General features: G+C 36.5%; 7 protein-coding genes across 11 annotated transcripts; 4 read left to right on the forward strand and 3 right to left on the reverse strand.

Moving 5' to 3' along the window:
* The first annotated feature begins 3526 nt into the window (after positions 1–3526).
* Positions 3527–5143, forward strand: LOC137741039 (palmitoyl-monogalactosyldiacylglycerol delta-7 desaturase, chloroplastic-like). Its single transcript, XM_068480846.1, has 5 exons — positions 3527–3852; positions 3926–4066; positions 4280–4423; positions 4669–4775; positions 4876–5143. The coding sequence occupies exons 1-5, from the start codon at positions 3574–3576 to the stop codon at positions 5141–5143; spliced, it is 939 nt and encodes a 312-aa protein (XP_068336947.1). The 5' UTR covers positions 3527–3573.
* An 8057-nt stretch (positions 5144–13200) lies between these two features.
* On the reverse strand, positions 13201–14642 carry LOC137740982 (palmitoyl-monogalactosyldiacylglycerol delta-7 desaturase, chloroplastic-like). The gene is made up of 5 exons (XM_068480790.1): positions 14325–14642; positions 14023–14163; positions 13767–13910; positions 13546–13652; positions 13201–13456 (listed from the first exon to the last, which is right to left on the reverse strand). The coding sequence occupies exons 1-5, from the start codon at positions 14640–14642 to the stop codon at positions 13201–13203; spliced, it is 966 nt and encodes a 321-aa protein (XP_068336891.1).
* A 3703-nt stretch (positions 14643–18345) lies between these two features.
* Positions 18346–20634, forward strand: LOC137738827 (clathrin coat assembly protein AP180-like). The gene has a single exon (XM_068478299.1). It carries the CDS (start codon positions 18346–18348, stop codon positions 20632–20634), a length of 2289 nt encoding a protein of 762 aa, XP_068334400.1.
* A 4854-nt stretch (positions 20635–25488) lies between these two features.
* On the reverse strand, positions 25489–28021 carry LOC137740080 (protein ARABIDILLO 2-like). Its single transcript, XM_068479880.1, has 2 exons — positions 26023–28021; positions 25489–25651 (listed from the first exon to the last, which is right to left on the reverse strand). Exon 1 carries the CDS (start codon positions 27782–27784, stop codon positions 26054–26056), a length of 1731 nt encoding a protein of 576 aa, XP_068335981.1. The 5' UTR covers positions 27785–28021; the 3' UTR covers positions 25489–25651; positions 26023–26053.
* Positions 28022–30359: 2338 nt separating this feature from the next.
* LOC137739730 (uncharacterized) lies at positions 30360–35400 on the forward strand. Of its 2 annotated transcripts, none has more exons than XM_068479416.1 (14): positions 30360–30617; positions 30690–31324; positions 31453–31616; positions 31796–31856; positions 32346–32411; positions 32625–32710; positions 32881–32944; positions 33227–33439; positions 33840–33905; positions 34004–34083; positions 34167–34291; positions 34404–34549; positions 34676–34739; positions 34934–35400. In XM_068479416.1, exons 1-11 carry the CDS (start codon positions 30476–30478, stop codon positions 34279–34281), a joined length of 1692 nt encoding a protein of 563 aa, XP_068335517.1. In that variant the 5' UTR covers positions 30360–30475; the 3' UTR covers positions 34282–34291; positions 34404–34549; positions 34676–34739; positions 34934–35400. The 2 variants fall into 2 exon arrangements, with proteins under 2 accessions (XP_068335517.1, XP_068335516.1); XM_068479415.1 differs by having other exon boundaries at positions 34404–34454.
* An 8060-nt stretch (positions 35401–43460) lies between these two features.
* On the forward strand, positions 43461–45302 carry LOC137738994 (1-aminocyclopropane-1-carboxylate oxidase). 3 transcript variants are annotated; one of them, XM_068478465.1, is made up of 5 exons: positions 43461–43514; positions 43565–43688; positions 43803–44029; positions 44270–44603; positions 44806–45302. In XM_068478465.1, the coding sequence occupies exons 2-5, from the start codon at positions 43584–43586 to the stop codon at positions 45106–45108; spliced, it is 969 nt and encodes a 322-aa protein (XP_068334566.1). In that variant the 5' UTR covers positions 43461–43514; positions 43565–43583; the 3' UTR covers positions 45109–45302. The 3 variants fall into 3 exon arrangements, with proteins under 3 accessions (XP_068334566.1, XP_068334569.1, XP_068334568.1); XM_068478468.1 differs by having other exon boundaries at positions 43487–43514; positions 43557–43688; XM_068478467.1 differs by having other exon boundaries at positions 43490–43514; positions 43561–43688.
* Positions 45303–50456: 5154 nt separating this feature from the next.
* Positions 50457–53536, reverse strand: LOC137740974 (inositol diphosphatase DSP1-like). Of its 2 annotated transcripts, none has more exons than XM_068480781.1 (5): positions 53122–53536; positions 52655–52748; positions 51275–51332; positions 51136–51179; positions 50457–51059 (listed from the first exon to the last, which is right to left on the reverse strand). In XM_068480781.1, the coding sequence occupies exons 1-5, from the start codon at positions 53388–53390 to the stop codon at positions 50961–50963; spliced, it is 564 nt and encodes a 187-aa protein (XP_068336882.1). In that variant the 5' UTR covers positions 53391–53536; the 3' UTR covers positions 50457–50960. The 2 variants fall into 2 exon arrangements, with proteins under 2 accessions (XP_068336882.1, XP_068336881.1); XM_068480780.1 differs by having other exon boundaries at positions 50459–51028.
* Positions 53537–67454: the final 13918 nt, after the last annotated feature.

The raw sequence follows: 67454 nt of genomic DNA on the forward strand, positions 1-67454 counted from the left end.
AAAACTCCCGATACTGTTCACTTTAACGAAAAATCACATTTTTACACTAAAAAGTCAATCCTGGTACTATTCACTTTACCCTTTATTTTGTCCTTATCGTTAAAATTAAAACTTTTCAAGTCATTTTCATTAGTTTTCCTTATATAGGGGAGGACAGTAATGGTTAGGGTTCTGGCTGGGGTCCCACCCAATTACCTTTACCTTTAGCATAAATTCAATCACATGCCCTTATCGAAACAAAGGCCCAAGCTAAGTAAAGAATGGCCCGGCTTTGTAACGGGAGATACGAACTTAGAATTTCTTCATTTGTCTGGGCAAATGGCTGTTATTAAGGTAAATTACATTTTCATACCTCAGATTTTAGGTCTATTTCAATTCCTTACAACATCTTCAAAACATTTTACTTTCATACCTTAAGTACTATTTTATTTCAAAATAATACTTCCGTTACATTTTCCATCCATTGATCCGTTAAATGCTGACGTGGCTGCCACATATATACCACGTAGCTGCCAAATGTCTGCCACGTGACAAAAATAATAATTTTTAAATTTTTTTTAAACATGAATTTAAAAAAAAAAACTATAAAAAGCAGAAACCCACCCCATCCCCGTAACCCCTCTTCTCCCTCCCAAGCATCCCAACCACCTCCCTCTCCTCCACTCTCTTCACCTCCCATCCCATCGTCCACTCTCTTCACCTCCCCTCCCATGCTCCCTCTCCTCCACTCTCTTCACCTCCCCTCCCATCCTACCTCTCCTCCACTCTCTTCACCTCCCCTCCCATCCAAAAACCCATCCCATCCCACCCAAAACCTAAATTTTCTCACCTAAAAAAAAAAAAAAAATTGAAACACACAGCGACCCATAGTCTGCAAGAAGAAGAAGAAGAAGAAGAAGAAGAAGAAGAAGAAAAGGGAGGAAGAAAGAAAAAAAAAAATTGAAACTATCCCTCCCCCCTCCCAACTGACCTATATATGCAACAATAAGAAGAATAAGAAGAAGAAGAAGAAGAAGAAGAAGAAGAGGAAGAGGGAGGGAGGTAGGGAGGGGGAAATTTTTTTTTTTTGAAACTATCCCTCCCGTTCCCACCACACCCCCCACCCAGCGACCTTCCCGCGAAACCCAGATCCTATATCCTCCCCCCGGCGAAGATGATTTTTGGGATTTTTTTTCCTCCTTCTCCTTCTTGTTGTTGCAGGTTTAGGGATGTTGGGATGCTTGGGAGCAAGAAGAGGCGGGTTTCCGTTTTTGGAAGTTTTTTTTTTTTTTTAATATTTTTTTTGCCACATGGCAGACATTTGGCAGCCACATGGCATATATGTGGCAGCCACGTCAGCACTTAACGGATCAATTGATGGAAAATGTAACGGAGGTATTATTTAGAAAATAAATAGTACATAAGGTATGAAAGTGAAATGTTTTGAAGATGTTGTAAGGAATTGAAATAGACCCCAAACCTGAGGTATGAAAATGTAATTTACCCCTGTTATTATTTATGAGAATTGTTATTGGCACTCCATAAATCTTATTTTGCACTTTAAATTTTTTATAAATTAGAAAGTAAAATACACTTATAAGAAATGTAGAATGAGATTTTTCAGTGCTTATAATAATTCCTTTGTTTATAATGTACAGTTTCATATTTGTGATCGTCCAAGTGGTGACGATTTCAACATTAATATCAACTGAAAACAGCATAGAAAGATCACCAAAAACACAGGTAATTCTTAATAACGCACTGGAGATGTTTCCATACCACCCGACATACGTTCTTCACAAGTTGGCCAGATATATGAATAATGACGTTAGAATTTTCACCGAGGAAGGATCTCTTACAAAGATTTAAAAAAATGGATAGTATTTGTAAATCTTCAAAATATTATATATATATATATATATATATATATATATATCAGCAATAAAAAGTGCAAAAAATCAAACGCATGGATAATCTTACATTCACAAATATTATAATTGTCGGCAACAAGTTTGTATATTTTAAAATTGTTGCATTATACTTCCGTCACCTATATTATTAAACTCAATGAGATCAATAAAAATTTTACAAAGCTTAACTCTAATGTACGATGTAGAATATAGACGAAAAAAAATAGAGAATTAAAAAAAATTGAGACTTATTTGTTAAATAGTCTCAAATTTGGGATGACAAAACGCATGAGATTTTTTTTTAAAAAAGAGAGGGAATCACTCCGAAATTTGGCTGCACTATGAAAAGAAGAATGTTTTTAATTTTATAATTAAAAATGAACGATTACTCTTCGAGGAAAAGTGAAATATTGTGTTGATTTTAAATGCTATTAATTTGCTTCAGGAGATTAATAAAATATTAAACTCAATTGTGAAATGGCCCAGCGGGGTTATGTTTGATACTTAAAAAGTAGTTTTAAGTGATGTGTCACCAATAAAATATAAATATATTAATCAACAGTTAAGTAATAATTCAATTGTCAACAACCACATCATTTGATTTATAAAATTTAATCTCTCTAACATTACTCATTCCTTAATATAATTTTTCTTAGAAGTCAAAATGGGTCCGGACCAGCCCTGATCTCATGGTGCCTCCGCCAGTGGATTCGAGTGAGATGCTCTAATTTGGTAGCAACTTGGTGTTCATCTCAATCTTTGATTTGAGTTGAGGGTGAATTCGTAATCACATAATTATGAACAATGTCATCATTGTAAATTAAATAAAAATATTATATGGTACATTGTCATGTTGAATATGACTTTCATATTGGGTGATGTTTTTCACACATTTATTTTTATCTTTCATATACTTTTTTTAATTTTTAATTGTCAAATTGAATAAATTGAACAAAATCAAATGACAAAAATTAACCCATGGTAGCACCACTCCTTCTAAGTCTCGATATAAAAAATTTATTCCCCTCATTTTAATATAACTTAAAGAAGTAAACATTTAAAAGAAATTAATTAAAGACTTTTCCTGTGGGGTCCTGAACAGATTGGAAACTGGTGAGCACTTGTAGCAATTATACTTGAAAAAACTTACTTAATAAGTATTGGTATATGCCCACGCACTAAGGTGTGTAAATTTTTTTTTTTTTTTAAATCAAAATTGTAGTAGAGAGGAAGAGAATGAGAGAGAACATGGGAGTGAGGAGAGGGGGAGAGAGGGAGAGAGGTTTATTTATTTATTTATTTTTAAAATCAGAGATATTAAATTACCTGTAGATGAGGCTTAAACAAAAAAATAGCAAAATTTTGTTTTGTAAAATTATGTTACTACCCTTAACTTTTTTTGTTATGATAAAAGACTAAATAGTTTTTTCAACCTCTGTTGATTGATAAAGAAAGTTGTTTTAATATGTAGTTTAGATATATAAAGTGATCAAAAACAAAAAATAAGAATATATAGAAAAGGTGCGTAATAATTAGTATGGTCCAACAAAAGCCTAGGGTAGGGGTACCCTTCACTCTATATAATATGCAAATTCATTCTGCACCATGCACTATCAAAATTAGCAACTGATAAATTAAGAAGAAGCAAAAGAAAGCAGAGAATTAGGGTTTTGTGGCAAGCCAAATGGGAGAGTGGGTGACGCAGTGGCGGGTAGAATTTTTGGGGAGGGAATGGAACTTTGTGGATATAGGCTCAGTAGTTGTCGTTTTGGCTTTGCATTTGCTTACTCTTTTAGCTCCATTTCATTTCACCTGGCCTGCATTTTGGGTGGCAGTTGCACTCTATTTTGTTGTAGGAGTGAGTGTAAATCTTTCTTACCACAGGCAACTTTCCCACCGGAGTTTCAAGCTTCCCAAATGGCTTGAATACTTCTTTGCTTACTGCGGAGTCCTATCGTTTCAGGTATATATACTTTTATGTACGTTTGCAGAGAAATTTTTGTTAGACTCGTTATTGTACTTTTTAATGTTCGCAGAGAAGTCCGCTTGAATGGGTGAGCATACACCGATCTCACCACCAATTTACAGATACATTGAAAGACCCTCATAGTCCCGTTAGAGGATTTTGGTATAGTCACATCGGTTGGATCTTCGATTTTCGGTCTCGGTTTGGAAGTGTATGAAACTCTTTAGCTCCCTCATAAGTAGTTCTTGCATACAATCACATGTATATGACTCTGTGTCTATCGCTCGCATCCCTTAATAGGTCAGATTATGAGAGATAGATACATGATATATTAGCAATTTGTAAGAGAAAAATCCCTTTGATGCACCGAGCTAAGCAAATGGACATACCAATGATAATTTTTCTGAACTTTGAAATTTTGCAGTATGAAGCACGACTTAAGAACGTTGGAGACTTGAAAAGAGATCCATTCTACAGATTTCTTCATTATACGTACCCCCTTCATGCAATAAGTTTTGGAGTGCTGCTCTATGCTGTTGGAGGACTACCATTTTTGGTTTGGGGGCTGGTAATTAAATATTGGTTCTTTTCTTAACTTTATAAGTGAAACACTACCTTATTAGCCCAAAGCAAAAGTAACTTAGGTAATTAGAACCATATTACTTCATGGTGACTTACCATTTGATTGTGGTAAATAATGGTACCTTTATTTTTGGATATGAACATATCAGTTATTCTTATCCATATATACACATACACACATACATATTAACTTCTCGAAGTGTGAGTGTGTTTTTTTTTTTTTTTTTGTAGGGTGTAAGGTCAGTAATTTTTCTCCATGCTACTTTTGGAATAAATTCGATTTGCCACACATGGGGAAAACAAGTATGGAATACTGGTGATCTGTCTAGAAACAACTGGTAATTTTAGCTATGTGTGATGGAAAATCTTCTCCAAGTTGTATATATAGGTAATAGCTAACAATGTTACAAATTTTGATTTCTGTACGTACGTACGTAGGTTAATTGGATTGATGGCTCATGGAGAAGGTTGGCACAATAATCACCACGCATTTGAACACTCAGCTCGGCATGGCTTGGAATGGTGGGAAATTGATGTTACGTGGTATGTAATAAGATTTCTTGAAATTATTGGTTTGGCAACAGAAGTACAGCGTCCTACTGAGACTCAGAAGAAACGAAAAGCTTTATTAAGCAACAACATGAACAACCAAACCAGGGAGCTCCAGGAAAAGCTTGAAACAGAAATCAATGGCGGAAAGATTTGAACAACAAAATCATGGAAGCTTGAATCTCGATCCAGCTATGAAGTTCATCTCAGCTATTTAAAATGCAGCCTATATAATATATAATAATGATATATATTCTTGTTAATAAAGCTGGAGTTTAATTACTTTCACTGTACTTTCCTCAATTGACTAACATTATGCATACTAATTAATTAAGATATTGAGTTGGAGTTGTATTTTCATTATATCTAGCATATGAGTATATATCTGCGTGCATATACTGTGGTATTTAGGCTTTCCCGTATGTTCCTACATGAAAATTTTCTATGATATTTATTACAAATATGAAAATGGTATTAAAAATTTTCCACTTGTTATGCATGCAAGTGATAAAATAGAAATTGAAGACTGTAACGATATGTTTAATGGTATGGTGCTAATATGTCTTTCTAAAATTTTGACAATACTTGTATATTTGTGCACTATACATATATGTATTAATTATGATTTTGACATAATCCAAATTAAATTTTCCACAGTAACTACTCTAGCTTGTAGAAATATAGCATTAATGGAAAAGAGACTTCATTCAATATAAAAAAAAAAAAAAAGCACAACATATAATATCAGTACAACAAAATACTAAAGTGGTTCATCTCAAATCCAAACCTGAAAATTATCTATAAAAAGAAGCGACGCACGAAACTTTCACAAAGAAAACAAAAGAAAAAGGAAAAATTCACACCTCGTCAACAACTTTTCCAAATCATTCTTCCAAACTTCACTTGAAACAAGAAATAAGCCGACTCGAATAAAATAATAGATGAGATATCACAAACCCCAAAAAGAAAGAAAATCCACCTACTAATTTCTACCTAATAAAAGAAGAATATTAGAAACAATGAAAAAACAAATAGAAAATTATATATAGCACAAGAAGACTAATTAGGAAAGTTTAAAAACCTACGAAAAACAACTCAGAGCGTCTCCAAAAACCAAAAAAAAAAAAAAAAAAAATTCCATGAAATAGAAATTTTATATTTTTTTTGTTGGCCGAAAATTATGCTCTTAAAGGGAAGGATGCAAAATATACATCAATTTTCCAAATCTAATATAATCTTATTTTTCATCTTTAGAAGGTGTGTCTGTGCCGCATGAGTTATAGAGAGAAAAATAAATGAGATACCCAATTTACATCTCTTCCATAGGAGTAGAATGTACATCTACATTCACATCTACGGAAATGCAAAATAAGGTGTAAATAATGTGATTTTTACAATTTAGATTTAGATCTCTCCGTGGAGATGTTCTAAAGAAGAGATACGTTGTTTCATGTCTTGATTTATGAATTAGTTGTTGATTCAACTTATTTATTTTTGTTAGCAAACTCTAAAAATTTAAATTTAAAGAATATTAAACCTAACAATGATAGAATGAAGAGATGTCGTTTCATACATTGATTTATAAATTAGTTGTTGATTCACATTGATATAAATAAATAAATAGTCTTCTTAGTCTCAGATGACTTACATGAATAGTAAAGGCATATTATGTTTATGTTGAATTCGATATCTAATTAGTTTTTAACTCGTCGAATAAAATTATAGAAAAGACATTGATATAAGTGCACACAATGAAAATAACCATTTAAAATTTCATATAGGTATGTTAAACGTGGTCTTCAATATCCATATCCTAGTGAAAAGTTGGGCCATGCACGTAGCAATTGGATCTGGAAGCTGTACAGAGAGCCTCCGTGATCTGCATGCATTTAGTGGACCACTTGCATGTGCCATGTGCGTAATATTGAATTTTGCATTGATTTCTGCAGACTAATTAGTTAGTAGCGTGTACGTATTATGGGGAGAGGATCCTCACTGAGCTCGGGATCCTCCTGACCAGTCTATCTGATCCGTTCAAATTTAATCCAACGATTTTAAACAGGAGGACCCTCTAAAAGGTATAATAATTGCAACCGTTAGATTAAGTTTGAACGGCCCAGATGGGTTGGTCAGGAAGATCCCCATCTTAAACTCAGGAGAGAGGATCCTCTTCCCGTATTATGTGTATTTATTCATGTCCTTTCGTTTCAAAGTTTCAAGAATTTACGCAACTGCTTCCCCTTTCCCTTTCAATTTCCACTTCGAGATGCATGTATACTATTTGGTCAGAGATTTTAAAAGTGAGTTGTCATTATATTAATTGGGTACAATGCTCTAGTACCAAATACAATGATCTGAAAATTAATTTGCACAAATGAGACAATAATAGAGCATCTCCAAAGGAGATGTCAAAAGATAAATATCAAATGTTAATTTGATGGCTGATGTGGTAATGTCAGATTTTCTCTTTTTCCAACCGATATGTTTCTTTGTTATAAATGATATTCATAGGATTCATTTTAAAAAGAAATCAATTAAAATACATTTTTCAAGATCTATAATTGGTGCATTAATAGGACCCACATAATAAAATAATTAAAAAAAATTGACATCACATTTTCTCATATGTCAATCCTCATAGGATTGACATATCGGTTGGAGCTCACTTCTACCTTCAAATTTGATTACATGGAATTCCAGCTAGGATTTGACATCTCCTTTGGAGATGATCTAAGTAGCTACCACATGTACGAAAACTTCCCACAACACCAATACAAACTTGTCACAAAAATGGTATATAACAGATTTGTCTAGGTGATTACAAACAGTCGCCGCCAAATAGCACGGCCACATAAAGTTATCGCAGGGGTGATGCCACATAAAGTCATCGTTAGTAGACAAGACCACATAATACAATGCTCAAGGCTAAAACCAAATATAGCCATTGTTGCAGTGCGGCCACAACACTCACTAGGCGAGACAATAGAGCTAGACTAAACTAGCTCAAAACTAAACTAACCTAAAATAAACTAAACTAGGCTAAAATAAACTAATCCGAGAAGGGAACCACACAACTGACACCATCTGATGGAAGGATAAGACCCTCAGGTAAGGACCACGGAAGTGCCATGGCACAAGACGGGTCCAACTACGTACCTATTTGGGCCCAAAATAATATTATTGGGTTGAGCGTAGGTTTATGTTTGGCCCAAAGCTTTTTGGAATATACTATGAGTTGTCTGGTGGTCCTAAGCCGTTCAGGTAGGGCGGTCGAGTCCTATTGCAAGAATGAATGATTTGGATAAGAGTGGATGGGTCGAAGTCCTAGTACGATAAGGGGTCCTAATGCAGTGAGGATTCTTGGCCAGAAATGAATATGGCCTGAAAAAGGGGTTGAGTTCAAAGTCCTAATAAGAGTAGGATTGGTCGAGATGAGGTTGGATCAGAATGAGAAGTCTTAATCCGAGTATGGTTTTAAATCGATAGTAAGGAGGATTTATTGCTATAAATAGAGAGCGGAGTGCACTATTCAAGTCCTCTCGAATTTAACACACAACTGCCCTACGCAAACCTCTCAAACATCTTGAGATTTTTTTTATTTTCTTTTTCCGCCAACACACCTTCAGTTTGGATAAACAACACTATGAAGGCAACCGGCGAACATCTTTAGTTTGGATAAACAGCATTGTTGCCATAGAATCAGCCGACTGAGGAGCACATTCAGTTTGGATAAACAGCACTGCGTCGAGGCCGACTGGTTACCTATCCAAGTCTTAGTCGAGAACGATTTCCGAATCCTTATTGGTAGAGGTCATCTTATTAGCCTTCTTGGCAAAGTAAAGTGTTATAAGTTACTACATTCGGCACATTGAATGTCGAGTGATTTTATGATCAGATACTCACAAGTGAGTTTCAAAGTTCGGCATTCTGACGCCCAGACCACATTCACCATCAAGGCATACATCTCTTTTGAGTACTTGTGTCCGTATAATCTAGAGCCGGTTCGACGTGCTTATACTCTTACGAATATAATCACCATGACCGAACCCGGCACCGACGATTCATGAACTTCGCAGAACTAGTAGCCTTGTTTTCAGGCTCGAGAACCCAAAGGCCGAGACTTGTTCCTTCCTCGGCCGCAGTTGCGAGATCAAGAAGTCAGCAGCGCGATCAAAGCAACATCAACAAATTTTACTGCTCGGCTGAGCTATGCCGACGAGTTGGCACGCCCTGCATCAACCGAATGATGTAGTTAGCTCATTAGTTACTCGGCCTGCACGCCACGTAGGCTTTGTAGTTTTTAGGGTCAACAGTACCACATCCACAAATCCAGTGAAGCAGCAACAATGAACCGTCGGCAACAGAGGTTCTAGATGTGACCATTGACAAGAAGCCCAAACAGAGCCACCGCCAGATTTGCACACCCAAACTAAAGCAGCACCATCAATGAGGCATTAAGCTCTAATTTGAGCATGGATTTCGGCAAGTCCACAACACCAAAGCAGAGTGATGAAATGTGGCTCCAACCCACCAGTAGCTACAATTCCCAACCCAGATCATGCGTCATACCCCAAGGCAGGGAAGAGGCCTTGAGCAAGGCATAATCCGGATTTGGACGAGGCGTGAAACTAAATCAAAATGGTGGGAGAGAAAGGTTGGAGGAATGACACGAGAGGGGAGAGGAAAGTGGGGCTCTGAGAAGACTGGGTTGGGGAAGATGGCATAAAGAAACAGAGGGGGTGGATGGCGAGGCAAGGGAAATCTGGGATGAGAAGGGGGAATAGAAGGGAAAGGGAGGACGGGAAGAAGGGAGGAAGGCTAGGAGAAGAAGGAGAAGTTGCCACCGGCACTCTTTTGATAAGAAATAGGGGGCTATTTTTTAGTCGAAGAACTGCTCGACCGGCCAGGGCCGCTATTGCACCGTAGTATTTTCCTAGCTGGTCTACTCACCTTACACACCAAAACACACAGCTAAAACGTGCATTCTTTATTGGTCTCGTTTGTTATTGGAATGGGAATCATTTCCCAATCTCGCATTGGAAATGGATGAATATTAGATTTGGGATTAGTTTGGTATGTTGGATTGGATTGGAAAGGATAATTTTTTAATTTTAAAGCATATTGAAGGTCCAAGTGAACGAACTTTCATTTGGAGAGGAATAGAAGATGATAAGACATGAAGAAAACTCATCCCTTCTACTTATACCATTTTGGAGAGGACTATATAAATAGATAAATTTTCTTCATAAGTAATCTATCGTCTACCCTCCTGTTGGTCGTAGTCTTCATTTCTCACTTCAACATATATAACTTGGAATTAGGTAGTTATCTATTCCAATCTAATCCACATACCAAATGAGCACGTAAGTGTATGAACCAAGTCAAATTTTGAAAACACAGATAGATCAAAGAATCCAAACCAACAGATAAACAGTCAAACTAAAATAGCCCACATGCGTTTCAATCTTGCGATGCAACTGTAATTCAATAAATTAAATACCGAGACAAGAACACAATGAGTTTCTTTTATGTGTAAAACCCCACACTCAATGCACAAAATTCACAGGCACACTGCCGATTAAAGAATCCACTAAGGAAAAACCAACAAGTATAGTGAATGGTATTATATGATGGAGATTGCCTTGCCCCTGTCTTCGTACTTGCTTCTCATCGTCGCCTCTTGGTCGCACAACTCTGGTCGCGGATAAGCTTTCTCGCACAACTTGATCACACACAATGAATGATATTATATGATGGAGATTAAAATATCTCACTCAAATCACTTTCTAGTCTAACTCTCAATTAAATTCGACGACTTTGCTAGATGGAATTTACACTCAAAACTTTAGCCAAAAAAAGATTACTATCTCTGACACTCTCAGTATACATGAATCAATTTTACTAGTCGAGAGCCAGAAGCACATTAGCCCTAAAGCCATTTTTATATGCAACACCTTGAAAGATCTTAGGCAATTTTTTATCCTGGAAATTACAAAGTTTACGCCGCAGCGCACAGGCCAAGCAACCATTGAGATAATTACATCTTTCTTGCTGATGTAGGCATGCCAACTTGGGACCGAGTTCGGTTGAGGGAGGAACACTCTCGGCCTAGAGTTTTAAAACCTGAAGATAAGGTTATGCAATATACTACTAAGTTTAGGATCTTCTACAAAGATTTGGCTGCTTCAACTATATTTGTGAAAATATAAGTACACCAAATCGATATTAGGCTGTAGGGACAAAGATGCTCAAAAGAGATGAGTGTGATTATGGTAAATGTTTTTCAGCTGTTTAAATGCCGAATTTTGAAGTGCACTTGTGAGTAAATAATTATAGATCACCTCACTTCATTGAGAAAGTTGAGAATTGACCTCGTTTGGCGAAAGAATCGTAGATTCTTCACCGGCTGAGACTTGGATTGATAAGCAACCAAATTAGAAGTAATGTTGTTAATCCAAACTAAACGTACTTCGATTGACTAGTTCTACGGCTCCAGTAATGTTAATCCAAACTGAATATGTCGCAATTGTCAACACAATGATATTAATCCAATTGCATATGAATTGACGAAGGGGTTAGTGAAATAGTTAGTATTTTCTCAAGGGTGTGAGAAGGGTTTTGCATAGAGCGTTCAACTGTTTATTTAGTTGAAGGTCATTCTACTTAGCAAAACCATTTCTATTATAGGGGTGAATTTCGTAATGGCCAAACCTGTTAACGTAGAGTCCTGCTAGAACTATGACTCCTCGACACCCACATGAATACTCATCAAACCCCTCTTCTATTGGAACATTATCTCTATCTAGTCTCAACCTATTTGACTTGAACTAGGATCTGAACATAGTCCCTTTAATTCATTCCTTATCTGATCACCCGCAAGTTTTGATTCTTGGAATGATTCAAATCTTATCAAAACCCATGATGATCCTTAACAATTTTAATTCATTCAAGACTCTACCGAGCCACACCTAAGTTTGATCCTTTAGTAATCCCAAATTCATTAGGACTCGGTCGAACCGCTGGCACTACATTCCTAGGCTAAGAATGCCATCGGCCTGAAGAATCACCATTGAGCCGAGAATCACGGCCTTCCGTTTTGGTTTATTTCCTCTCGGCCCAAATTCATTCTTTGAGGCACAAACACTTATGTGATTTAATTTTGTGTTATGTAATGTCTAAAAAGTAAGTAGCAAGCACGGTTGAGTTATTGAGTTAATGCCCAAGGCTTCTAACAATTAACAATTGAAATAGTAATTATCTAATACTAAGTTATTGTGTTAGATGTTTGATTCTGAAATGTTGTTAGTCCTCTGTTTGGGTTTTCTTTGTATTTGTTTGACGCTTGTTTTTGCCCTGAGTTTGAATGTTAGTATCTAGTCCATCAAAAAAAGAAAACTCATTCCTACTTTTATTTGGTAGGTGAGTTTGCTTGAGCTGTATTTGGAGCATATAGAAGTTTGTTTTGGAAGATGAAAAGCATCCAAAGCTGTAGATGAGTTGTTACGAAACTCATCTTTATTCCTAAGTTTTTGTTTACTAATTACTTAGACATCGTAAAGTCTTTGGCTGACACTGCGTCACGACAGTGTTCCAAGGTTATGATCTTTATTCATTTTGCAAAGTAAACTTATCACTTCATTTAGATTGTGGAAGTCCAATCCCACAACCCATAGATTAAATAAAAATCATAGGATATTTAGTAAATATAGCTATTTTAAGGTTATCTCCAACTTAAGGGTCTAAAATCTTAAAATTTAGTCACAGATAGGTGAATAGGTGAATAACCTCATACATATAGGTGAATAGTTAAACACGGGGCTAGATTTGAGATTTTAGATCCTTAAGTTGGAGATAGCCTAATATCCAATGAGAAATATTTGCATGTATATATTTAGAACAATGTCATGTAGTGTTAATATTCCATGTGTGATAATATAAATCGACAACAAGATTGATATATCCCATTATTAGAGTATAAAAAAAATTAAATACACCTTTTTAATTAGAATGCAACAATAACAACACGTGACATTTTCAAGTTCGCCTTAAAATTACTCATATCCTAACACTCGTTCTTCATACAAGAAGGCAACGTTTCTTCAAAGTAGCTGAATTAGTTCATTGCATAGCATAGAAAAATACAAAATAGACATTACAAGGCAAATCAATAACAACGTTCATAGCTTAAATTTGGGTCTCCGTTAATTACTACTTTCAGTATTCTTTGGAGTTTCCATTGGTTTTAACTGTTCCAGGCTTTTCCTTGCTGATTTTGTTGCTTAAAGCCTTTCGTTTTTTCTGAATCTCGGTTGGGAGTTTAACGTCAGTTGCCAAACCAACAGCTTGAAGAAATCTTATTACGTACCAAGTAAGATCAACTTGCCACCATTCAAAGCCCTGTCGAGCTGAGTACTCAAAAGCATGGTGGTTATTATGCCAACCTTCTCCATGTGCTAGCAATCCAAACAACCTAAAACAATTGAAGTAATTCATTACATTTACTCTTATCCATGGAAATTAGAAACTTTGTTCCATCAACTAAATAAAGTTAGATTTTACCAATTGTTTTTAGACAAATCACCAGTATCCCACACTTTCTTTCCCCATTTGTGGCAAATCGAGTTTATGGCAAATGTAACGTGGAGATAAAGTATCGTCCTCACACCCTGTAAAGAATGAAAAACCAACTAATTATTACCCAACAAAAAAGGAAGAAGAACGTTTGAGAAATTAGGCTAGGGCTTAATTAAACAGTAAACGGTAATGAAGAGAAAATTTACCAAGCCCCAAACTAGAAAGGGTAGGCCTCCCACGGTATATAGTAGAACTCCAAGAGCAAGTGAGTGAAAGGGGTATGTGTAATGGAGAAATATATAGTACGGCTGCTTTTTCAGATCTCCAACATTGTTGAGTCGTCCTTCAATCTGAATATATTCAAAAGAACCTTTATGGTGCAATATGTTATGATAATGACATACGTATATCATAAAATTGTTCTTCTTTTGAGAAATATAATGAAATAGTAAGAAAACATACACTTCCAAACCGCGAACCGTAATCAAAGAGCCAACCAATATGGCTAAACCAAAAGCCCTTAATTGGGGTGTGAGCATCATTCCATGTATCAGTAAACTGGTGATGGTTCCTGTGTGTGCTCACCCATTCAAGTGGACTTCCCTGCAAGCCAAAAGTAGATCATTCTCACAAACTTTTCTGCTAAAACAAGATACGTCAAATCCATGTAATGTTCTCTTTTCATACAAATGCTTCATGTTTAATATTTCCTTGTAAAATCTCCGCAATTAAAATATCTTAAGAACGATTTTTGTTTCACAAACCTGAAGGGACAGAACCCCACAGTAGGCAAAAGAGTACTCAAGCCATTTCGGAAGCTTAAAACTTTTGTGGGAGAGATTTCTATGGTAAGACAGCGTTACACCGAGACCTGTGATCACGTACAGTGCCATGGCCAACCAAACTGCACTCCCATTGAAATGAAATGGTGCTAAAAGGGCAAGGAAATGCAAACCCAAAACGACAACCAGAGTCCCCACGTCCATGAAGTTCCATTGCCTCCCCAGGAGTTGTACTCTCCACTTCACCAACCAATAGTACAGCTCCAGCATTGCCACAGCATCTCCTTCCTTTTGCTCCATATGGCTAGTAAATATTTTGCTCAACCGAAGCAAGAGACTTGCAGCGAAATGTAAAAACCATGTCGCAGAAGCCTTTTTTATATAGAAAACCCTTTAGGAAGTATGGAAGTGAGGGAGACTAATCACATGTGTCAGAGACTTATAAAAAAATTGTGAAAACTAATGAAAATAATTTGAAAATTTTGAGTTTTAACAATAAGATAAAATAATAAAGTAAATAGTACCATAATTAATTTTTTAATATAAAAATATATTTTTTGTTAAAATAACAGTATCGAAAACTTTTCGTTAAAATTTCTTAAAACATAAGGTGAAGGTCAGAACTCTGTCGATTAGCAAGGTCCCGATTTCTCATTTCTTTTTGTACCATTTTCACCCTCCATGACGATGAAAAGCAAAGTACATAATTGTTTTATGTATCTAAAGAACTTTTAGGTACGGATATTTGTATATGTACAACCCTTCTTTTATATCTCTTTTGCAGTAGGCGAAGATAAATATTTCCATAGATAAAATATTGTACCATATATATATATTTTTTTAAAGGACACTATAGATATCATTTCATAGGTAACTAATTATGTAGTCATCAAGTTGCTCATTAAAGATGGTTATCGGTTCAAGGAGGATGCCTCTGATTTTTCAAGATAAGAAGGGGTACAGAAAATGGAAGGGGATCCTCTTCGGATCCCTTCCTTTTAATTCATCAAATTAATGGATTTGTGTCATTAAAATTTGATACAACGATTATAAATCAAGGTTCACTTTAAAAGTCATAATAACTTCAGCCATTGGATCAAATTTCAGTGGCACGGATTCACTGATTTGGCGGATTAGGAGAAAAGGATCCGGAGAGGATCCCTTTCCATAGAAAATGTCTCGACTCAATGTTCAATTACCAGGCGCCACGACGCTGAAGTAACACATGTCATACTCTTGGGAAAAGCTCTAACAACATAAATATTTTGGACATGAATATATTGATTCAAAATTCAATTTAATTATGTGTTTATTATTAAGGGCAAAAAAATTGTGTCTTTAGTTTTTCATAATGGATTTTCTTTGATATCTGATATATTTTTGTATTGTAGATTGGTTTTGACCCAGATTGGTTTTGAATGGGATTTTTAATTTGGGGAAGCAAGCACATAAATGTGTTCATTTCCCAAAATGGTCAATCAGCAAACACAAAAATCTCCAAATAAATCAAATTTTCCAACTGTGTTTTCAAATTTGGGGAAGAAGATGATGATTTGAGGAAGAAATCCTCAATTTGCAACGGCAAGCACAGAAATGTGTTCATTTCCCAAAAGGACCAACCAGCAAACACGAACAATCTATAAATAAATCAAATCTTCCAACTGGAGTTTCCATTATATTTCACTTATCTAACAACATCCAATAAATATCAATTTTAGAGAGAGAGAGAGAGAGAGAGAGAGAGAGAGAGTAGAGAGAGAATTATTAGAAAATGGGAGAAAATAACTTATTTATATACGAGGGCAATTTGGTCAGTGTAGAAAAAATTCTATTTTTGTCCTATTGTTGTGCATGTCATGTTCATATTCAAAAAAATCCTATCTTTACCCAAGATTAAGAAAATGTCCTGTTTTTAGTATTTTTCCAAAAAAAAATTTATATTTAGGTTAGGGAGTCCGAAAACATTTCATGGCATTTTTATACGGGTGGAGTCATGAATTTGTTCATAATTTGGGGTTTTAATATGATGTATCGCTTTTGAATAGTTTTAAATTATTTTAACTATGTGCGATATTACTACTCTAGTTTATACTAAAACACGAAGTAGTTTATACTAAAACACAAAATGAAAGTTGAACGGCTAGATTAAAACTGTCATTTTATAATAGTATCCATTTTTTTACGTTCTTTTCCGACCTTTTTTTCACGTTCTTTTTCTTTTTCTTGACAAGTTGAATTTTAACTCCGCATAATAATATGTAGGTGGGTCGGTCAAAGGCTACAAAATCATGCACGCACCAAACCCCACTGGGTTTAAGTTTGCCTGTGGGTAGTAGTTGTATCCGTATCTGAATTTCTCTCATAGATGATGGGCTGATCATGATGATTTCCTGCAGAAGCTCTGTATGATCACATGCAATGAATATTGTTGCGATCGTATCTCAAAGCAAGCCAGCCACTAGGGCTAGCCTAGTGGTGAGGGTGTCGGGAAGGGGTGGGCTAGCTAGTTTAGGTTTTAGATTCGACTGAGGATGAGGATTCTTTACTCTTCTATTTCCATTCCCTTTCATTTTCTCTTCTCACATATTAATTTTTTGTCTTATTATCTTTATAAAAAAAATTAATATAAGATGTTAACGTAGCTTAATCGTGACCATTTAAATAGAAAGGGATGAAAGGATAGAAAGATTAAGAGGGTAGAGAATCATCCTCCTTCGACTGAAGGAGAAACGAAAAGACTATCAAACACTTGATGACAACCACAAATTAAAAACTGCCATAAAAATAAGTCGTACGAAAGGAGATTAAATTTGTAGATTAAATTTTGTAAACTAAATGATATAAAAATTGGTGATTGGATTATTACTTAATCGTTGATAAACGTGCTTATTTTTTATTGATGACACCTCAGTTGGTTTGCTAATTTAGTCTCTCTAGCATTACTAATTCTCAGATCATGGTACAAGTTTGCATGGTTACTAACTACAACAGTACAACTCTAGCTTCTAAAGTTCAACCAGTCCAAACAATGACAAATGGTATGCAAAAACATAGCCATTACGACCCCCATTTTCTATGCGGATCAGGATCCTCTCCTGATCTAAGGATGAGAATCCTCTTGACCAAAGAATATGGACCGTTGGATGAAAATCTAACGGTTATAATTATTATAACTTTAAAGAGACCCCTTGTTTGTAGCTGTTGGATTTTCATCCAACGATCCACACTTCTTAATCAGGAGGATCCTCATCCTTAGATCAGGAGAGGATCTTGATTCTTTCTCTGCAACGCCCAAAATTACACGTGTTAAGGACATTCTAAAAAGTAGCACGTACGTACCCTTCTAAACCGGGCCATAAACGAGTGCATGGATCACCATGATCAACTCGCCATGGGAAGGTACTGACTTCACGTTTGTTATCAAAATAGCAAAGGACTAGAACCCCATTACGTCCCATTCCCGCATGCAATACCCCAACTTAATTCATTAATTCAATTGAGATTTGATTAGTGAACAAAAACATGCGAAGGACTTGGTCAACCAAACATGCGCGAGTCTCGGTCACGTCCACAAAGGCCCTTCCCTCTTCTCCACCACCCAAATTATTTCCAAACTCTCCCCACCCTCTCCTCCCTCCTCTCAAAACCAAAAGCTTGTACCACTAATTACAATTTCAATCCCAATTTCCACACAAGAAGAAACAATTCTACACCATAACATGGCAAAAAACCTCAATTCACGACCCAACGTTATTATTTCAATCGTTTCTTTGTACAGAACTCAATTTCTTTGCGTATAAATTAGAATGAATTAGAATATTGTGTTGTAAGAAGAAATCTCTATCATCATTATTACTTTCACCAATTCATCATCGTCAACAATTGTGGATTACATTTCGTCCTTACGCCCAATTTCGTCCCAGATTAAAACAGTTTTGAATATCGGCTTGTCACAACAAGAAATCTCATCGTAGTTGATTCGTCTAAATCGCTAGCAACAAAGATGCCAAGCAAGCTAAAGAAGGCAATTGGAGCTGTGAAGGACCAAACGAGTATAAGCCTAGCCAAGGTCTCCAACAACAACAACTCGGCCAACCTCGAAGTCACAGTCCTCAAAGCCACGTCCCACGACGTCGTCCCCATCGTCGACAAATACATCCAAGAAATTCTCACGCTCATTACGTCCAACAAATCGTACGCCTCCTCCTGCGCCCAAGCCATCGCCAAGCGCATCGGCAAAACCCGCAACTGGATCGTCGTGCTCAAATCCCTCATGCTCGTCCTCCGCATCTTCCAAGACGGCGACCCCTATTTTCCGATCGAAGTCCTCCACGCCATGAAGGGCGGCGCCAAAATCCTCAACCTATCCAACTTCCGCGACGATTCCAACTCCTGCCCGTGGGATTACACCGCCTTCGTCCGCACCTTCGCCCTCTACCTCGAAGAGCGACTGGACTGCTTCCTCACCGGGAAGCTCCAGCGGCGGTTCACCTACCAGCGCGACCAGGAATTCAACAACAACCGCAGAAGCTCCCGGTCCAACGGGCCCGTCATCCGCGACATGAAGCCCGCGATTCTGCTCGATCGGATACATTACTGGCAGAAACTGCTCGACAGAGCGATCGCCACGACGCCAACGGGGGCGGCCAAAACAAACCGTTTGGTATTGATCTCGCTCTATTCGATCGTTCAAGAGACGTACGATCTGTACCGGGACATATCCGACGGTTTGGCTCTGCTTCTAGATAGCTTCTTCCAACTGCAATACCAGTCGTGCGTGAACGCCTTTCACGCCTGTGTGAAAGCCTCAAAACAATTTGAGGAGCTAGCGTCGTTTTACGCGCTCTGTAAGATCTTGGGGGTTGGGAGGACCTCGGAGTATCCGAGCGTGCAGAAAATTTCGGACGAGCTTCTGGAGACGTTACAGGAGTTTCTGAAGGATCAGGCTTCGTTTCCGGGTCGGTCGCCGCCAACCCATTTGCAGATTGGTTCGGATCAAATGGCGGGAAAGGAGGGTAAGAATAAAGGGTTGAGCTTTGAACCGAATGAAATCGCTTCTTCTGAGCAATACGAGGGGTCAGAGAGAGGCTCTGCTTTCGGTTCGGCTTGCACTTCGTTGGAGGATTTGACGAGTGTCGCCGACCACAGTGGGAATGTGAGTCCGTCTTGGTCGGTGGAGCAAGAGTTTTATAATTCAGAGGAACAACCGGATAAGACACCGGAGAATGAATCCATCAGACGGGCGAATGGGAATGGATCAACCCAATCATTGCCGGCTGAGGTCGATCAACCTCAACCGGTGAGTGTTGGGTTTGATCTTGTTTCTTTTGACGACTGGACACCACGACCAGATCAAACAAAGCAACAAGAAAAAGGAGTTGAACAACTATTTGGTGTCGAAAATCAAGAAGGTGCGAAACATGGATGGGAGCTTGTGTTGTTCGAGTCTACAAACAAAGAACCGCCGCTGCAAAGATCATCGCCACCACCTTCGTCTGTAAATAATCTGTTTGATTCATCAAACCTAGACAGTTTGTTTCAGAAATCTTCAGTCCCACAACACCAATACAATCCATTTCTCGAAGATACAATTCCAATCGAGAGCTTTGCAACCTCTTCGAGTTCAAAAACCACCGCCAGCAATGGCTTTGGAAATTTCGGAGACGATTTGCTTTGGTCCCCTAGTACGTCCCAACCAGCGGCACCAACATTTTGTGCACATAATTCAAATGTTGGACAAATGGCGCCAACATTCCCCACGCAGAATACAAACAATACAACAACAGTACCGACAGTTCCCGCCCACAATCCAAATAACACCACAATGACACCGCCACCATTTGGCGGGCCGAGCCCAAAAGGGGGCACAATTTCACCAACATTGTGGACGCAACATTCCAATGAGAGCACAATGGCACCGACATTTTGCGCGCGGAGCACGAATGAGCCCACAACTGCGCCAACATTTTGTGCTCAGAGTCCGAAAGAGTTGGCAGCAGCAACATTCTGTGCCCAAAACTCCAACGAGAGTGGAATGGCACCGACATTCCGTGCGGTGGCTCGTGATAACAAGAGTGTAGCTCCGAGATTTCATGCAGACGAAGCTAATGAGTTCGCAGCTGCGCCGACATTCAGTGTGCAGAGTGAAAACGACCCGTTTGCAGTGTTACCAGATGCGACAAGTACTAGTGATCCTATGTGTAACGAATCGATGAATCAAGATAGTCTGTTGCATCAACAGAGACTGTGGTTGGAACAGCAAAACAAGATTATTGCTAAACATATGTCTTGACTTTTGAATTGAGATTATTCTGTAGAGGTGGACCTCGAAATTTATATAAAATCAAATGTAATTATCTTGTATTCAGAAAACTTTAATCCATTCTCTTTGGCAGAGTTGAACGGCAACTGCGAGTTTATAGCATATGCTTCACATGCACCTCCGAGCCCAACAAATAGGGCCCTGGTGTTTGGAACGGTCACAGCCATGATATCATGCAGACTTGAATCATTGCCCATAAAAAAAAAACAAAGGAGCCCATGAATCATGTTCATCCCACTTTAGCAAGCCAATTAGCTTGCATGTTGACATGGTCAATACTTCTTACGATTTGCCGGAAAATGGCTGGTCCGAGAAGGCATTGAGATGATGTGACGTTGTCATTAATTACTTTCCGTCTACGTATTCATTGACAAACATATTGACAGCGATGTATTCTAGTATCCGTAGTATCACGATATGAACGATAGGTCAATAGTTGATAACGAATCGATACGTTTGATGATACAAAGTCGTTATGTACGCAACATAGTAATCAGGTCACCTAACCAAAGATTTCATCTTCCGAGGGACCTAAAGAGTACTAAAAAAACGTAATTGATTTGGTTAAGAGTATTCTCCAGTACACTTCATAAGCTCCATAACCTAGAGAAGAGAAGAATGAAACGTATGGAGACATGGGACGTTAAAAGTGGTGGTTAACGTAAGGGTCATGAATTATAACCGTGGCAGTGTTGCGGGGAAATGTCAGTGAAAAGAACCACACAATGACCAAAAGGAATAGGTGTACAGGCTTTACAGCTAAGTTTTGTACAGTTGCTTTAAACAGAGATCTCACGATTCACGGGAAAATATGACCCCTCCCTCCCCCAACACAAAATAAAATTAAAAAAGTCACGAACTTTTCTTCTGCAGGCATCAGATGCAGATGCAAATGCAATTTAGGCGAGGCATAGGCAAGCAACATGTGAAATTGTGAAAGAGAAAATGGACTACACATTACACTTACCATCATAGACATACTGATATTTTGACATCTCATTTTAATGATATGCGATATCCCATATTAATAATATATTATTGACTCTAAATATTACAATATCACATGACAAGAACTAGTCCATGACTTTATATCCTTAACACTGAACTGATGGCGCGTTTACGTAACCGTAATCAAAATAGAGGAATTGGATTGAAGAGAAATTGAATTGAGGAGGAGTCAGAATCGGATTACTGTTGAAGTTGTTTACCTAAATGTTCTGGAATCGGAGTATGAATGAACTTTAGTTCATATAATTTGTTTACTAATTCAGATGAATCAGAATATAAATCAATAAGATTACTGAAATGCCCTTATTGTTTTTTGTTTTATTTTATCCTTTATTTATTTTTAATAACATTTTAGTTAGGAGTTAAGATCAAAAAGCAAACATTTAACAAATATTTTTACATTTTAGTACCCTGTAGAAGCACATCTATCTCTATTTGATTTTAAGAATAAAAAAAACATTTCATAAAATAATTTATTAAAGAGAAAAATAAATTGCAATAAGTAGTAAGAAGAAAAGAGGTCAAGGCCGTCATTGGTTCTCAAAACAAGACGGTCTCCGTCTTCAGGGGAAAAAGAAAATGTTCTCCGTCCTCTTTGGTTCTCAAAACAGAGGTGCGAAGGAACCCATATCTCTCTATCATTCTGGATTGTTTTGATTTGTATCATTGTATGTGGGTTTGTATTTGTTTGCACCGCCATCGCCGTTGGAGCTCACCGTGAGTTGATAAAGATGAAATTACAAGACTCTGTGATCGGTTGGAAAGGCAAAGTTGTTGGGGTACTTTCGGATTAGCCAAAAATCATGAGGGTCGTTTCGGTACAAAAGTCAGAATCCGGATGAAGAGTCTCTCCAGGAATCCAAATACCAGGTCTCTCCTAAGAATCCAAATCCGAGAATTTTCGGAGTGTGATTCCGAATTTTAGATGGGCCCCATGTGCTTTTGATTTCCTAAAATTTTAGTAAACACTGGAATCCTTTCAATCGGGAATGATTCCCTTTCATTTCATTCCAACCCCGATTGGTAAACACGCCATGAAAGTTACAATGCCAGTGTATTCATATTATACAAGTCATTTTTGTAATTAAGTGTTAACATATATAAATGATAATAGATGTTCAAATTAATGTGGGTTGTGGTATCCAAATACCTCTTTTTATCTTTCATACACATTTATACGTCTATCAACGTTCAACTTTCGAATCGAATGAATTAAAAAAGATCGTAAGACATAAATTAATAAAAGGTGTGTAAATATAAAAAATAATGCATGGATACTTGTTGACCCTAAAAACTACCTAGCCTACGTGGCGTGCAGGTCAAGTAATTAATAAGCTAACTACGTCATTCGATTGAATGCGGGGCATGCCAACTCGTCGCCCGATGAGTAAAATATGTTGTTGTGGCGTTGGGTGCGATGCTGACTTCTTGATCTCGCGATTGCAGCCGAGAAAGGAACACGTCTCGGCCTTCAGGTTCTAGAGCCTGAAGACAAGGTTGCTAGTTCTGCGAAGTTCAATATCAAATTTGACTTTCAATGTGCCGAATGTAGTAACCTGGTAACAACTCACTTCACCAAGAAGGCTGATGGGATGACATCTTCCAACAAGGACTCGGAAATCCTTATTAACCTAGACTTGGATAAATAATCAGTCGGTCTCGAAGGCTATTTATCCAAACTGAAGGTACTCCTCGGTCGGCTGATTCTACAGCTCCAGTACTGTTTATCCAAACTGAAGATGTTGCCAGTTGCCTCCACATTGCTGTTTATCCAAACTAAAGATGTGTTGGTGGGGAAAGAATAAAATAAAAATCTCAAGGTGTTTGAGAAGTTTGCGCAGAGTAATTGTGTGTTGAATTGGAAGGGCTTTGAATGATGCACTCCCCTCTCTATTTATAGTAATGATCTCCTCCATGTCTGAGATAGAACTCCACTTGGATTATAATTCCTCAACCCAATCTCATCAGGTCTCGAACAATCCTAATCCCTATAGGACTTTGAACCAAACTCTTTAATCACCCAGATTCATCCCTTGATTCTCAGCATCTTTTATGACTCAAAGCATCCTTAATTTTCGAGAATCCTCATTGTACTGGGATTTGATCACCTAACCCCTATCCAGATATAACCATCTCCTTATAGGATTCGGCCGAACTCTACTAGGCTTGGCCCATGACAGAATATTCCCAGTATCCCTTTTTGGACCGAGAATAACTCTAGGCTCGACCCAAAACATTATTTCAGGCCCAAACATTAGCACCACCAGCAATTGCACTTGTTGGCTTCATATATCACATCTAGACTTCTAGTCTCCCCTCTTCCCTACATCTAATATTCTATTTATATGCCGTGTCTTCCTTCTTAGCTAGTCTTAAGTTTTCTTGACATTTTTCATCCTTTTCCCAAATTTTCTACCTTTTCTAGATTCTCAAAAATCTAAGAAACCCCACCCCAATAAAATGACCTTTTTTGATCTTCAGTCTCTGTTCGGAATGATGCATATATCCCCCAAATATTTGCTTTCTTTCATCACTGTGAAGCACAAGCCTCAAATTTAGCTCTAGGCTTAGCGGTGCAAGTGACTAGGTTTCTTTTAATGGCGAAACACTTAACCTAAAAGTACGCTTCTGTGACATTCTGCTGTATCGTGTGGTGAAAGTTAATGTTAATACACTTAACATGTCATTTTTTTTGTTTGGAATTACACTGTGGCATACTAAGGTGTAGGTAAGCACTTTTTTATGTGGGGGATGAAGGCAATTCATGCTCTCAATACCAACACATTTTTTAGCTCAGCTTTTTTTTTATACCTATTTTTTATAAAAGTACTTCAAAACCAAACTAGTACTAAGTCATTTTAAGTACTAGAGAAAAGGCTGGATGAAATTGAAGGGGCTTTTATCATGCATACTAAATGCAAAACAAGCAGGAGGGGAGTGCCACCCATGAGTCAGGACCCATCTTCTGTCAACAAATCTGTTGAAAGAGAAAGTGAGAGAGAGAGAGAGAGAGAGAGAGAGAGAGAGAGAGAGAGAGAGAGCCAACTCAACTCAGTCTTCCAGAAACGAAATACTTTCATCATTGCCCATTATCTGCTCAAAAAGAAAGACAGATAATACAATACAAGAAGAAAATGAAAAAAAAACATCTAACTTGTCCTAAAAGCTTTGGGCTTTTTGCTTTCGGCTTTTGGCTGAATGCTATTGGCTCTACACATCCACATCCACATCCACATCCACATCCACATCCATCAATCAACATTCATCATGACAATCATGGCACACAAAAATGAATTGAAGGGCTCAGATAACATCACCATTGACCAAAGCAAGCAAACAAAAAGAGTTGCACTCTTTCTAAGTAAAACGCTAAACCCATGTTCAGTTCATGTCCATTACAAATAGAACCAAGGAGAGCAACGACAGTAAAACTCACATTACATTGAAGTACATTGTCACCACGACATCCCGTACCAATAGTACAACGAGAGAAATAATGTACATTCTCAAACCAAAAACCAGGTAGGTGTTAATTAAAAACACAACCCAAAAGAAAAAAAAAATTACAAAAAAGAAAGGGGAACAGCAAAACGAGGACGCTCCCTAAAAACCGCATCCATGCTCTTTCTTCTTCCTTTACCAATACAATATTTTACTAAAATATTAAATATAATATATAACATACCGAAACCTTTTGTGGTAAAACCTTATAATTGATCGAGATCTTTTGTGATAAAACCTCACATTCAACCATTAAGGCAAATGATAAAGTTGAGAACGATGGCGTTAAGAGTGGGCCCCCAGAGCCACTCGATCTAAAATAACTAGTGCTTGACTTAAATTTAATGACAGATAATATGATACAAATAATTAGGTATAGGATGTGTGTGTATCTGTTGCTTTTGTCCAAGCCACGTCGCTTTCACATTTCACATTCCCCGGACGGTTACAAAATCCAAACAAACTCCTCCTTCCTCCTCTGTATTTTGCACAACGAACAAAATTTAAAATATCTGTGTCAGCCAAAATGCACGACCCCCGACACCAACAACAAAACTAACAAAAGCAATTGCTACGACTCTGCCGTTTTACCGCTAAAATCCCACCGCAAATATTCACTGAGTTCACGAGTCAAACGGTTAAAAGTTGCCCCTTCTAGATAGATTAAAAAGGACTGGACCCACCGGGCTCCGTGGGCCACCACACTATTTACAATCTTTCACAGTTTTTCGGTGAGGGGTAGAATTGTCATTTTCATATCAATCCAGGTTGGCATGCCAACATGGCACACGCGAATTGGATAGAAAGATGACACGTACCCTTAAACAAAACTGGAATTCCAAAACTAACCTTTCATTTGGCGGGTTTTTTTCTTTGCAGGTTAATTACCAGGATCTATTCCCCTCCAAGTCCAGGAGAAGATGGTCTTTAGCCTACCGCCGGTGAGTCTCTGCAACGCCTTCTTTGCTCCAGCGACCTCCATTTCCGCCAGTCTCTGCATATGCGGATAAGCTCCGGCGGCCACCAACCTTTTCCGGCAACCACCGCTCCCTCCGCTGAGCACCGCCGCGACCACCGCCACCGGAAAGTTGCTGCTCACCATCTCGTGATTCTTTGGGTCCAGCAGCTGGACCAGCCTCATCACGCTCTTCTCATCTCTCACCAGCTCTTTCCGGTTCGACCGGACAGTCAACAGCGACAAAAGCGATTGGGCTGCCGATTCTTGTAGACCCACCGGTTTCGGCGACTCCATGAGCTTCACCAACGACCCCATACAGCTGCCCAACGCTCGCTTGTTCCCATCGCTCACATGCACCGATAAGTGAGCGAGTAAGGAGACTGAGATTTGCTGTAGCGTTGTGTTGCCCTGCTTTATGAACTCGGCGAGTTGAACCAGGAAAAGGGTTGAAGACGACAGGATTTTAGAGCAGGAATCTGATGCTGAAAGCGATGTGATGGCTCGGAGGACGTGTTCCAATGTGTCCGAGCTCGGTAAATCTTGGATCAAATGCATTAATCTCTGCAACGCACGTTCTCGAATGATCAGAGCTCGGAAATACTCGTCAGAGGAGGCTAAAATCGCTATGCAATTGGCTGATTTTTCTTGGGCGGTCATGGTGCCGGAGAGAAGTAACTGGATTAGTACTGGCACGGCCCCTTCTTCTCCCAAAGCAGTTTTTATTTCTTCCACATTGGCAATATTTCTAATGGCGCCGGCAGCATGTGTCTGGGTCGCCGGAGACCCAGATCGGCAGCCTTCAATGAGGACCGAGACGCCACCGTAGGCGGAGACGGCCCAGGCGTTTTCTGGGTCGCCGGTGAGTGCCTCTACCGCCATCGCGGCCTTCTCTTTCAAATGGGTAGACCCGGATTCGAGTATTCTCAGCAGAGGACCCAGACCCCCTTCTTCGAACACTGCCTTGCGCGAGGACTCGTCGTCCGCGGAGGCCAGGAGGCAGACGGCGAAGATAGCCTGCTCGCGGACGGAAGGCTGCTGGTGGAAATCGAGCAAATGAATCAAATATGCGACATTACCTTCCCTGGCGACGAGGCCGGGCGACTTGTCGTCGCCGCCGTTGAGGAGCTGAAGGAGCGACTCAAGAGCCTTTTTCTTGAACTCGACGCCGCCGATTTGCAACCGGGTGAAGAGGTCTCTGATAAAGAAGCCCAAATCCTCTTTATCCGACCCGGGACCCGGGTGGGACAAAACAATTGCGTTTGACTGGTGGAGGACTCCAGATCTGAGCAACAAGTCGAGGTCGCGAAGCTGATTAGAGAGCGAGGAGGCGGCCATATCGAGGTCGCTCTGCATTAGGAGCTTCCCGCCGGCGAACTCGGCGTCGGTACATTGATCGGCGAGGGCGGTGAGGCGCTGGAGAGTGGAGAGGAGTTGAGGGAGGAGGGTGTGGAGGAGGGGATTCTGGGCCCAGTGGGGGGAGTCGGAGATGTCGGCAACGGAGGAGTGGAGGGATGCGAGCTTGGAGTTGAGGGCGGTCCAGCGGCCGACGAAGGAGTGGACGCTGAGGGAGGAGCGGAGGAGGAGGGATAGGGTGGAGTTGATGAGGTCGAGGAGGGTTTGGAGTGGGTTTGTGGCGGCGGTGGCGCGATGCATTTGGGATGTGGTCCGGGTTAGAACCTGGTCGGGTTCGGGTCTGTCTCGGGCACAGCTGAGCAATGCATGAGAGAAATAGAGAGAATGCTTGGAAGTAAAGAAAAATGAGAGGATGGAGAAAAGTGAAGCGAAGCGATCGAGAGGAGTGTGGGGAAGAGAGCAACAATGGCGAACAATGAAGAGAGAGAGAGAGAGAGAGAGAGAGAGAGAGAGAGAGAGAGAGAGACTGAAAAGGATGTGACAGGCAGATTTTTTTTCTTTTTTCTTTTTGCTGGATTTTGGGCAACGACTGGAGTGAAGATTAACTACCAGAATCGATGGGGACTGTAGCGGACGGATTAGGAGATTTTTTTAAAATTTAAAATTAAATGTTTTGGATTCGAAACTTATTGTTGGTGTTAAAGTTAGATTTGTGATCAGATGTAGGTTGTAATGTCTTTGTGTGTCTTCTTAACTTCCAAAATAAATGGATAAAAGTGATTTACCATCCGTAATCTTTTTTTTTCAAGAAAAAAAAATTAAGTTATACAAGTTGATAATACTCGCGTAATTTACGACTAGTCTGTTTGTACTTGCTTTTGCGTGCACGAGGTGTTTTCTTAATAACACTCGATGAACTTACACATCTGTTTCATTTAGATTACTTTGCAATTTACAAATTTTGATCTTGATAGGATACAAAAACATGTACGTATTATTTGAGTGTCTAATTCTGTTTTAACGGTCTAATTTGTCAAAATTTTGTAAGACCCTCTTGTGCTCTCACAAAAATTTAATCATTTTTAAATATTTGGTTGCGTTTTTTGGTTTAATAAAGAAAAGTTTTTTTTGGGTTTATATGAATGTTTAACCATAAGGCCTTCTGCCTAATAGTATAGATGCTTGATGAGTCTGAGTCTTCCTGTTCCAGTTTGTCATTATTTTTGGGATGTTGATACTTAAGCTCCTGATTGAATACTATGACTTACGTTGTGTAAATGGGTAAATGATAATGTTGAACGTTATCGACATAGAACATTACACTAATAACAAATACACATTTTATATAAATAAAAAAATTAATAATATCATATAAAAGTGTAACTGTCACGTTAAATGACGAAAAATTATGGAGAAGTTGATGCGGAGAAATACTTAAATTTATCATCTAAAATCCTTTGAGTCATATCGTTTATTTATGAATGATGTTTGCTTTTTCCCCCAAAAATGAATGAATGATTGATTGAACTACTATATTCTTCAATATTGACTTAAATATGGTTTGTTGTTTCATATAAATGCCAACTAGCCAACTAGCCAGCACTATCCATTCAATAATAATAATTATATTAATTATAATAACAATAATAATAACAAGGAGAGTGGGAGAGATCGGTAACGTGAATATTTATCGAAACAAAAAGAGAAATGTTACGGAGATTCTTTGAAAGTGTGATTCTATAAATTTTTGTCAATATTAATTTTCGTGCTAACATTGTAAAACATTGTGCCAAAATCAAAATTCATGAAGAGTCCAACTTTTGAAAGAATCTCCTTTAGCATTTATCGAACAAAAAATATTCATTTGTAAAAAATCACAATTAAGAAAATTCTCCTTCTGAATGGGCTTGGCTAGTATGGAATTGATAAATATAATGTGTGAATTGTTCTGGCCACCCAGAACCCAATTCTGCATTGCCCATGAGAACCATACATTGGGATAGGACTGTGGACCAATAAATCCCAATATTCAACCACTAAATTGGGTATGGGTTGAACCATTTAGGCGGAGAAAATAAGTTGGATTTTTTATTTCAATGGTACGGAAAATGAACGATTGTAATTGTAACTAAAAAATTTATCAATCGTATAATCAAATCTAGTGGTTAATTATTCTATTATGTGAATGATTCGTATTATTAAAACCAAACCCGAGTGAGTTAGATGACCTAGAAACATTATCGTTATTATATAGACTAGCTCACATATGTCACTATTACAACATATAAAATGAGGGATTTGGATCCTATCATGAACTAATGGAGAGGATCCTCTTGACCCATTATTATGGACCGTTGGATTTTTATCTAACGGCTACAATTATTTTAACTTTAAAAGGACTCCCTATTTTGTAGTCGTTGAATAAAAATCCAACGGGCCACGATGATGAATCAGGAGGATCTTCTTCATTAGCTCAAGAGAGAATCCAAATCAAAAAATGAGTACTCAAATTGATGAAAAAAGAGTCGAACATGATAACTATAATGATTATCTTACTTAACCCGTGTCCACGTAGGCGGTAATTTTATTTTTTTTTAGTATATCGATATTTTACATTAAGGAGATGAAGAGTTTGGTTAAGCCATACAATGATCAACCTAATTTGGTATCGAATTCGTTATCCACGAGATTCGAACCTAAGACCTCATTTGGTATCAAATTCACCATTCACGAGATTCGAACTTAAAATCTCTTATTTATAAGTGAATAGAAATATCATTAAACCGTAGTGCTGTTGACTGTTGTGTAAACATTCTGGTCACATAAAAAACAAAAACAAAAAAATGCGAGCAATTGGCCAAGAACAAACATTTATTCAGGCAGCTTGCTGAGGGTCGCCGTCGTTTGGTCTCTAAAACCCTTCTAATACCCCTCTCTCCTTCCACCACAAACGACCCACCCACAGTTAGTAAGCTTCATAAATCTCAGAAAATGGTGTACAAACCATGGAAGATCATCCCACGGCCATTGCTAGAAACCGTGCTCAACAACCACGCCCAGCGCCACCGCGTGCCTCAGCCTCTGATCCTCCACGGCCCCAGAGGCGCCGGCAAAACCACCCTCATCCTCGAACGTAATCACCCTTTTACTCTCTTTCGCTCTCTCCATATCTCTCTCTAGATTCTAACACTTCGTCTTTCTCCAGGTCTGCTGGGGGAGTGGAACAAAGGCCCTCACCTCACCGGCTACGTCGACTTCGCCGAGTCCATCAAAGATCACCACCCGCAGTTCAATCAATCGTTTCCATGGGCTTCCTGGTCCAATTGCCCGCCGACCACTTTACCCAATTGCCGAACCAAGCTCGAAAGCTGCCTCGAATCCATGGCTCACAAGGGCGTCCAGCTGGGTTCCATCAGCTCCCATCAAATCTTCTCCATTCTCAGCAATTGGCATGGTCTTAACACGGCGCTCCGCCGCGTTATTGCCGGCAATGGGGCTTCCAAGAACGCGCTTTCTGAGAAAGTTTCCGGGTCGGTTTTGTGGGATCGGGCAGTGTTCGCGCTAAGTGCTCGATGTAATGGCCAAGAGATTGATGGGATTTTGGGTTTGACTGAGAAGAAGAATGTGCCGTTGGAGGAGGCTTCGTATTATAGGGAGGCCGTTGTGGCATTGAGATTGGCAAAGGAGGTGATTAAGCAGCAGCAGAGTTGGAGGGCTAATGCCATTGCTCATTTTAATCGGACTGGGGGATTTTCGGGGTCTTTAGCGAATTTGTGTACTGATTGGCCTTGTCTGTTGATGGAGTTGTTGTCACAAGCAGCTGAAATTGATCATTTTCAGGTAATAAAGTTCGCATTTTTGGTTGCTTATACTCATTCTTAGTATTTGCTGAAATTTTGTGTGGTTTTGATTAGTGTGTGGAGTTTTTATGAATCTCTAATTGTGATGTTTCTTATTGTATGGAGCAGCCTAAGCTGGTTATTAACAATGTCGAAGTTTTAAAGAATGCGATTCTGTTGGATGAGAATTCATCAGTCTGCGGATCCATGTATCACGACAGTCTAATATGGAGAATAATTGCTTTAGGTGCAAATGAGAGGTGCTTTCCTGTTATACTCGTGACATCGGATAGGTGAGATTCATTCCTAGCCATTTGTGTTTCTATAACATCATATCACTTATACATTTATATGTCACAAGCTAATAATTAACCTTTTAAACTTCTGCAGTGGCCTACTTTTCGGTGTATTTCCTCCTTTTCAGTTTATTTTCTTGTTTGTTTGAATTCTAATTCCTGTTGCTTTGTTACAGTTACTATTCATACCGAGCTTACATGGATTTTGGATTTCCAGACATATTCATCTCTCGTGAGGTACTTAAACTGAGACTCTGAAACCGTATTACTCTAAAGATGCATGGTTATACAAGATCATTACATGTGTTTGCATTTGCCTTTACTTCATTGACCAAAAGGAACAAACACTAGTTATTCTTTTCTGCTGTGCAGATACTAATACCTTAAGCTTGAAGCATGAAGCATGGGAACATTTGTTCCGTGACTTGTATCGTGCTCAATTCTATATTTTGGGACGTGGTTCACTAGATTTGAGATTTTGTTTTTTAATTTGTTTTTGCTACATGTCGTGCCTGGTATGAACCCATAATGTGTTCTTGCCTGGAATGGCTTATCATGTGACTGTTCCTGGCACAACCCATTAAAAGTGTTGAGCCCCCTGCCAGCCACGACTCAACTTAGACTGACATGTCATTTCGGGGCCTGTTCTAAAATGTCGTGTTCATGTTTTGAATATTGTGAGGATACTGGAGGTTATCATGGATTTATACTTGGTTTGTTCTGCAGGCTTTTGGCTGGAGTCCCCAGGAAGCTAAGTTACATATGGTTACTGATTATTTCAGTAATTCAGAGGTAATACGCTTCTCTAATTTTGAATAAACATACTTCCAGTGTAGTAAAATTGGGCAGGGGGGAATAAAAATCGATCAGTTTTCCTACTAATCCTGAAATTAGGTCCATCAGATATCCTGATGATTCTTCATTTTCTTGCACTTTTTTCTTTCTTTATGTCTTGAACTGCTGGACATTTTAGTGACCTTTAGCATTATTTTTGTCAAAATTCAGTGGTCGGTGATTGTTGAGGTATTTGGTCCAAACCCACGACACCTATTTGAGCTCTATGCACTCAAACAGGCCAATTACTATCAACTGTAAGGGTGATATTTATCTTTGTTTTTTACCATCTCATCTCATATCATGTGTCTTCTTCACCAATCAACCTGTGCCTAATTTTTACCAGAATTGATGCTACATGGTTTATGACTACTTTATTTGTATATAGTTTTAATGCTATATAAATACCCTTTTTGTTTATCTGAAGGTTAGAAGACAACAAAGATAGCACATTTGAAGACATTGTGGATTCATATTTAGCTTACTTGCAAGTAAGTTTCTTTGGAGCATGATGATCTTACTCACTTGTCTTTGTAATTTCGTACGTTTTGGTTCATTGATAAGTGTATGGAAATCTCATGATATATTACTTGCAATTCACCTTCTTGGAATTTCTGTTCACTTCATTGTATATTTGATTTCCTAGATGTATATACATTAGTCTTACCGACTAACTTGGCCTGTTAACAACCGTGGTTATGCCTCTTTCGTAATTTTATAATTCTTTATGCAATTTGTGCTGCCTTACTTGCTATTCAAGTCTATTCATTTAGATTACTGTAGTGAATCCGGCCATGGAGAAGGCATTGGGGCTCCTTCAAAAGTTTGCTGCTGATGCACGAAGTGGAAAATTTTCAAAAGATAGACTACGCTTTGGTGCACCGTGGAGACATCCTCCACCTAAAAATGATCCCACCATGTGCCTTGGATGGGCAAAGATTCAGCTGATGGATTTTGTGCAGTCTCTAATTAATACAGAATTTGGAGTACGTAGTCTGTGGTTTCTTTTTTTATTTCTGACACTTGGTAGAATTACTAGTTCTGCACTTGGAAGAAAGCTGAATATTTCCAGTAAAAATTTGTTTTTACATATTTTATAGTCTATGCTTTTGTACAACGTTGATAACAATAGTAATGATGCCTAATAAGTAGCTGGTCTAAACGTTAAAGCACTTTCCCCTCCCCCACTTGATAGGTCATTTGATAGATGTTCATATCTTTGCGGTTGATGGTATGCCCCCTGGAACTCTTTCTGCAATTCACTATAGGCAGGAGAAACAAAGAATACATTTTCTTAGTTTAGGGTGGGAGAATGCATCAACTTATATCTGTCTTTTCCTTCCTGAATGCTTTTTTATTTACTTTTTCCTACGTACTTGGGTGCAGATTAATTATCTAGCTGATTGTAGCCTTGAGATCATGGACGATCCTTCTGCTGTTGCATTGGTGGAGGTAGATAGATATCTCTTCAATTTCTTTCATTTGTAGATAGAAATGCATTGCAATATTAATATTAATATTAAGATCGTGCATTTCTTATCATTTCTTAGGTTGGTTTGTTGTATGCTCAACGGGATCCATCAATCATTCGCCCCATATCTAGAGGCATTCAGCGGTGTATTGTAAGATGGTGAGCTATTTTTCTTGGACTGAAGGTACTAGAAAATGATCATGAAGCTCTATCTGGTTAGTTATGCAGTTATCTGATTTCAGGCTTGTCCAAGAAAGGATGCAGATAAGTTACCCGAAATTTGTACAGTATAAATGGCAGCGTTTTATGTGTGGCCGTAGCTATCGTCATTTGATGCTACAAGTAGGCTATAAGTAGAGCATAAGAGGTAAACTGTCTAAATAGTATATTGTTGCTCATTCGATTTCCATGTCATGTTGAATTTTTGTTTGTCAGCTTTACGATGAGTCTAACAAAATGATCTGATTTGACTCTTTCAGCCGTCTCTTGGCAAACGCACCTTTTATTTTGGGAGTGGTTAACATAAATATGTAAGTGATTCCTGATAGGCAACACAATTACACTTGCACACAGCCAGCACCATTTGTTTAACATCGTTGAAGTTAAGCCTATTTTCCTGCATTGTGTAATCCCTTTGCAAATTCCTGCTACAATACATTCCTCTGCAGTTGTATATGTATATTACCGGGATTGTTTGCTTCTTTTGATGCCCTTTTGACAACTAACATATTAACACTTCTTTTTCCCGTAGTTTTTACAGAGCGCAAACAATGGTAAAATCATCATTAGCCGATTAAGAGGAAATTCGGTGCTTAGTAAGAATCTCCTTCTCCTTCTCATCAATGTTCACGACTATTTCTATGTCACTGATTGAGAAGTGAAAGCAGGTCTGAAATATAATGGATTTAGGTCTTTGCTAGCAGTAAACCTGGCATAGTCGTTTGCTTGTTTGTCTCCCTCGAACTATTTCGTGCGGCATAACCATAACTCTAAGCTTCTTCTTGTGCAGGATACGCCACGGAGCAACCGTGTCAAAGATTTGATTTTTGAAGACTACCAACAGAAATTTTTGATATTTGGAGATGTGTAGAGCATAGCTTGAAGTGAAGTATACGGGCCAGCATTCTCTCATGATTCATATTTTTTTGTTCAACAAAAATTTCAACAGCAAAGGATGCATAGAGCAGAATAAGGTCCAACTAGTCAGCCCATTGAGTTTTGGTTAACGTAACGCTCGCTCATTTTGTATGGGCTCCTATTCACGAGAAGTTCTTTGGTGCGGCCGCCTGAGAACACTTGCGAGGGTGAGATTCTCGTTGACGAGGTCTCGCTCTCAGTGAGTGTTGCTTGCCGCGGCCGCCACAACAAATTATTACAATTAGGTTCTGGCTAAGATTATGATTTTTTAATTTATCTCGTGATTTTCTTAGACCAAAACAAATCCATATATTAAATCAAAATTCAATTTTATGTGTACATACATAACTTCAAGATCAAATTAATGCGTAGTTTTTCTTTTAAAGACAATATAACTTCAGATGTAAATTATTACATGAAGAAAATTACTAAATCAAACACAAGACTGATTATAGTACATCCTAATATAACAAAATCATTTGTTATATCAAGTGTCTTTGAAATGACTGAAATTGTTTTTAGAGAAAATAATTCACTCGAAGTGCTTTCTTATTTGCTTCTTGTATGAAACACTTCAAATACTATTTTAGGATTCACTAGCATTTGTACTAAAAAAATGTTCCAAAATCATTTTCATCAAAGATAATTTCAATCATTTTAAAAACACTTTTAAATAAGCCCATAGCTTCTCTAAAAATATGAATTTGTTGTAAGATTTTGGAATCGCATTGAACATATTCTATCCTACAAAACGATCATGCAAAACGTGACCTCATTACGAGTCATATGTTTGATTAGTCTTGAAGAAAATTCATCAAGGATTACAAATCAAATATTGTTCATCTAACAATCCACCCATGGGCCAATTGAACCTTATTTTGTCCCCATGAAACGATCGGTGACTGTTTCATCATTAGTCACACATCAAAACCACGACCCCAAAAGAGTCAAAGTCAATAGCTTTGTTTGACGCTCTCAGGAGTCGTCAATTCAAATACATAAATATCTCACACGAAGTTGGCAGGAAAGGCTCCCAAGTGAATTAGTGGAAATTACAAATTGGAATTGAAGGAATTGGTCAGATGCAGCAGGCAACCACATTTCTTTGAAATTGTATCCCATCCGGATCCACTTTGTGTGGATCCTAGTCATTCATCGTGTATCGTATGGTCAGAAATTATTTAATTTTTTTTATTTAAAATTAAATATAAATAGTATCTGACGAAAATTAGCCGCACGGTATATGATGAACAACTAAGATATGGGGATCTCTAGGATCTCCACAAAGTGGATCCGAAGAGGATCCTCTTCCCATTTCTTTTTCTGTTATTAGACAGAATTAATCTCTCTAATCCAATCTGTGTGCCTTGGAGCCTTCGGAAAATGAAGCCTCGCCACAGAAAGGATTTCCATGGATATTCCCCAATATTGTATCAGTTCAATGAATACCGTAGAATTTGGCTTCTTACATTTTGTTGGTTGAGGGATTAGGGTTAGGGAAGTTTCTCTCGATCTTCTCTTTCTTTTTATTTATAGCTGATTGAATTGAATAAATTAAAAAATAATTAAATGACATAACTAAATAGATGGTCGTTCGTAAATGAAAATGAAGTGCGGGAATCATGTCTCTTAAAGTTAATTCACTATGTGATTACTATATTATTATCATAAAATAGGGAAAATATTAATCTACATCAAATCAGTTAATATGTCACGATTTGGTGAAGTCATGGTCCTTGTTGATCAAAATTCAATAGTCAAAGCCACCAGTAATATTCCCCTTCTTTTCCTTTTTGTGGCACCATATTTTTTACATACTTTTTGACATACGTTTTTATGGGATCCATTTTGTAATGTATTTCAATAATCCAAACCGTTTATCTTTTAGGTCTTCCCTCAAATGTTATGTCTATCAACAATCACCAAAATCTGAAACAATATGACTATTGGATTAAGAGCTTATGGTTTCTTTGTAAAACCGGATTCGTCTCTTTTTCTTCAATACAAATGAATGTCTTAATGGTTTGGATTTGTCTAATTTTTTGCAAAGGTGACATATGAATGATGTTCTAAAAGATAAACAATTCAGATTACTAAAATACATTGCGAAGTGAGCTCCATAAAAACGTATGTCAAAAATTATGTAAAAGAAGTGGTACCATAGATGTGTCAACACCCACCCATGCATAAAGTACTTAGTACAAAATAAATGCAAACATTGACTATTATTGATATCGCATTCATCACATTGATGATATAATTGATAACACATGCTCTCACAAACCCTAGAATTTTCTAAGCATGATATAACTAGCCCGTCATATTAGAAAATATTCTTGTACAATGAATTTTCATTGGTTGATGTCACAAATGTTATCGTAGGTGGTCGTGAAAAATGCTAACCTTTTTCATTTGCAACACGCAAGCTTTGTAGGAATTTCACAACGTGATCATGTTCATAACTTCATAGCTCATGTCATACAGCCAGATATGCGACTTTACAGAATTGAAACTGAGAAGGGATTGAAAACTTGAGACATCTTCTAACACCGAAAAGAAAAGTGCCGATAACTTTACGAAGAAGATGAGGTGACGTGACTGTATAGAGAAATGGCTAATTAAGTCAAGCAAAGAGCTGCCACCAAAACTGCTGTTTAGGGAAAGAGTTTAACGTGATTGAGTATGATATGGCGTGACCTAAGGGGATCGAGTTTTTTGGTACATTAATTTTCCAAGCAATAGTCAATAGTCATAGTTTTGAACCAGGAATAAGATTCCCAAACTTTCTTACTCCATTTCCAAATGAAATAATAGGTTCAATCTTTCAAACTCAAGTCTTAAATGTCTGCTGCCAATTAGTACTACAGTTTAATTAGTGGTATTCCTCTTCACTTGTAAGTGAGATGTCTTAGGTTTGATTCTCGTCAAAGACGAATTTGAAGCACATTATTGCTAGCCCATTATGAGGCCAAGCCCATCCCCTCCCCCATTTGTATAGATAATATCATTTGTTCAAAATAAAAAGAAGTCTTAAACATCTACTTTATAACTAGATAGCTAATTGAAACCCACAAAAAATAACTCAAATTTATAGGAACAAATTAAAGAACGAATAGTGAAAGACCTTCATATATATATTTTTTCCGGCCGCTAAATGGTCCTAAACCACCTTAGTTCCAATAAACATCCTGATCAAGAATGCACCCAAAAAACTCCATTTTGGTTTTTTTTTCCTTCTGCTTTTTTACTTTCTTACCCTTTTTTCCTTTTTCCACTAATGACATGACTCGTACCAAAATTTTACTCACAGTGTAATTCTCTCTCAAACGCCACTGTTGTTGTCACATTTTTCTCAAATAGCATATTATGTACCGTAACAAATAAGTTCACTGTATCGATATTATTTTGATATATTATTGACATGTAGATGACATAAGGTGAATGTAACTATGTTGTGACAGTAAAAATATTTTTTTTCTTGCAACATTATACGGAAATAGTGCTAATTGAAAGCTTTTACCAACACCGAAAACACCTTAAATCTCTAATGTCGGCCATCCACAACTTGCAATTTTATACCTAATCCATGGAATTATTGGATAGAGGAAGGGTCTCTGTCCAATATCTATTAAACTTAATTCACCTCGCAACCACTAAAATGATCGAATGGTCCAAAAGCTACATTCCAAATTAATTCACATAAATCCCATGTGAGGGCATAATAGCAAAATGCGATATCATGTACACATTTTGGTTTTAACTCTTTGATCTGTCCCAATCCTATCGCAATTTGTACATGATTTAAAAGAAATCCAACAAATTGAAAAATCTTGTTCCACAAGTTATAGGAGCTTGCAAATTCATGTACTTATCCAGAACTTCTTGTGTTAATTTTCAGAATAGACAGGACCTGCAGGAGATGCACAAAAAGCTCACGAACAATGCGGTGGGTGCGTAGGAGCCACATTTTTCATCACTTAATTGATCGTATCACTCGCTACCAATTATGAATGTGTATGGCATGTGCAATGCTTTCCAAATGGGTTTGTTTTCTTGTGTCCGAGTGGTGTTTGACGCAAAACATTACTTTATCCCATCGAGTGCCACAGCATTTTCCGACCATTCAAGTAGGAGTGCTTCCCATAATCTTGGTTACTTTATACTTTATAAAAGTAGTAAGAAATATTATTATATTTGGATGGTATCATGGGTGAATTGGATTGTGAAAGGAACCTAATTAAAGGGTCTTTCCAGAGGATCCCTCAATCTGTCTTCCACTAGCTATACCTAACTACTAAGTTACATCTTGTTTAGAAATACTATTAAAATAATCAAAAACATTTTTAGAGAAAATATTTTTGATTTCTAAAAACACTTGAAGCGTTTTTTCTAAGAAACACCAGTTATGTGTTTCTTGTTGAAAACACTCCAAATTTTTTTTTTAGGTTTCACTCTTGCATTTCTACTAAAAATTGATAAAAAAAAACATTTTCGCTCAAAACGCTTTCAGCCATTTTAAAAATATTTACAAACAAATCCTATAAGAGACAAATCAAGTGACGAAAAAACCAAAAGAAAAAGAATTTATATTCAAAATCGTTGTCAAAGTTTGCTTTAGAAACTCATAGTTTTAACAACTGAAAGAAACCCTAGACTTCATTTCATAAAAGACGTCGTGAATATAAAATTACCTCAGGGCCAGATTATGGTTAGTAGGATGTCTCAAATCCTCACCTCAGTATTTTCTCATTTGTATATTTACAGCTTGACGGAGAGTCTCAAAGTTAAATTTGACATATGACGAATTGAAGGGTTAATTATTTAACGGTTTCATGCAAATTTGGCAGAATTTGATTGGGCAGAGGTCAGACCAGGTGAACAGTATTATTGGAGATATGGGAGCTGACTCAACCTTTTTTGCCCTAGCTTGATGTTAAAAGATAGTCTTCTGTTGAGTGTAACCCAAAGAGATGGAAGGTAGAGAGAGAATATTTTTATTGGCTTTTCTTAGTTTGTATAGTAAAGTTGTTCGTATTCACTATTCACATTGTGTATTCCCCCACAAACATGGACCAAACTTATCTGCTTTGTTTGGTTTCTATCCAAGTAATGATTGAAAGCACAAAGATACAGTTGTCTTAATTTATCATGTAGTAGGTTTTTTTTTTTTTTTTTCCATTTATATACAAATAAGTTTTTTTTATTGAATCTACTTTAATTCCCGATCCGAAGAAAGAAAAAAAAAACTCCTAAATTAAATTGTTATTGTACTTAACTATCATTGACAGGTGAAATGTTTTCTTTATCTTTGAATTTTTTTAAGTGTTTTTCACTAACATTATCATCAATTGTTATAGTGCTTAAATCAAGTACTTTTATATAGTTCTAATTTAGATTGGAGCAAGAAGTTCACTTTATTAGCATCTATGGGAAACGGGTGAAATGAGAACATGATCATGTGCAATAGAATCGCATTTAATGTTGCCTTTTTTTATATCTTGCAAAGCTCTTAAATTTTACAAAGGAAACTTAAGTGTTGGTTCAAAGAATCGGTGTTTAACCACAATACATGGTTCAGTGGAAAAGTTTGAATAGCAGCTTCCTAAAAGAAAAAAATGAGATGTCCTAGGTTTGATACTTTTAAGCTGTGAATCTGCTTGATCGTGGCCATGGATAGGATGCAATTCTCAACTATCCTCCACACCCAAAAGGAATGGATAATTGTAATTCACCACTAGTTATCCCACTTTTACTAACAAAAATGAATCGGTGTATAATTTGTACTTTGATTCATCTTTACATCAAACTCATCAATATTCTTAGTTCAATGATGAGCCAAAAGCTTTCGACGTCAATATTCTATTGACGAATAATGTGAACTAAATCTAGTGGTTTTCTCCGCAAGATTCGTCCAAAAAAGCAAGTCATCGATCACGTCTTGGTTTACTAGTTAAGAACAAACTGAAAGGCGTAATCGACAATTCAACATTAATATATTTTCTCATCAACAAGCGGCTGCGGATGAACCTAAGTTATTTCCTCAACTTATCCGAAAGATATTATACTGCATATTTCATAGTTAGTGCAGGATATTAGACTGGCATACTGTTATTCTTATTTAATTACACAATCTAGGAAAAATGTATTAGATTTAGATGCTAGATTAAGCATGGAAGCCGCCCGCGTGCATGCATGACGTCCGTCAGTAGATTTGGTTAATTAGTTAAGTCTTGTTCGTTAATTTGGGTAGAGAAGTCTTTGGCTTTGATTTAGAACCATATATATCAATTGTAAACATCTCATTGTCCATTCTGTTTTATTAACAACTCCATTATATCTCCAATTGAGGACAAATGATAAAATGGTAATTAAATAGTAGCACAAGACACGCAATGCATAATTTCACATATTATACTAAGAGTATATGATAAAACAACATTTTTTTATAAGCATTTTTTTCTTTCTAAATTTGACAAAAAAATAGTATACGACCACTAGTGGAGCCATGTACATGGCTAGGGAGGTTTTTAATATTAAAAATACGGAAAACTAATGAAAAATGTTTGAAAACTTTAAGTTTTAATGATAAGGACAAAATAAATGGTAAAATGAATAGTACCATGATTGACTTTTTAGTGTAAAAATATGATTTTTCATTAAAGTAAACAGTACCGGAAGCTTTTCGTTAAAGTTCCCTTACAAATACTAATTAGTTCGGCTATTATATGATTTGATTTTTTTATGGTTCTTACCTACGCAACTAATGTAAAGTTTGAATCCTAATTAGTTTTCTTTTAGAGAATATAAAATAATAAAAGTATTTTAAATGCTTAAAAACTAACTACTTTAACCAACAATAAAAATTTATAGTATTAAATTGAAAACTTCATTGTCATTACTGCAATACGTAGCTGTTTGTAGATTGTAATTAACCTTTCACTAGTCAATACACTCACTCGTAACTTATGAAAGCTGTTTGTTAATTCAATATAGAATTACAGACCTGACTAGACATTTGAAGTCTAAAAAACAATAGCCTACACCTCTTGCCAAATACAAAGAGGCACTCAGACATAGATATTTAATCTTTGACTCTTAGTCTGCAAGTTTATTGATTAATCTTATCAATTAGTAAGTTCTTGCCCACTTTATTTTTAGTTATTTGTACAGCTGCGAGTTTACGTGTTTATTGTTTGGATTTTAAGAGTTCATGCTTGAAATTTTAATTATTTTAACTTAGCCCATTCGCTGAATAATTTCTGACTCCGCCATTGTATACGACATATAATTAATTTGTAATATTTCTAATTATATTAGTAAATAAAAAAACTAATTTGCATGTTATTATTTAAGTGAAGTAATAAGGCTACATGACCGAGTTCTGATATACATTCAAAGTTGCTCCACAAATACACACGTAAATAAATCCATGTATTAATAAGTAAGGGGTCGTTTGATAACCATTTCGTTTTCAGTTTTTTCTTTTTGGTTTTCATTTTTAAACTGACTAAAATCTTATTTTATAACTATTTTTAGTTTTTAAATAAAAAAGGAAAATCGAAAACCAAATACTATAAACTAAGACCAGATTTTGAAAACTCAAGAAAGTAGTTTTTAGTTTTTTTTAATTTTTTTTATAAATACATAACACTAAAATTAGTTACCAAACAAAATTTCAGTTTTCAATTTTAAAAAAAGTGAAAACAAAAAACAAAATGACTATTATTTTTTATTTAATTTAATTTTTTAGTGAAACGATAGCGTTAATAAGTTAAATGTTAGATTAGTCACTGATGGGGTTCGAACCCACGCCATCATGTAAGGACACAACATATTTCCACCACTGTATAAATCAAACTTGAAATAATTTTGAAAAAATGCAAAAGCAAGAGCTAGGCACCTTCCTTCCAAATCATTTTGAAGGCACTCCAAACAGATAGAAAGTGATAGTGCGGGGTCCTCAGCATGCATGCAAATTGAACCGTGGGGTAAGCCAAACCCCAATTATTTGGTCAAAGCGCTAAAAATTTGGAAAGATCAGAGCAAGCCAGCAACCATGGATGGTGTCGTGGTGGTCCATATTACCAGCCAAAGACTCGAGAAGATGTATAGAGAAGGTTTTCTCTTTTTCTTTTTCATTTTAGGTAGTGCAAAGAGAATATTAAGTAGAACAATGCAAATTAATTTTAGCCCATGTATCGATCCAAACATAGTAGATAGTGGGGCCACGTGATTATGCTATTTGGATTTGTTTTTTTCCTTTTAGAATATTAATTTCTTTATTATAATTCCTCAAGTTACCCTTCACTACTTTACAAATAGTTTGCATGTTTAACTACTACAAGTTTTATTTTTTACGTTTCGGGTCATTGCTATCTCTATAAATAGCACAAGCACCAAACTCCACTCCACAAGAACAAATTAGCCAAACACTTGTAGAGAGAGAAAGAGTTGAGAGAGAGAGAGAGAGAGAGAGAGAGAGAGAGAGAGAGAGAGAGAGAGAGAGAGAGAGAGAGAGAGAGATGGAGAACTTCCCAGTTATCAACTTGGAGAGCCTCAATGGTGAGGGAAGAAAAGCTACAATGGAAAAGATCAAAGATGCCTGTGAGAACTGGGGTTTCTTTGAGGTGATTATAATTAAGATGCTTAATTAGCTTCCTAATTTCTATGTTCAGTTCATCTTTCTCTCTCTTAAATATTTCACATTATAATTACCTTTTGGGTTTTGACAAATATTGCAGCTGGTGAGTCATGGGATTCCAACTGAGTTTCTGGACACAGTGGAGAGGTTGACAAAAGAGCACTACAAGCAGTGTTTGGAGCAAAGGTTCAAGGAGCTGGTGGCCAGCAAAGGCCTTGAGGGTGTTCAGACAGAAGTCAAAGATATGGATTGGGAAAGCACTTTCCACTTGCGCCATCTTCCTCAATCGAACATCTCTGAAGTACCAGATCTCAAGGATGAGTACAGGTATGGCAATCGCACAGTAACATAAAGAAGTGATTTTTGCGCTCTCCTTTTCTCCCATGCACTCTTCGTATTTTTCTAGTCTCAAGATTGCATAAATCAAATGAGACAGAAATAAAAAGGTTATTGCGGAAGGAGAAAACAAGAGTGTGAAAATTATTACCTGAAAATAGTTGGTTTTCGAGTTTTAGGCATATTATGTGATATCTGACGCGGAATTGTGATGAAAACTTATGTATGTAGGAATGTGATGAAGGAGTTTGCATTGAAATTGGAAAAATTAGCAGAGCAGCTGCTGGACTTGTTGTGTGAGAATCTTGGACTGGAACAAGGGTACCTTAAGAAGGCATTTTATGGAACAAAGGGACCAACTTTTGGCACCAAGGTGAGCAACTACCCTCCATGTCCTAACCCAGACCTGATCAAGGGTCTCCGGGCCCACACCGATGCCGGCGGCCTCATCTTGCTCTTCCAGGATGACAAGGTCAGTGGCCTCCAGCTCCTCAAGGACGGAGAGTGGGTTGATGTGCCTCCCATGCGCCACTCCATTGTTATCAATCTTGGTGACCAACTTGAGGTAATTAAAATTTAACCCTATTAACTCAACAACTTCGATCTTGACTGCACTTTTTAAAATTTTCCAATTTTACGGTTATTCAGAGTTAACCGCACTAGAAAAAGACTGATTATAACCCAATCATATTCCAACTTAATGTTACTTAACCCCCAATTTGAATACTTACATATACAAACATACATTTTTTTTTGAACTCCTATAGGTGATCACCAACGGAAAGTACAAGAGTGTGGAACACAGGGTGATTGCCCAAACAGATGGCACCAGAATGTCAATAGCTTCATTCTACAACCCAGGCAGTGATGCGGTGATCTACCCAGCACTAACCCTAGTGGAGAAAGAAGCAGAGGAGAAGAATCAAGTGTACCCGAAATTCGTGTTCGAAGACTACATGAAGCTCTATGCTGGGGTCAAGTTCGAGCCCAAGGAACCAAGATTTGAAGCCATGAAAGCAGTGGAAATTAAGGCCAGTTTTGGTTTGGGTCCAGTTATAAGTACTGCTTGAGAGTGATTAAGTACTTTTACTAGAAGCTGTTGGAAAAAGGGTTGTTTGCTTAAAGTAATTATGGGCGTGTGAAATTTTTTTTTGCTTGAACTAGATTTCAAGGTTTTATTTACTATTAATGCGGAAATCGTTGTAGAAAGTAACCAATGTGATCACTATTTTATTATATATAATATGACTTGGAAGATTTGTTATTTTTCTGTTTCTTTACCTGTTTTGTTAGTAAATAAATAAACATGTGTAGTTGTATATAAAACAAGTCCTTCTACATCGCAGTTAACTGCATTTGTAGAGAACGTATCAACAACATATTGACAAGTATAAGCGTTTGCAATATCACCAACATCAACAATAAAAAAAAATATAAATGCAAATTTGGCGTCAGCATTTAAAATTTACAGTTAGCCACACCGAAGAAGAAACTTTATATGGAACAGTACTGCTTAAGGGAACACAAGCAGTTAAGACTTAAGACTGTATATCTAGATCCATTAGCAGCAGTAGCATTCAAAGCCAGCTGTGCTTAACTAAATTGTCAGCAGAGTCTATAAATTTATCAATTGAAGTTTTGACCGTAGAAAAAGGACTCTACATTCAGTGGGAATAGGGATAAAAGAGGCTGAGGGAATAAGGCAGCAGCCATGCCGACATGGTGAACTCAAGCTATAAATGTTTTTAATTTAAGGCAAGAACAAGAGATCATTAAAATCATAAGCAAAAATATAAAACAGTACAGGTGCTTTCAGGATGGGAAAAAGTATCATGATTTACACTTGGTTTATCGTTGAACTAGATTAGGGTAAAGACCTTTCCGTTTGTAACAATGGTATAAGGATGTGCCATTGGAAAATAAGTGCTTTTGACTTAATTGAAGCCTGGAATTGCAGCTCTACTAGATTTTGGTACATGGAGGGAAATTGCATTCCACCTAATGATATCCTTCTAAAATATTAACGATTCGGAGTTGAATTTAGTATAATTTTATATGACACAAACACCGTAAAATACGATATTATCATATGCATAGTTTAGCATTCAATCATTGTAAATACGTCTAGCACAATGGTTTCTCGTTTTAGAGCCCAATTTTATAATCTTTTGTTTTTCATTTGTCGTTTTCATAAAATATATGGAGAAATGAAAAATTGAAAATGATGGAAGATGGTGGGAGCTGTGAGGATAGAACTTAAAATTGGTTTTTTTTAACCCTAATGAGATTTTTTTGAGAAGAAAAAAAAAACACTATATTTCATTGATTGAATAAGGGGTTACAGAGATATATTCATGACCAGTTCAACACTAAAAGTGTCCTTACAAACTAAAGTCATCACTTATTTGTAGAAAGTAACTAAGTCATCACTTCTAAGTAAATAATATGACTTCAAAATCTGTACATATAGAGATGACAGAAGTTGAGGCCACAAGGCATGCCATGCCAACATACTGAGCAGGTGATCAGCAAAAGCAGAAATAAGGGACGATTAATCATTAAAAAGATAAGCCAAAGGAGTAAACAAGAAAGGGTGCTTTCAAGATGGGAAAAAGTATCATGGATTCATGGTTTACAATTGGTTTATGGTTAATCTAGTTTAATTAACACCATGAAGACCTTTTCATTTGCGTCGATGATTCCAGGATGTGCCAAATTAAAATCAAGTGCTTTCGGCTAAATCGAATCTGGGAATGGCAGCTCAAACTACTTTATGGGACATGGACAGAAAAGGTGCTCCATGATATTCTCCTTTCCGTAATGAGTTAATGACGTGAACGCTCTAAAACACGAATTTTTTTTAAGTTTATCATGTTTCGTGTTTATTTTTTTATACATGCACATAAACGATTGCCCTTAACATTCAATTCTTGTATATTAGTCTAGCAAACAGTTTGTAGAAAAACATCATAGAAACAATATGTTTCAACAGTCAAACGAATGAGAAGCTACTTTCGAAACAAGCAAAGTATCATTCTTGAGAATTTTAAAATATAAAATATTTTCAACCAGATCATGACGATGTAGTCCACAACAATGTCCCTTTATGAACATGGTAATTTGGAACATCCAAACAAGGCTCCAACTTGTGCAAGTGGAACAAGAATCCAATAAGCATCAAGTAGAAGAAGAAGTAGAGCCTCAAAAAGTATTGTTTTAAATTAATCATGGTTGGAAACCTGAAAGCATTCATAATCTAAGAAAGATCGACACCACAAAACATTCATATAAAGTAAAAGTTTTTGCTAATTTTATGTCATTAAACTTGATTTTTGCACCTTTAACCTTAAAAAATAACAGCAACTTGACCTTCTTTTCAGTTTCCTTCAACATTAAAGCGGTTTTGTTTATTTCATTCACACTTAAATAATAGTTTTGACAATCTAAAAGCACTTTCGATAACATTAAAGCAATTTCTCGTTCCAGGAGTTAACTCGATTGTTCACTTGTTTTTGCAAAATAAATGGCTGGAAATAATCATTGTTCTTAAGACTGTAGAAGAAGACTCAAAGGGATTCATTTAAGGAGACTCAAACGTCCTTCTTGGTGCTGTTAATGGGACCATACCCAGTGTTCAAAAAAGCATCGCCTAAAACCACTTAGGTGCTAGACGGCTCTCACCACTCTAATTAATTTTTAGGTGTTTAAAAAATAAGAAAGACCATGTAGACTCACCTATGCCCCACCTAGGCCTAGCACGTCACGTCTAAGTTGGCATAAGCGAGCTAGGCGGGTTGGGTGGTTTGTGACTATTTTTGCTTTTATTTATTTAAGAAAACGGTTATGGGTCGCGATCTCTCACTTAGAACAAAAATATTCTTCCATTTTGCATTTTTATGTTTTCAATAGATTGTAAGAACTTGTCGGATACATGGATGAACATTCATTATCATTTATAAGTGTTACTTACTTAAGATCCTCAAATAAGGACTTGTGAGATCCTTTTTCATTTGAACCCCTAAATTAATTTGACGATGAATTAATCAATAACCTTAAGTTATTTTTGTTACACCCTAACAAAATACAACCACCCCCCCCCCCCCCGGCACCAACCCGCCCCCGGTCCTAGTCTGAGTTTTTTTATTTTATTTTTTTATTTTTACATTCTTGCATATGAAAAAGGACAGAGGAACAAAAGCAAGATTTTGGGAAATTGCCTAGATGTTAGGAACAAACACTTGGAAAAAGGAAGAATTTTTTCACTTTGATTGATTTTCAAATTATTAGTACACCTACCAAAAATAGAACAAGATTCAAAGATTCAAAAGAAATCATGCACATGCCGTTATAGCAGTTCCAACAATTTTCAATGGTAACCTAGTTCTAACAAATTTAGGGATTTTGATAAATGTCTACAACGCCATTCATTCGAACCCCATCAGCTAGTGGCAAAGTCATGAATTATTGGTGAGTGGGGGAACATTAAAAGTTAAAAGCGTAAAAATTTGTAGACAATCAAATCATTTTACATAATAAACTATATCAATGTAGTTCATAATTTATCAATACAAATAAGTTCCAATTGCTGGCGACGAGGTTTCATATCAGAAAAATAGGGTATAGTACCTATGTAAAAAATCTAAGGTCACCATAAATCCGAGGTCATGAAGATCAACCATGGTATAGTACCCATGTAAAAAATCATTGTGATTAGCCCTTAATTATATATCTTTAGGCATGACACCACAACTATCTTGTAATGCATTGTTAGCTTCCACTAAATTTCCACTAAATTTCTTCACCATAAAAACTCGGCTTAGAATTTCTCTTTTAATTAACACATGTAACCCCTAATAAAGAAAATATATTCTGAATGGTTTTATTCATAACACAAAGGCTTATATTTATACCGTGTATATAGTTGATGTACAAGTAAGAATCTCCTCCTATACAAATCATTTCTGCAAAAAACAATATAAAATTCTTTCCGTGTTAAAATTTTCACCAGGTGGTCCTTCCAATCCCACATATGAATCTCTAATTGGAAACGCACCCTCCCATAAACCGTGCCGTTTTGTTTATTACTTTTTTTAAATCCCAAGCCCAAACGACGTTGTTTGGCCTGGTATCTTTTAAAAAATAATTATAACGTACAACAGCGCAGCGCCATGCCGCATAACTAGAACCGGCTATTTCCGGTGAGAGGAGGCGCCCCTCCTTGCTCCTTTGTAGCTTTGCCATGCTATCGGCAATGGTAGTGCGAAATCTAAAACATGTGAGAGATGGAGAATTCTTCTTAGAAAGCCCTCTCGGACTGATTGCTCAAACCCAAATTATAATTTGGGGACGTGTGCTGCATTGCTGCTCATGCAAAAAGTTCAGAAGCATAGGGAGGGGGAGAAAGAGAGAGAGAGAGAGAGAGAGAGAGAGAGAGAGAGAGAGAGGGGTAGGGGAAGAAGATGGAAGGGTTTCACGCATTAACATTTTTTTTCTCTCTTATAATCAGGATTATTGTTTTGTTAGGGTGTAATAAAGATAATTTAAGGTTATTGATTGACCTGTCGTCACACTAATCTAAGGGTTCAAATGAAAGAAGACCTCACATGTCCTCAAAATGAGGACCTTAGGTGAGCATTACTGCTCACTGCATCCATTATAATGCTTGTTGCCCATGTTTTCCTCATGTTATGTTACTTTATAAGCTATATATTATTTCTCTTTCAATTTATGTTTCTCAATACAATTATGTATATATATATATATTTTTTTTTTAAATTTTAAATACTTATATATGTGTTATATAATAAATTTAATTAAAAATAAAAACCGTCTAGTTCCTGCCTAGGCGTCCGCCTAGTCTTCTTGGCCCTTATCCACTGCTTAACTAGCCCAACGCCCTTTAGAACCGGAACAAACCAGCCCTAATATTTGAGCACCTTGATGACCTTGGTATATAACATTCAAAAGCTTACTCGTAGGTTTCAAAACATATTGTTTCATAAGATATGTTGGTGGACTAATTTTTTGTGGTGGATGTCACCTGTTTGGCTGAAGATCTGCCTCATGTTTGGCTGCAGATCTGCCTAATGAGGCGAGATCAGCGTGGTTATAGATCTTTTGTTAATTTTATCTGCCCTGGATTTTCTTTGCAACTTATTTCTTTCCTATCAACAACCACATAAATCATTATATCTTCCCTCTCTTGTTCTTCTTCAGCTCCTTTGTCATTTGTTTCAAAATCTATGTTCTGATTCTCCGAGTCACTTCATTATGTGGATCGTCGATGTTACTACTCTACTTGAATTACTTACATCTTTGCACATCCTATCGATAAATTAGTAGCATCTGTACTGTAATTTCTACAAATGCTTTTACTAATCACAACTTCAAAGCAAAGGATCAATCAGTTGTAAGTAGCTGCATAACAGAACATGAACACGCATTGGCAAGATGTTTTCGTCATCTATCTAAACCTAAATCGACCTAACTACAGATTTTCGAGAAGAAATCCGGATACATCTGCCACCATAGTTGTTGAATAAATATACCAGAAGACACAGCAGAGGAAAAGATGAGGAGAAGGTTGAGTCTCAAAGAACACAAAGTAATATTTTATATAAGGATGCTTAAATTATGAATCAAGGAAAAAAGAAGAAATAATTCCTTTTCCGCCGAAATGCATACGAGGAACTCATCACCTTTCCCTATTTTATTTATTCCAAAGTAGCTAGGAGAAGAACTACGATTGATTCTCTTCTTCGACTAAATGAAGACGCAAAAGCCATTCAATAATACTGGCTGATTCTACTTCTTGGAACAAGAAAACGTTATCGGCAGATGTTTCATGCTAGAAACATCAAACATCTCCATAAACCTCTGATCCGCAACTCTAGCTTTTGCAGCTGCAAACCGCTGGTATTCGTCAAAAACAGACGTGAGGCACCATCTCTGCAATTTTCTCAAGCACCCCACCAGACAACCCGTTCGATGCTGAAAAAATACACTCAGAGTTAGCAACCATCTGGAACCGGCGATACCATGGATTACTCAAAATCAGGGAATGAATATAAGAATCCAACAGTGTATATTGTACATACCTTGCCTCGTTTGCAATGAATTAAGACAGGGTGATTCCTTACATCTGCATTTGCATACAAGTAAACTAGTGTAAGCCACAGTGCTGCAGGTCTGGTTAAGTAAGAAACTAAGTGAAATATTGTTAAGTTCGTGCAGTACCAAGGACAACTTTTAGTGCGTCACGGATTGTATCGTCCGGGATATTTACAAAAGGCTCCTGAATTCACAATTCAATTGATGTCAGTTTGCTGGATATGAATTCACGGTAATGAGGAACTTGATTCAACATCCAAGCAATCAAAGTAATTCAAGATGTAAAACAAGGAAGTGTCGATGGAAAACTAATCATAAATCTGTTTCATCATGTCGCAAAGATTAAAAATAAGATGCCACCCCATGATTTAGTGTAATAACTTCGGTAAAGAGACACAAACTGCTGAACATATCATGGGACGGCATCCCATAAACACAAGGCAGGAGCCATGAAACATTGTTTCAGTATATGTGACAGAAACTCGTGGCCCTCTAGCCAAGACAAAATAACTGTCATCCCATCCAAAACCAAAACCAAAAAACAATACCCCACACAAAGTTTTATAATTAATGAACTTGTCACACAAAAACAAGAAGAAGAAAGACGTCCATAATAAATGAGCCATTATGACTCAACCAACAAAGCATCTTGATGAGGATAATCGTGTATTAGTAAAACATGATGAATATACATACAAGTCTCGTTCTATTAGTCACCTAGTGATCAAGGATTTATGATTACCTACTGTTGGAATTGAAACCAAAAGTTGAAATTAAAACTAAGAGTTGAAATTAAAACATTAAAAGCACATCCATAATTTTTCCATCCTTAATATCAAATTTAAGGTTGGTTACCATGCATTCCTTGGTTATAACAGTGGCGGAGCCACTAATGGGCCAATGGTCCCCAGGGCCATCCTAACTTTTTTTCTTCTTTCAAGTGTGTTCTAAATCAAATTCTTTTCCATTCCAGGCCATGCCTCATTTTTCTCTTCATCTCTCTTATTGCGGTGCATGCTTCACTTCCCTTCCTTATTCTATTAATTTTTCTTTTGCTTTAACTTATATTTAATAATATTTCTTGCTTACCCTTTACCTCATATTCGGCTTTTTGGATTTGTGCAATATTTTTAGATCTTTCTATTGGTTTAGGGTCTTTCACTTTTTATGAAAATTACTTCAATCTCTCATGCTATGAGTTCAAATTACCTATATATGTGAGAGACACTTCCACACATAAAATTTTGAATCCCTGGTCGCCAAGTGACCACATTTGTGATATATGCACTACTTGATTGATTTATTCAGTAACTCATGAATATATAATGTGTGTGTGAATTCTAGCCTACGAAACATTATTGATATTGTTTAGATTAAAGGCAGTCAATTTATAATGATCAATATAAGCAGAAAATTACAGATAAAAAAATTATAAGCAGAAAATTAAATTTAAGCTTGAGGGGACGACCTCCAATCCAATCGAATTGAGCAGAAAAATAGACACACCTTGTAGCCATCAATCCCAAATTGGAAGATCTTAATCCCATTGGATTTTAGAAAGTCCATATTCGCCTCTGGATACGGCTCTGGACACAAACATCTACATACATGTGTACATAATCACATTAGGAATACATAATTCAGATAGAAAAAATTAAACACTATAACAAGACATGAAAATTTGGTCGAGGGGTGACTCTGCTTTATTGGAGTAAGTTCAGAGTTCAAATTTCAACGAAATCGTTATGAAATAAAGAAAATATCAAAACACTTAAATTGAACATAAAAATTCGGTCTAAAACGTTGGACTCCGCTTTATCCGAATAATTTCAGAGTTTAAATTCATAAACGACAGTCATTAGATATAAAATATCAAACACTTCAAATTAATCACACTTTTTTTGGGAAATGAAATTAATCAAACACTTACGCATATATATGTAATATATACAGCAGGAAATGAATTTGCTTACATGATGGAGCGGAGGCCTAGGGTTTGGATAAAGGAGAAGTTGGCGGACTCCGGGAAACCCGACCTGAAAATGCCGTTATCGACCAAGGAGAAGTTGAGCGGGGGAATGAAGAGGTCGTCGGCGCAGACGTCGTCTTCGGGGGTTCGCTTTGCCGGAGATAGCTGGAAGCCTCCGCTTCCAGCGACGACTTCGATAGTTCTGCACATCTCGCTATCGCTATCGGTCTCTTGATCCTCTGGATGGTGATGATTATTGAACTCCAGTTTCATGTCAGCTTATCGAAGAGCAGAATAACGGACGGGGAGAGAGAGAAGCGTCGTTCTTATAGAGAGAGAAGGTCGGGGCTTTTGGGGATCGTATCGGATATTCTTTATAGCCTCAGTTTTTTTTTTTTTTTTTTAAGACAAAAGCTCGATATTTTATTGAATTCAAATGCACTACATCAAATCCTGGCCGAGGCCTGGGTTTTTAAAATCAGCTGCTGCGTGCGGTAAGTAACCTCGATTTTCTCTTGCATTCAATGCGTAGTTTCAATGGCGTAACCGATTTAATATATGTTTATCACTTATTTTAAAAGTAAACCAATTAATTGATTGATTGATAATACTTATTATGTAATGTTAACGTTCAATAAATATTTATTACTTATCTAAAATTAAACCAATTGACTGACGGATGGTTACCATGTGACCTGTTTAGTTTCGTCAAAGTATCTTTCCCATGGTAAATGTATTTATAGAGAGCGAAAATGAGATTAAATTATTTTTAAAATTAATTAAGAACCAAAAAAAAAAAAAAAAGACATGGATCTAGGTGATTAAAATCATATGAAAATAAATAAAAATACTTTCACTAAAAAAATTTATTGAAAAAAGTGGGCGCCACCTAAGAGAGCCGTCATTCTTATTTGGGCGTCACTTATGGAAAAGGCGCATAAAATAACCTTAATTTTCTCTTTTTCCAAATAAATATAATTATCTTCTTCTTTTTTGTTATGAACATCTTAATTATTGAGTCCATTATTGATATGATCACATGATTCACATATGAGATATCAAAGAAGAATCAGCCGTTGAAATTTCTTTTGTTAAATTTGTAACTTTGTATAAACTTTTGTCTTCTTTTGTGTTTATGAGCATGAACGGAAAAAAAAAAAAAAAACTACAAGGAAATAATTTAACTCTCACTTGCGAAGCCCAAAGTCTCTAGATACATATATCTTTTATAGAAGTTGGCTTACTTGATAGGCAACATCAAATAGGTAAGTTAATAATGTAATCAACAAATGTGATTTGAATAGTCTTACACGCTGAGTACGTCATTGTGCTTATTAATTTACGTGCAGAAATAAAATTGATATTGTTGACAATATGTACATATGATAAATTATAACAAATTATGCAACGAAACATAATTCCCCGGCCGTAACGTCTTTAACTATACAATTAGTTTCACTTGATCATCCCAATTTGGCCATTTCCTTGCATAATATTATACCATAAACCTCCAATCATTTGCATCTGATTACTTGTTTAATACTCCAAATAATGCTCCAACTGAAGAATCAAGCTCCGCCTCACAAACTCACAAGAACAAAAAGTGTTTTGCCACTTTGAATATTTTAATATCTTGTTGAAAAATATAAAAAGAAGGCATAAAAATGGTACATTCTCAGGAATATGCTTATTTCCATGAGTGCGAGGACAAAGGTGTTGTCTTTCTAATATGATGCATGGAAATGCGAGGCCCGTGCGCCACGTCCTTTACATCTCGTCGGCTTCTGTAAAATCCCACCACCAGAAGAAAAAAAAGTGTCCAAAAAAGCGGGAAAAGGATCATTTTCTTGAGGATTCTAGAGATTCTGTAATTGTGACCGTTTATTGTACATCGTGCAATCAGTTTTAGTTAAGTACTATTTATATTTAATTTTTAATTTTAAATTTTAAAATAATTTCTAACCGCACGATATACGATGAACAGTCACAATCACAAGATCATTATGATGCCTAGAAAAAAGATCTGATGATGATCCTTTTCCAAAAAAGCGTACCAAAAAAAGTGAACCAGAAAGGCTCACTAACTTTCTCTGATTACTCATTGCTGACTTGGCTGCCTTGCTAGGACTTCGACGCGAACAAAAATGTTAGATGACCTGACGACGAGACATTATTAATTTGCTCAAATTATAACGCTTGTTGAACAAGTAATACAATTTGGTTAGAAAATAGATTCTTACTCACTAATTTGAATCTTAATTAATCATATTTTCTCACTTATTTGAATCTTAATAATCATATTTTCTTACAGGTTGGGTGTTGATTCAAGTAATTAAACTCTTATTAGATACTCGACTATTTTTGGTAACATGGGATAATCGATGACGTTTAGAACTTGACATGGTTTGAGGTTTTTGGAGCTTTTTTAACTGAATTATTCAAGGGGTTTCCTATTTGGTCGTTGCTGACATTGGACTGAGTTTTTAGTTCCTATGAAAATTATAATTTGCTTTGACTTTTTCAAGCTCCCTTTCAACTTTGGACCAAATAACAGAGGCATGAACATATGAAAGTCATGGGTCATGTAGTCTAGCCGCTGACGGCATCTCATTCGACAAGACCAAATAATTTATAAGAGTTGAGTGCTACATATAAGCATGTACAAACTGAAAGTCTTGATGAACTCTTTGAGTTCTTAAGATTGGGAGCTTGTTGGAATTGATTGTGTAAGAATTATTTATGTTCGTAAATGTTTTGCTTAAAGTGTTTGCGTTATATAATACATTAAAATTTTTATAGAAAATTTACGCAAAAGTGTTTCTTAGTATTTGACATGTAATTCTCCATAAAACACTTATTTCTCCAAAAAACACTTATATGACCCATATACACGTCTAACTAATATTATGTCAAGTGCAGTCACAAAGTGTTCCTAAACTTTCCAAAAGTATTCACAAACACTGTTACAAAACACAACACCACACAAAAGCATAAGTATACTATCCTCACTCTTTAATTACCACAAGGCTTTTTAGTCCAAACGGTCTATGAGATTGACATAACTCCTCACTTTGGCCACTGAGATTTAAAATCGGTAGAAGTGGTTTCTAAATTTGTCCACCATCAATGGTTAAACAATGACCAAAATGACAAAAATACACTCAAATTAATAATCAATAGGCCAAAATGATTTGACAAAACTTGAGAATATTTTTGTCATTTTTTCTTTATTTAACGGACATTTTATCGAATGACGAAAATGATTAACGGTGGACAAATTCAAGGACAATTTTTATTGATTTTAAATCTCAGAGACCAAAGTGAAAAATTATATCAATCTCAGAAATTATAATTAAATACAAAATTGCACTAATATTATTCTCAACTTAACTATGGTGTCTAATTTTACGAGTATTAGATCCATGGTTTTACCATAAATAACATTTTATATATCACATCGCAAAACAATATTACAAACAAAATGTCCTAATAGGTTAGCCCCTCCAAAAAAAGTAGGGAACTTTAATGAAAAACTCCCGGTATTTTTTATTTGAACGAAAACCACATTTTTACACTAAAAAGTCAATCCTGGTACTATTCACTTTACCCTTTATTTTGTTCCTTATCATTAAAATTCAAAATTTTCAAATTACTTTCATTAGTTTTCTTAAAAAAGTATGACTACGACTATGACATGACATGACATGGAAATCAATGAACATGACACATCCCACCGGACCAATAAGATACATATATAATTGATTATCGTTATCACACCCTTAATTAGTAGCATGCATGAAAGTGGTCACTGATCAGAAGAGTTTTTGTGGATATACATACTTCAAACTTATGGATAATAACTAAATATGTGACAAGTCTTAACTTGATGTCCCACGCTAAAAATACACCCTATCGTTTTCGAAGGAAGATGCATGCTCAGCCAGCATGATCCAGCGGGATGAATTATAAGTCTATTGAACTGTTATTGTTAGTAATACAAAATCGCTATCGTTTTTCTTGTAAAAAAAAAAAATTGAAGGAAAAAAATCCCCATCGTCATCATCGATGTTATGCTTCCACTAGACATAAGGTAGCAGAATTATCTAAATTGCTTTATGTTTTATTTCAAAGTTAGTAAATTCCTTGATAATCATGGATCCTTATTTTGGAACTTCAATAAGTTATCATTTTAAAGCATTTGTCTTTTATATATGAAAAGAAAACTGATTAATCACTTACACTTTCCTGTACTATATTATGTTTATATTGCAAGGTGCTTATAGCTTAGCCGTACTATATTATGTTTATATTGCAAGGTGCTTATAGCTTAGCCGACTAAGAGTATTTGTCATTGTACTTGAGGACTTGATCAATTTGTGCTCTTCATTTCTGAATATCATTATTGCTTGTATAAAAAGAAAATCGAGTTTATACTAACAACGCCATTTTAAAATTTAAAATTTTGTAATAGAAAGATAACTACATGCATGAAGATGCGAAGCAATATAATATTTCTACCATAAATGTACACTTAGCATGAACATGTAACCACAAGTCTATGAGAGAATCATACACTAGAGATTCTATGTTCAACAACTTCGACTGACTGCCACTCTCACTTGCATAAACTATTGGCATGAAATCCAAATTTAATTGTTAATGAGTTAATGGTCCTTTTAATCCTGTTCCTTCCCAAATGCTCAACTTTGGTTGGTTTATATTGGACGGGCGGTGCCAAACATACTAACGATTAGGTCGGTTTTGGCACTTACCATAAATAACTTGTTTAAAATGATTAGTGCATTTGGACTTTTGCTCTGGCCAATCTATTGGTATAATTATATGACCACAAATAATGGTTGCCCTTGAAATTAGGTCTAACATCTACACTAATATCGATCGTCCGAAACCACCTTTGTTATTTTAGTTCTCAAATATTGCTAGCTAGCTGGACCTCTCCTGATCATTAGAGAAGATGTCAATCAAATAATTAAGAAAATGTTACATTTCCTTCCGTTGCTATCGTTTATAGAGTCAACAAAATAGATTGGATTAACTCAAAATGTCAAAGCTTTATTTGACATTTACGATTCAATACTTTTCAAGAGGTAGCTAGCTTGTCACCAACTTCCACGAAGTATAATTCATTGGTTCATAAAATATATTAACAATTATTCTCTCACCTAATTCAGTTTGTAATATGGGGAGTAATTCAACTCTTTATGAGGGCATGCAAATTTTCTTACCTTTTTGGTATGCAACAACATTCTGCATCCTCGTGAGTGGGGCACATGTGGCTATTAGGATTTTATTTACATGAGCCAACATGTTTTGATACCATCATAAAATTAATTGACAATAGAATAACCCAACTCTTATAAGGACATGCAAAGTCCCTTAATTTTCCAGTACGAGACAACACTTTATTTCCTCATACTAAGTTATCAAATTATCAATCAAGTAGACTTAGAATTTCATTTGCATATCATGCATCAAATTGATTGTTTTACAGCATACAAATGAAGAATGTTAAGTGCTAGGGATTAGGCCATCCAAATAATCCACAGTAGTTTGAGTGAGTCTGAAATTTATATATATGAATCGAGCGGCTTGAGTTTGATACCCATAACACTACTGCTATAACTAGTGTGAATTTATTATATTGATATCACACACATAAGTTTAATATCATATTCATCAGTTTAATATATTGAACTCATGAGTTCAATATATTAGTATCACAATCAAATTTTTAAGCCCACCATACAAACGTGATTCATATATATATATATATATATATATATATATATGTAAGTTCAATAATGGTAGCACCCCAGAAGGACGCTTGCTTGTTGAACGGGTCACAATCTGTTTGAACAAGACACGTAAATAGAGACCTAAAATATGACGAGAGGCAAATAATGCGTGTTTGTCTAAATTCGAGCATGTCCATATTTTCTCAGCATGCTAATCTTCTCGATCTTGCAAACCCTATTTATAACACATTAATAATTCCATGTAAACAAAGATAACGTAGTTACTAATAAACAAACTATTGAATGCTCAGAAAAATACGTAAAGGCATGGTTGCGTATGGCATCTCCGCCCACCTATGCTTTTGAAAATGAAAAATTAGATTTTCATTCCTCTTTTTGCTACTTCATTGATTAAAATCTTACTCTTTTTCTAATTTTGATCAAGATCCTTAGGTTTTAATAAACGTCATTAATTATTTCAATAATAAAATATTTAGTGTTAGAAATGTTACACTAAATATAATCATTTAGTGTTATAAATCTTACATTTGGTATATTTATATTTATGGCTAAACTTTTTATCATATATTTTTATTTTTAGTTTGTACCCATTTTTAATTTGCAACCCTTTTTTAATTTGTACCAATTTTCTTTTCAGCTTTAATTTGTACCAATATATTAATTTCTTTTTGTGCCCATATTTTTTAAAGTTTTATTTGTATTTGTACCCATTTTTTTAAATTTATTTGTACCCATTTTTAATTTTGCTAAATGTACCCATGCTAATTATATGTATTTATTTTATGTTTTAAACTATATCAGTAGTTATTTTTTAAAATTTGTTAATAATTATGTGGGTACATTATTTTCTTGCTATAAGTTTGTGAAGAACAATATTTGTCACATCCCGGCCCGGGGCAGATCACTTTCCGGGCTCGCTCCACTACCGTAGCACGATATTGTCCGCTTTAGGCTTACCATTCCCTCACGGTTTTGTTTTTGAGAACTCACGAGCAACTTCCCAGTGGGTCACCCATCATGGGATTGCTCTAGCCCCCTTCTTGCTTAACTTCGGAGTTCCTACGGAACCCGAAGCCAGTGAGCTCCCAAAAGGCCTCGTGCTAGGTAGGGATGAGAATATACATTTAAGGATCACTCCCCTGGGCGATGTGGGATGTCACAATCCACCCCCCTTAGGGGCCCGACGTCCTTGTCGGCACACACGCGATTAGGGTTAGGCTCTGATACCAAATGTCACATCCCGGGCCGGGGTGGACCACTCCCCAGGCCCACTCCACCACCGTAGCACGATATTGTCCGCTTTGGGCTTACCATTCTCTCACGGTTTTGTTTTTTGGGAACTCACGAGCAACTTCCTAGTGGGTCACCCATCATGGGATTGCTCTAGCCCCCTTCTTGCTTAACTTCGGAGTTCCTACAGAACCCGAAGCCAATGAGCTCCCAAAAGGCCTCGTGCTAGGTAGGGATGAGAATATACATTTAAGGATCACTCCCATAGGCGATGTGGGATGTCACAATATTACTCTAATATTTATTTTTAAGTATTTATTATATTTTAAAAATATTATTATTAGTTTAAATTTCATAATTTGTGGGAAATTAAATATATAAATACATGAGTTAAATTTTTTTAAATAATGTTAAGGACTTCGATCAAAATATTTAAATAAACAAGATTTCAATCTAACAATTATATTAATTAGAGACCAGAACCAAAATAACCCTTTTGAAAAACTTGGGACTGGAGAATTTGTACTGCGTGGTTACTTTACGGACGTCAAGCTGGATATGGGTTGACAATGGGAAACTGGGGATGTGGCGACATTATCTTGTGAAGCAAACAATAATTAGCTAGAGACTTAGGACGGTTTCGTGAGAAATGTGACAAGTGACATTTTCTGTCTTGACTATTTTTGTATTACTTCAACAACATTTGGCTGTATGGAGAATATTTTTAATCTCTCTCTCTCATATTTATATTGTAAGACTGTTAATTTAGATAGCTGAATAAAGTAAAATTATATATATATATATATGAAGAAAAATGTTAAGGAGATCATATATTTAGACCACATGATGTACCATCATTATAAATAAGCTCGTTAATCAATCACTTAATTAATAATACAATCATCAATTTTCGTGTTACATGATTTATAAAATACGGTTCAAATTGATAGTATAATGATAATACAAAACACTATATTGTTTATCCAGAGGATATCACCCCTTAATATTTTATAAACATATATTACTCTCAAACGTGGGTACTAAAAGTCTGAGTCAAAAATATATACGTTTGAAAAATTAGAACTTATTAACTTATTACTTATTACTTATTACTAGTCATGTTTTTCACATATATAGAGTCCATATGCGGAAAGAATCTTATGCGAAAGTCAAGACTCAAAACAATTCAAGTGAATATTAAAACCTCATTGGTTGCGTCATTAACTATTAAGGGCATGTTAAAAATTCATTAGTTGCGTCAATAACTATCAATTGCATATTAACCATCAAGTCCATGCGTGGAAAGAATCTTATGGAATGATTGCCCGGTCATTGTTTGTATGAGGCACGCAAGTCATTTGATGTGAACTATGGCACAGCTGCACAAGGTTGGAAGACCAGCCTGCACAATTTTTTCCTCTTGGATTGCTTTTACATTTTTGATTAAACATCTTCCTACAATTTAGGTGCCACATGGATTAGAAGTAGCCTTTTTTATAATTTAAATTATCCAACTTGCCATTATATAAATGTACTTTTTAATTCCTAGATAATACATCGAAACTCCTAAAATCTTGTAGATAAATATTGTAGAATTTAATTCCAATAAAAAGTCTTTCAAAATACCCATGAATGTGACTTTCCATTATATTTAATATACCTTTTAATTTTCTTAGATAATATCTCAAAACTCCTAAAATCTTGTAGATAAATATTGTAGTAGTCAATTTTAATAAATAGTCTTTCAAATTACACATGAAACGTAGATTTCTTCTTGGTACATATTTGATACGTTACTTAATATATCTTCTTGGTACATATTTGGTATGTTTGTTTTCTTTGTTGTATGTATTTGATACGTTTACATTTATTTAAAAAAAAAAAATTTTCGGTACATATATTTCCTCTTGATTAAACATATATTTCTCCTTGGTACATATTTGGTACGTTACTTTATATATCTTCTTGGTATGTTCATATTTCTTTTTTGTATGTATTTGGTACATTTATGAATTATGTTGGTACGTTTATATTTATTAAAAAAAAACATATTTGGTACGTTACTTTATATATCTTCTTGGTACGTATTTGGCACGTTTAAATACATTATTGGGTAAAATACAAAAAACTACCTCAACTATTGGGGTCACGACAGTTTCATACCTCATCTTTTAAAATTGACAATGTCATACCGCATCTTACGAATTTGTGATAATGTCATACCTCCGTCAATTTTTCTGTTAAGTGCTGACGTGGCTTGATTCGGGACATACTTTCTATTAAAAAATTATTAAAAACTAAAAAACAATTATTTAATATTTTTTAAATATTAAAATAATAATAATAAAAAGCAGAGAAAAAAAAAACCATTAGTTTGTCCCTCCCCTCCCCCTCCCCCTCCTCTCTCTTCTCCCCATCTTCATTTTCTTCCCCCCACCTGCAAACCCAAAAAAATAAAAAAAATTTGAAAACCCAACAACCCCCCTGCGGAAGAACAAGAAGGAGAAGGAGGAGGAGGAGGAGGAGGAGGAAGAAGAAGAAGAAGAAGAGGAAAAAAAGGAGGAAGGAAAAAAAAAAATTTCCCCCTGTTGGCGCGGAAGAAGAAGAAGGGAGAAGGAGAAGGAGGAGGAAGAAGAAGAGGAAGAAAAGGAGGAGGAAGAAGAAGAAGAGGAAGATAAAATAAAATAAAATTTGAAAACCCATCAACACTCCCTGTGGAGGAAGAAGAAGGAGAAGGAGAAGGAGAAGGAGGAAGAAGAAGAAGAAGGAGAAGGAGAATGAGGAAGAAGAAGAAGAAGAAGAGGAAAAAAAGGAGGAAGGAATTTTTTTTTTTAGACCATCAACTCCCCTGCGGAAGAAGAAGAAGAAGAAGGAGGAAGAAGAAGAAGAGGAAAAAAAGAAGGAAAAAAGAAAAATTGAAAACCCATCAAACCCCAAATCCACCACTTTCATCCATTCTCCACATCCTCTTCTGCACCCATCCTCCACCTTCTCTGCGCACCCATCTTCCCACCGACGGGATCTGGGTTTTTTTTTTTTTTTTTTTTTTTTTTACTGGGTTGCAGAAGGGAGAAGAGTGTGGGTGTGGGGGAAGACAAATTGGATTTTTGTTGGGATTTGCAGGTGGGGGAAAAAGATGAAGATGGGGAGAGGGGAGAGGAGAGAGGACGGAGGAGGGGGAGGGGAGGGACGAAATGAGGGTTTTTTTTTTTTTTTTTTTTTTTTCTGCTTTTTATTATTTTTTTAATATTTAAAAAATATTAAATAATTGTTTTTTAGTTTTTAATAATTTTTTAATAGAAAGTAGGTCCCGAATCAAGCCACGTCAGCACTTAACAGAAAAATTGACGGAGGTATGACATTATCACAAATTCGTAAGATGCGGTATGACATTGTCACAAATTCGTAAGATGCGGTATGACATTGTCAATTTTAAAAGATGAGGTATGAAACTGTCGTGACCCCAATAGTTGAGGTAGTTTTTTGTACTTTACCTTATATTATTTGAACGTACCAGCCTCAAGCCTTCGAAAATAGAGTATATGTCTAATTATCTCACATGATATCAATATAAAATAGTGAAACCAACCACTAATTGAAATAGATAAATCCATTCAAAATTCAAAAATGAGGATCACATAATTCTAATGTGGGAGAAGAAACCATACCGCTCAAACGTGGGAGAAGAAATTGACTTCCTATAAAAAAGGCCACGCACAAAAACATATCAACCTAAAAGGATATATATGAAATTTAATAATTAACATTTTAAATTAAAAAAAAAAACACAATAATTACATATAATCTAAATAAATATAAAAATGCTGACATGACTATTGTTTAGGCATCCTAATCAAATTTCAAAATAGAACCAATGTTTAATCTAAAGAGTATTAGAAAAGTGCAACAAAAGATTCTAATTTTCCCTAATTTAAATCTTCATTCCCAGCTTGCCCTTAAGTTTAAAAGGGAATATGTTATGATTTGCACTTTTTTTTTCTCTTTAAACGGCCGTCGTGGCACCCATCAAGAGGCGGTCGTCGAAATCAATGGGACAGCTGAACGCGATGTTGGATGAGAGTGATGAGGTGGCGTGAGAGAAGAACGAATGACTTTTACAATTAAGAGGTTTTTGATAAATACTTTTTATTTCTTTTCCTACCTTTAGTACAAATAGGAAAGGCATTGGTGTCGTCACATGTATGTATGTGGTCTTAGCTTATATTATGTGATGAATGCTATATTTTCATCATCTCATTGAAATTTATTGGACAATAAATTTTCCAGTACAAATGAGACAACTCGTCCCTAATTTTACGATTTTATAAATTTTAAAAGTGTGAGTTGACCAAAATGCCCTTAGAAGAGATTATTGATTTTCTTTTACCATCAATTCGTGATGCATATGAGCTATTATTTTACCGTATTCTCGAAGTACTTAATGGTACGAAAGCATAGGCGCAAACGGAACTGAATTTGAAGTTATGACGAAGATTTTACAAACTACGTAGCATGATGGGTGTTTTGGTAAATTCACGTTACAAGTGATATTTTTATGTTTCTTCATTGGTGACTTTGAGTTGTGTGCCAAGTGGGGCCCACACGACTCCTCTCCCTCACCCCGTGTCACCCTTTTTTCCCAATTTTCTGGAAACACCCTCACCTTTCTCACATAACACTCTCAAACCCCTATCTTGCTCATTTCTCTCTTGGCTCTCTCTCATCCCCTCGAAACTCCCTTACACTATGTTTGGGTGAAAAAATTTAAGATTACTAAGGAATTTAAAAATGACGAAAATTGAAATGACGAGATTTTATTTTCTAGAATTTGTAAATTTTCTTGTTTGGTTAACCTAAAGTAACAATGGAATTGAATACGGAATTTGTTATTTTTAAACTCTCAATCATAGAAATTGAGAAATGACACCTATTTACATGGAATTTGAACTTGGGATTTGGTGGTCCCAAATTCCAAGTTTTTTTTTCCACGCGGAAATTCTAAATTTCTATGTTTATGAATCCAAACAAGATAATTGGTGCCTGTCAATTTATAAATTCCAACTTTTACCAAAATTCTATGTTTATTTCCTTCATCCAAACATAGTGTTACTCTATCCATTTCTCTCCTCTGAAATGTCCACCAAGGACCTCCAAAGCACCACTTGCCTCCCCACTCCGGCAAAATCGACGAGTTTCATCACCACTATTGAACCGGACCCATGACCTTTATGCTTTCCAACAAGTTACTAACTTTTCCGACAAGGTGAGCCTCAAAAGCCCCAAAACCTTCACAGATCACGTATTGTAGTACGGTTAGGGTAAATTTGAAGGATTTTGGTGACGTTTTGAAGCAGGAAGTAGCGCGGAATGAAGTTCCCCAGTTTTATGGTGAAAGATCCAGCGGTTTCGAGCTGTTTTCCGGCCGAGGAAACCAAGGGTATAATTTAAATCCTCGTTCCTTGATCTTCGTTTTGGTATATTATATGGCTAAGTTTGGTGAAGTTCTAGTTAGTCAGGGTTCATAGATACCAGTAGTTGCAGCGGCAACTGGCCGGAGGAGAAGAAGAAGGAAAAAAAGAAAAAGAAAACAAAGCCCAGATTCGCGACTTGGATCTGGATTCGACCAGGGATCCGGCCTGGCCCATCTCTGAATTGGGTTTGGAATATTCCTTAGAATATTTCTTGGTCCAGTATACTGGTTTGGATGAGTTAATGGAATTAAAATGAGATTACCATCGATGATGTTTTCACTTATATGGTAGCAACCAACACAAATGAAAAGTGAGGATATTGAACCGTGTTCAGTTGATTAAGTGACAACGTAGAACTGATTGGACAACTGAAATTACAATCTAGGTCAAATTCCTTACCAAAGTGTGTTTGGACCTTTCGTTCCTACACCGCCCAAGGTAACCCTGTTATGTTACAAGTGGGAAAGGAAGCGTAATGAGATGAATGAAATAGTGTGATACGGCACAAGGTTTTTCTCAAACGCCATGTGATTGATTGTAGCATTATGAAATGTGGTTAGTGTTTCTCCATGGGGATATAGATACGGAGATTTACATGTAAGTTCCCAAAGAATTACATAGACTGGTTCAAATAGTTCCAAACCACGGAACACCTTTTCAACTTGTTTAAGGCGTTCACTTACAGATTGAAACAATCCGACGGATGTGGTATACCCATCTAAGTGATTATTTGATCAGTCAGGGATATGAATTATGCCCTTGCGTGCTAAAATATGAAGTTTTATTCTGATTCTAGAGTTACAGTTTATGTCGTTGACATGAAACTCACTAAGACTCTAGAAGAGCTTGAGAAAACTGCCTTGCACCTGAAGATGAAATTTGAGATTAAGGATCTTGGGAAAACTCATTTATGCCTTGACCTGAAGTTGAAGCATTGTTTTAATGGTATTTTGGTCTACCAGTCAAACTACACCTTGAAGGTGTTACCTTTGAGTATACCTATGATCGTCCATACGTTATATGCAAATGAGACCCTTGAAGAGGTTTTGGAATCCAAAATTCCATATTTGAGTTCAACTTTGCGCTTCGCTGTACTTAGCTCATTGTATTAGACAGGACATCTCATTTGTTGTGGATCTATTGGTAAAGATGCAGCATTGTGCTTACACGCAACCACTAAATTGGTATTAAAGATGTACCCTAAAAGGTACTATGAATTTGGGCAAATCCCAACGCATCTCATGCGGATCCAACCCTCTTGATCCTCGAAATGATACTGGCCTTGTTTGTTATGCTGACACATGTTACTTATCAAACCCGCACAAGGTAAATCCCCAAATGGTTATGTCTTTACCGTTAAGGCATATCGCAATATCTTGGAGGTCTACGATATGACCTTAGTTGCCAAATCTTCAAAATGTTCCAAGATTCACCTCACTTCACTACGCCACAAGTGAGACATGATTAGGAGTTCTTGTTGAGTATATTCGAAGTACTTGCTGTTTTCATCCATTGTTGAGTCTCAACGACGATCCATGAAGACTATGCCGTATGTATCCACTCGACCAAGACATATTGCGGCTATATCTACATCAACAAAGCATCAAGAGATTGAAGTCATGCAAGCTAATCCCAAACAACCTTGCCGACCTCTACACGACGTCACTGCCGAAGTCAACCTTCCATAAGCTTGTCCGAGGAATTGGTATGCATAACTATTCATATGCAATGCTTGTAGTTCTCATTTAGATGTTCTATCAAACTCAGGGGGAGTATCCAGAAGTATATTCACTTGATCTTAATGTGCTCTTTTTCCCTACGATTAGGAGCAATTTTCCCACTGGGTTTTTGCTACCTAA

The sequence above is a fragment of the Pyrus communis genome, chromosome 7 (genome assembly GCF_963583255.1).
Source record: "Pyrus communis chromosome 7, drPyrComm1.1, whole genome shotgun sequence".
Lineage (NCBI taxonomy): Eukaryota > Viridiplantae > Streptophyta > Magnoliopsida > Rosales > Rosaceae > Pyrus > Pyrus communis.

Bases quoted from the DNA above. Each gene is read 5' to 3' on its own strand.
- LOC137741039 (XM_068480846.1), top strand. From the start codon at position 3,574: ATGGGAGAGTGGGTGACGCAGTGGCGGGTAGAATTTTTGGGGAGGGAA. The intron at 4,067-4,279 runs GTATGAAACTCT...GAAATTTTGCAG, and splicing joins TTCGGTCTCGGTTTGGAAGT to TATGAAGCACGACTTAAGAA. The intron at 4,424-4,668 runs GTAATTAAATAT...TTTTTTTTGTAG, and splicing joins CATTTTTGGTTTGGGGGCTG to GGTGTAAGGTCAGTAATTTT.
- LOC137740982 (XM_068480790.1), bottom strand. From the start codon at position 14,642: ATGGAGCAAAAGGAAGGAGATGCTGTGGCAATGCTGGAGCTGTACTAT. The intron at 13,911-14,022 runs GTATGTTTTCTT...GAATATATTCAG, and splicing joins ACGGTTCGCGGTTTGGAAGT to ATTGAAGGACGACTCAACAA. The intron at 13,457-13,545 runs GTAAAATCTAAC...CAATTGTTTTAG, and splicing joins GATTTGTCTAAAAACAATTG to GTTGTTTGGATTGCTAGCAC.
- LOC137738827 (XM_068478299.1), top strand. From the start codon at position 18,346: ATGCCAAGCAAGCTAAAGAAGGCAATTGGAGCTGTGAAGGACCAAACG.
- LOC137740080 (XM_068479880.1), bottom strand. From the start codon at position 27,784: ATGCATCGCGCCACCGCCGCCACAAACCCACTCCAAACCCTCCTCGAC.
- LOC137739730 (XM_068479416.1), top strand. From the start codon at position 30,476: ATGGTGTACAAACCATGGAAGATCATCCCACGGCCATTGCTAGAAACC. The intron at 32,412-32,624 runs GTAATACGCTTC...GTCAAAATTCAG, and splicing joins ATTATTTCAGTAATTCAGAG to TGGTCGGTGATTGTTGAGGT. The intron at 32,711-32,880 runs GTAAGGGTGATA...GTTTATCTGAAG, and splicing joins CAGGCCAATTACTATCAACT to GTTAGAAGACAACAAAGATA.
- LOC137738994 (XM_068478465.1), top strand. From the start codon at position 43,584: ATGGAGAACTTCCCAGTTATCAACTTGGAGAGCCTCAATGGTGAGGGA. The intron at 44,030-44,269 runs GTATGGCAATCG...TTATGTATGTAG, and splicing joins GATCTCAAGGATGAGTACAG to GAATGTGATGAAGGAGTTTG. The intron at 44,604-44,805 runs GTAATTAAAATT...GAACTCCTATAG, and splicing joins ATCTTGGTGACCAACTTGAG to GTGATCACCAACGGAAAGTA.
- LOC137740974 (XM_068480780.1), bottom strand. From the start codon at position 53,390: ATGAAACTGGAGTTCAATAATCATCACCATCCAGAGGATCAAGAGACC. The intron at 51,333-52,654 runs GTGTGTCTATTT...TTGTGAATTCAG, and splicing joins TTGGGATTGATGGCTACAAG to GAGCCTTTTGTAAATATCCC. The intron at 51,029-51,135 runs GTATGTACAATA...GTATTTTTTCAG, and splicing joins TTCATTGCAAACGAGGCAAG to CATCGAACGGGTTGTCTGGT.